Here is a 72,089-nt window from a genome sequence, read left to right as displayed (position 1 = left end):
ACATTGAAGGATTGAAGGAAGAGGAGGGGGTGTGATGATTTACATTAAAGAACATATCCGATGTAAACAAATTGAGTGGTCATGTGATAATGAACTAAAATGTATCGGCCTGAACGTTACACTGTCTCCCCAAATGTCTTTTACCCTCATTGGAATGTATAGGCCACCTTCCACCAAAAGTGTTTTTTGATCAGTTTAATACCATGCTTAGGGAATGTGATTTTGGGAAAGAGGTCATCTTAATGGGAGATTTTAACATTAATTATGAAGACAAGTGTTGTAGGAAAACCCTCAAACGGATCACTAATACCTTTGACCTTACACAGCTAGTTAAAGGGCCAACCAGGGTGACTTGTTGCTCTAAAACACAGATTGATTTGGTGTTCAGTAATAAACCAGAGAGAGTGACTAAATCATTCAATATGGTTACTGGGCTGTCTGATCATAATCTGACACTTATAGCCAGAAAGCTGTCTAAGAGCAGGTTTAACCTCTCTACTGTTAGAAAGCCGGATCAACTCAGAATACCTAAGAGTGAATTAAACTATTTTGAAAAAGCAATTAAGGGAATAAACTGGAATGATCTCTTGTCCTATACAGACGTGGAAGCTGATAGTCAGGTTTTTCTATCCACAATCCAGACTACAATAAATGGTTTCCTAAAGAAAATCAAATCCAAACCTGGCCAAAAGAGCACCCTTCCTTGGCTAAATGGAGAAATCTGGAAATTGATGAAATAACGATATTATGCTCTAAAAATAGCCCTAAAATCTAAATTAGAGCATGACAGACGTAGGTTTACCATGTTGAGAAATAAGGTGATGAAAGAAATCAGACAGGCCAAGGCAAACTTTTTTATTAACATAATTGGTGAAGCAAAGGGAAATTCTAAATTGATATGGGAGAATCTAAAAAAGTTAACAGGGAAAGACCATAGTAACACTGCAAAAAGACTAGAAATCATGGTGAATAACAATCTAACACAGGATGCAGTCGAAATAGCAATAGCCTTCAATTCCTACTTTATTGACTCTGTCAGGGTACTGACACAGAACCCCTCCACTTGTTTCTTGGGCTCAGTGCTAGTGAATGACACTCAACCTGTCTTCATCATAAGGGAGGTTTCTGAGTCAAAGGTGAACAAGGTGATTAGCTCACTAAAGAACTCTAAAGCCAAAGATGTGTTTGGGATGGACTCTGCCTTTCTTAAAAACTACAAAGAGTCACTCATTGGCCCCATTACTAAGGTCACCAACACATCTATTGGTCTCGGTGTGTTTCCAAGGGTATGGAAGTCGGCCATAATAATGGCCATATTTAAATCAGGCGACCCTGCTGACGTGAGTAACTACAGGCCCATTAGTATACTACCTGTGGAGTCAAAGGTTGTTGAAAAGTGTGTAGCAGAACAACTGATTGCCCACCTCAACAACAGCCCCTTCACATTACACTCCATGCAGTTTGGCTTCAGAGCGAAACACTCCACAGAAACGGCCAACTGCTTTCTTCTGGAAAATGTGAAGTCCAAGATGGACAAAGGGGGTGCTGTTGGGGCTGTGTTTCTGGACCTAAGGAAGGCTTTTGATACTGTTAACCATGAGATTCTCATCACAAAATTGTCCAAGTTCAACTTTTCCCCTGATGCCTTGAGATGGATGAAATCATACCTTGAAGGCAGAACTCAGTGTGTCACAAAGAGGGCAACAGATGCTACTGAGCCAGATGTCTGTGTCAGGGGAGAAGCTCCAGGTGGTATCCGATTTTAAGTACCTTGGCATCATACTTGATTCCAACCTCTCTTTTAAAAAGCATGTGAAAAAGGTAATTCATATAACCAAATTCAACCTAGCTAATTTTCGATTTATACGAAATTGTTTGACTACAGAGGTAGCAAAACTGTACTTCAAATCTATGATACTCCCCCACTTAACATAGTGCTTGACTAGTTGGGCCCAAGCTTGCTGTACAACATTAAAACCTATTCAGTCTGTCTACAAACAGGCTCTCAAAGTGCTTGATAGGAAGCCCAATAGCCATCATCATTGTCACATCCTTAGAAAGCATGAGCTCTTGAGTTGGGAAAATCTTGTGCAATACACCGACGCATGTCTTGTATTCAAGATCCTTAATGGCCTGGCTCCCCCTCCACTCAATATTTTTGTTAAACAGAAAACCCAGACATATGGCAGCAGATCCACAAGGTCTGCCATGAGAGGTGACTGTATAGTTCCCCTAAGGAAAAGCACCTTTAGTAAATCTGCATTCTCTGTGAGAGCTTCCCATGTCTGGAATACACTGCCATCAGACACACATAACTGCACCACATATCACACTTTCACAAAATGCTTGAAGACATGGCTAAAGGTCAATCAGATTTGTGAACATGGTCCCTAGCTGTGTGTTGCCGCTTTCCATGTTGTCTGTTGTCTGTAGCTTGTGAGGTGTGGAAACACTTTGTTACTTTTATGAATTTTGTCTTGCTGCTTTTTGTTTTATGTTGCTCTGTCTGTATGCTACGTCTTGCTTGTCCTATGTTGCTCTGTCTGTATGCTATGTCTTGCTTGTCCTATGTTGCTATGTCTTGCTTGTTCTATGCTGCTATTGTCTATATTGTAATTGCTTTTAATAACCTGCCCAGGGACTGCGGTTGAAAATTAGCCGGCTGGCTAAAACCGGCACTTTTACTGAAACGTTGATTAATGTGCACTGTCCCTGTAAAAATAAACTCAAACTCAAACTCAAGTGAAAGAATTAACCTGTTAATTGACTAATTCCCGAAAGCTGTGAGTGAGTTTCTGTGTTAGGTGTACACTGTACAGTTCACAGGAGGTTGGTGGCACCTTAATTTGGGAGGACGGGCTCGTGGTAATGCCTGGAACGGGATGAGTGGAATGGTATCAAATACATGTGTTTGATGCCATTCCAATTACCCAGTTCCTCCCATTACTATGAGCAGTCCTCCCCTCAGCAGCCTCACTGGCACAGTTCAGATGTGAAATGGGTTTGAAATGGCATATTGGTCCTTACCTGAAATCTCCAGCACAGTCCCAATGTTTCACTTCAAGACATGATTGTCACCACTTCCCTCATTCTGAGATTCAAACTCCAGTATCCTTTGAACACAACAATGGTTTAATGGTGCACTTATGGTTGTCATCTACCAAGCTTTTGCTGAATGATTGATTGACAAATAATCTGATTATCGGACTGGGAAGTATGAATGACTCTTATCTGAACTCCCCTCCAGGCCCAGTCCTTGCTGTTCTGCTGAGACCAGCAAAGCGAAGGTGACAAGATGTCTAAAAGGCATCTTTCCTGTACGTTGAAAAATAAGTATTATCCGGACGTTGATATCACGTTCATTTTCGGTTCTGAATGAAAGTCCTGACCGGACCAAAAACCTATGTCAATGGGTGGATGTGGAAATCAAGGCCGGTCCGGACTGCACCAAAAAAAGACGTCCAAACGGCGCCGATGTGTCAGCGATGCGTCTCTCCAACAGCATCCTGGGGATGCGCTCTGGGAATGGCCAGGCAAAATATTTTGTCCACCTGCCTTTAACAAAGTGGCCACAGGGCGGCATCAGTACTCACCTAAAAATACCATATACCACTGGTTACTCCGGGATGCTGGCCTTCTAGGCAGAGTTGCAAGGAAAAAGCCATACCTCAGACTGGCCAATAAAAAGAAAAGATTAAGATGGGCAAAAGAACACAGACACTGGACAGAGAAACTCTGACTAGAAGGCCAGCATCCCGGAGTCGCCTCTTCACTGTTGATGTTGAGATTGGTATTTTGCCGGTACTATTTAATGAAGCTGCCAGTTGAGGACTTGTGAGGCCTCTTTCTCAAACTAGACACTCTAAGGTACTTGTCCTCTTGCTCAGTTGTGCATCAGGGCTTTCCATCTTCTCTTTCTATTCTGGTTAAAGCCAGAATTGCACTGTTCTGTGAAGGGAGTAGTACACAGCGAAACAGATCTTCAGTTTCTTGGCAATTTCTCGCATGGAATAGCCTTCATTTCTCAGAACAAGAATAGACTGACGAGTTTCAGAAGAAAGTTCTTTGTTTCTGGCCATTTTGAACCTGTAATCGAACCCACAAATGCTGATGCTCCAGATACTCAACCAGTCTAAAGAAGGCCAGTTTTCAGCTGTGCTAACATAATTTTAGGGTCTATACATTTAGATTTAGCTAACACAACGTGCCATTGGAACACAGTAGTGATGGTTGCTGATAATGGGCCTATGTAGATATTACATTCAAAATCAGCCGTTTCCAGCTACAATAGTCATTTACAACATTAACAATGTCTACACTGTATTTCTGATCAATTTTATGTTATTTCAATGGACAAAAATGTGCTTTTCTTTCAAAAACAAGGACATTTCTAAGTGACCCCAAACTTTTGAACGGTGGTGTATGTATGTGTGTGTGTGTCTGTACAGTACCAGTCAAATGTTTGGACACACCTACTCATTCCAGGGTTTGTCTTTATTGTTTTACTGTTTTCTACATTATAAAATAGTGAAGACATCAAAACTATGAAATAACACACATGAAATCATCTAGTAACCAAAAAAAGAGTTAAACAAATCAAAATGTATTTTATATTTGAGATTCCCACCCTTTATTTCCTCTTAATGCATTTGAGCATTAAGTTTGAGCATTTCCTCACATTAAGAGGAAAGACATTTCACAAATTAACTTTAAACAAGGCACATCTGGTAATCGAAATGCATTCCAGGTGACTACCTCATGAAGCTGGTTGAGAGAATGCCAATAGTGTGCAAATCTATTTGAAGAATCTCAAATATAAAATATTGATTACTACATGATTACATATGTTTTTTTAATAGTTTTGATGTATTCACTATTATTCTACAATGTGGAAAATAAAGAAAAACCCTTGAATGAGTAGGTGTTCTAAAACCTTTCATCAGCCCAGCCAGGCAATTTATAAACTTGATCTCCACTATAAAAAGCATCTAGACATTATCTCACATTTATTTTAGACTAACATTTAGTTTTCAACAGCAGAGATTTGTATAAACCTTGCTACCTGTCTCTACGACATTTGCAACATTGTTTCAATATTCAAATTCGATCTCCAGCTGTCCCATAGTAGTGCACGTGTCTGGACTCAGGACGAGACAGATATGCAGTCAGCGTTTCTCAGCAATCAAAATCATGAATCAACTGGCATCAGCTGACAAACGACTATCAATACTTAAAATGTATGTTCTGTTCCAAATCTGTGAGTACTCACTTTTCAGATTTATACTGACATTTATAAATTATGACGTGTTTTACTGGAGTTAGACAGCTTATCACAGCATAGCTAGCGACAAAGAAAAATCGCAGCACCCCCTACCCCCAAACTACTTCCTGTGTCTATGGCTTAAAGCATTACTTAGGACATGTAGCGAAAGTTTTGTATTCAAGGATTTAGAGCACAAATGTCTGTCATTTTTCTTAAAGTTGCACTATGTAAGTTTGTGTGTACAGGTGTTTTTAGAGACCCCTCCGGCTAGAATGCTGTATTTTTTCTAGATTAGAACTCAATTTCCCAGAAACCCCAACTCTCCCAACTAGGAGGAAAATGTCAGAAGCGGATGTTCTGTTTGAATCAGATGGATTGTCAAGTGGAGATGAGAGTGAGAAGAATTGTATTACAAAAGGAAATAAGAGAAGTAAAGTTTTAGTGTAAATCCAAACCCAGTTGTGGGTCTTTTTTGGTTGGAATAAGGGTTTTGGATCGATGTTGTTAGCTGGGAGATCTGTTTGAAGTCTCTTAAAATTGTGGATGCATTGGATGAGGTGGCTTCAATGAGAATAACGATAAGTGGGCTTATTTAGTTTTTGTGTTTCTATGGAATAGAAGGAGCGAGCTTTGCGCCTTAAGAGGATGTTGGATTGGAATGTGTTGTGTGTGGATCTTTGAAGCAGGGAGCCTATTAAGTGTGTTATCTCTGGGGGGGCGCTAGAAGTAAATTCAAAGTATATACATGAATAATTTGATCAAGTGGTTGGTGCACAATGACTGACCCGCATGGTAGATGGAGTGCTGAAGCCCACTCCATCCATTCTATTGTTTTTTGATGAAAATTCTGTCAATTCTCTCATGTATTTGGGTTATATAAGATTCCCTGTGAAAGCCTTCGTGCCCAAACCCATGCAGTGTGATAAATGTCAATTATTCCCTAATGTGTCAAGTGTATGTAGATGGGAGGAGTATTATATGCCAGCTGAACCTAAATTCTGCAATTGTGGTGGTGAACATGCACCCACATTTCTGAAGTGTCCTGTTAGGATGAAGGAGACGGATATGGCAAGAATAAGGGCTGTCCAGAACGTTTCCTATCTGGAGGGGTTGAGAAGAGTGGAAGAAAGGAGTGAAGTTGAAGTAGTAATGGTAGTAGGAGCAGAGACACCAGATGATGTTTCTTGTCAGCAGAGGGATCCTGACATGTTGCATGTTAACAAGGTGGACTTTGTTGTGTTTATTACTTTGGTTATCAACTGCACAGCGTAAACGAAGAGGAAATCGGAGAAAATAGGGATCATTGTGAGTGCAGCTGAGCGTTTTTTGGGACTCAAGGACTTTTCTGTAGAGGCATTACATGGAATCCTGTCGATTTAATGCTCACAGGTACCTGAGCCTGTTTAAGGATGTGATTTAAATGTGACTGAAAGAGTGAGATGGTTATTTAATTTATTTTGTATTTTGTATTATCTCAGCCCCCCCTTTCCCGCAATGGAATATATTATTATTTGAATTGGTTTTGGTTAGGTACCTGCAAGTGTGCGCTCTGAATGCTCCGAGAGAGAAACGCTCTGAATTTATGAACGGCCAATCTGACAATGATTTTACTAACACTCAGAGCACACTCTGGCACTCTAGAAAACATTTTCAAACACATCCGTAGTATGCCCGGATTTTGTGTTAAATGCTCTACAACAAAGCTTTCTTAGTGTCCAACAAGCTTTCTCTACCCTTAACCCTGTCTGAACACCTCCAAAAACAAAGGTCATGTGGTTTGGTAAGAAGAATGCCCCTCTCTCCACAGGTGTGATTACTACCTCTGAGGTTTTAGAGCTTGAAGTAGTCACCTCATACAAGTACTTGGAAGTATGACTAGATGGTACACTGTCCTTCTCTCAGCACATATCAAAACTGCAGGCTAAAGTTAAATCTAGACTTGGTTTCCTCTATTGTAATCTCTTTCACACCAGCTGCCAAACAAACCCTGATTCAGATGACTATCCTACCCATGCTAGATTACGGAGACTTAATTTATAGGTCGGCAGGTAAGGGTGCTCTCGAGCGGCTAGATGTTCTTTACCATCACATTTTCCACCAATGCTCCTTATAGGACACATCACTGCACTCTATACTCCTCTGTAAACTGGTCATCTCTGTATACCCGTCGTAAGACCCACTGGTTGATGCTTATTTATAAAACCCTCTTAGGCCTCACTCCCCCTATCTGAGATATCTACTGCAGCCCTAATCCTCCATCGCTCCTCTTTTCAGTTCGCTGCAGCTAGCGACTGGAACGAGCTGCAACAAACACTCAAACTGGACAGTTTTATCTCAATCTCTTCAAAGACTCAGTCATGGACACACTTACTGACCGTTATGGCTGCTTTGTGTGATGTATTGTTGTCTCTACCTTATTGCCCTTTGTGCTGTTGTCTGTGCCCAATAATGTTTGTACCATGTTTTGTGCTGCTACCATGTTGTGTTGCTACCATGCTGTTGTCATGTTGTGTTGCTACCATGCTGTGTTGTCATGTGTTGCTGCCTTGCTATGTTGTTGTCTAGCTCTCTCTATTTAGTGGTGTCTCTTGGGATGTGTTTTGTCTTATATATTGTATTTATTTTTTATCCCAGGCCCTCGGTCCCGCAGGAGGCCTTTTGGTAGGCCGTCATTGTAAATAAGAATTTGTTCTTAACTGACTTGCCTAGTTAAATAAAGGTTAAATAAAAAAATATAAGCCAGGCTATGTACTAAACAACGAGATCTTTAGTTGTTTAGTAGCTAGCCTCACATGTGAATCCTTAAAGAGATGGGTGGGGCTGATGCTGAATGGTTGTAGAGAAAGAAGCACTCTCCAGTAGGTACCAAAACATTCAAGGGACATTTTCTCATAACTGAGGTTACAAGTTGATCAACTTTCAAAGCAGAATTACTTTCCCATTGTTTCTCAACTGTAGTGTATGATATACAATTTTATAGCTCTGAGTCTACTTTTATCCAATGTAAAAAAACACCCTTTCAAATTTTGCTAAATAAGACCGAATCGAGATGGTTGGCCACATATGCCTGGTTTAGATTGCCCAGTGCAGTAAAAACAAACAAAGCTTCCATTATTTGATGTAAAAGATCCTAATGTGAACAAGACAAGTGGTGCTAAATGTGCACCAAAAATATTTTTTTTAGACAACCCATTTAATTTCATCATTTAAAAAAATAAATTACAGGTACTATGGGCCCCACTGCATCGCAGTGCATGAGGTGTCACTACAGCCCCGTTTTGATCCAAGGCCACGTAACAGCCGGCCGTGACTGGGAAACCCATGCGGCGCGACAATTGGCCCAGCGTCATTAGAGGAGGGATTTCCTTGTCCCATCACGCTCTAGTGACTCCATGTGGTGGGTCGCGTGCCTGCAAGCTGACTACAGTCGCCAGTTGGATGGCGTTTCCTCCAAGATATTGATGTGGATGGGTTCCGGGTTAGGCGAGCAGTGTGACAAAAAGCAGTGTGGCTTGGCTGGGTTGTGTTTTTGAGGACGCATGGCTCTCGACCTTCGCCTCTCCCGAGTCCGTAGGGTTGCGATGATGGGACAAGACTAACTACCAATTGGATACCACGAAAAAAGGCGTACATTTAAAAATATATAATTACTGCATTTAATTTGGTTTCTGTACAAGTGGTGATTTTATTAGCTACATTGCATATCAAGATGTGTATCATATTGATTGTAGAAGTGTGCATGAGACCTTACACAATATTTGACTTAATTCTGTTTTTTTCCTCACTGTCTATACAGGCTAAGTTGAGAGAGCTGTTCTGGAGGAAGAGGTCCAGGAGCAAGTCGCTATCCATCTACCTGGAGGGATGTTTGACATAATTAAGTTTTGAAGGCCTATCCCAGACATCCTAGACAGAGGACAGACCCGCTGTTGCACCTGCCTGAATTTCCGGGAAATGCCCACTGACCTGGAGAGGGCCCCAACAGATGTGTGACCTGAACATCACACATGGAATGAGGGGAATTTTGCGGCTAATCCAAATTGTAAGAAATGACATGTTGACATTGGGTGATCTGCAGGATCCAGGCACAGACCACAAGGCGTACCGAAATGCAGCATATAGACAATATGTTGTTTGGCAGTATGGAGCCCTGGGACAAGGGAACAGTGTGGGTGATCCCTAGATGTTGTCTGGTATGTTCGAAAAACAAGTATGTTGATCCCCTAGGGCAATACACTGGCTTCATTCCTAATAGGCTGTGAGGTCCTCACTCCAGAAGACAGCACAATAAATCAGCTACCGGCGCCGTGACAACAAAGCCGATAACAATATGGACAAATGTTATTTCATATACCGTCCGGCAGTACTACCAGAGACAGCACCAAATTCAGGTGAAATAATTGAATCGAAAGAAATCCTGTACCATACAACACAACTGCTGCTATTTCAACATCTCACTATTCTATTTATTTATTACCAAGTATGGTGCAAGTGATTACCACTGCTCACATGATAGCAGTGGACGGCCAGTTACTTCCAGGGGTGAGTGGCTGGCGATACTCCCATTTCCAAATCAAGAATAACCGTTTCTATCAGGTGTCGCACCAACAGGGGGAACTTCGAGAGGTGCTGTTGGGAACCATTCTCCAGTTTTCCCACACCATCTTTTGGGGGCGCACCTCGGAATGGAGAAGACCCCGGAACGCATCGCCGCCCGGTTCCACTGGCCCGGGATGAGGAGGGCCGTGGAAGACTATTGTCCCATCTGCCCGGAGTGTCAAATCACTGAACCAAAAGCACACTTCCCAAACCCGCTGGTCCACCTACTGATCATCAGGTGCCATTTGAACGCATCGCCATGGACATAGTGAGGCCCCTGGTAAAAACTGCGTGAGGACGCAAGTACATCCTGGTAATAGTAGCTTATGCCACCCGATATCCCGAGGCCATTCCCCTACGGGTGGCGGTCTCCATGGGCTCATCGAACGTTTCAATAAAACGCTCAAGCAAAAGCTGTGGAAGGTCATTGAGCAGGATGGAAAGAACTGCGACCAGCTACTACCCCACCTAATGTTCTCGGTCCGAGAAGTGCCCCAGTCATCCACCAGGTTTTCCCTCTTTCAAACTCCTCTACGGGCAGAGACTAAACAGCCCACTGGACCTCACCAAGGAGGTGTGGGAAGCCCAGCCGAAAAAGAAAGGGACTTGATTGGTTTGGATAGTCAGGGGAAAGGACACAAACGATCTGGTCACCAGGTGGTTCTTGTAACTTTAACACTTCTCTTTTTCTGTTATGTTATTTTGTCTTATTTGTCTTGTACAACTGCTATAGCAAAACAAATAAAAAATACTTACACTGTTTGTCATTTTCAGAAGGATACAAAGACAATTTTTTTAAATGTCCATAATAAACCTTTATTTCACCTGATCACGGTAATCATCCAAAGTTGTTTCATACTGTATTTACATCAGGGTAGTTATCCCTATTCCTGGGCATCTACCCTCTTGTAGGTTAGGTCATTTGGAATTAAAACCAGGAGCATAGATATCCATGAAGAGAAGTTTAGTAAATTATTATAAAACCGTTCAAAAAGTTCACTAATGATAGATAAAAAATATATATTTGATATTGTTTCTCACAAGTTTGTTGCCCTCACAATGATTCACATGTTTGGTTGTTGTGATTAGTATTTTGTCTACATAATACCATTACTATCAGTGCATCATCATCTATCAACATCTATTTTATTGAGTTCTAATAATGGACATATTAGACGGCCGATGGTTGTAGTCAAGTGCTGCCAATAGGAGAGAAAAGCTCATCTTTTGCTCAATCAAGACAATTTCCTTAGATCCCTGCTTCATCGAGTCTTTGTTGCGTTTCTCCTCCAGATTGTCATGCTGGCAGCAGCCGAAGGCCCATTCTTGTTCATTGACCACGTGATACAAGACACCCCTCCACAGATTCTGAAATTAATTGAGAATGTATCATTGAGAGCTTTACAACCTCAACTATGTACAGTAAAGATCTTATGCAACTTGTGTGGGAGGCAGTCATCATAACTAGATGTTTCTTGGATGACATTTTACATGTGTCGGTAATTGTCTCTGGCCCCCTCCCAGTTAGGGGGAACTGCAATAGTTTGTGTCGGGGAGCTAGGGTCAGTCTGTTACATCTGGAGTATTTGTCCTGTCTTTTCCAGGTCCTCACCCTCTCCTCCCGGAGGACCTGAGCCCTGGGACCATGCCTCAGGACTACCTGGCCTGATGACTCCTTGCTGGTTGTGCTGCTGCTCCAGTTTAAACTTTTCTGCCTATGGAACTGTTCACCGGGTGTGCTACCTTGTCCCGGACCTGCTGTTTTCAACTCCCTCTCTCTCTCTCTCCCGCACCTGGTGTCTCTAACTCTGAGCATGGCTATGAAAATCCAATTGACATTTACTCCTGAGGTGCTGACCTGTTGCACCCTCTACAACCACTGTGATTGTTATTATTATTATTTGACCCTACTGGTCATCTATGAACATTTGAACATCTTGGCCATGTAATGTTATAATCTCCACTCGGCACAGCCAGAAGAGGACTGGCCACCCCTCAGAGCCTGGTTCCTCTCTAGTTTCTTCCTAGGTGCCTGCTTTTCTAGGGAGTTTTTCCTAGCCACCGTGCTTCTACATTTGCATTGCTTGCTGTTTGGGGTTTTAGGCTGGGTTTTAGGCTTTTTACATCAGTCAATGTCACAAAGGGCTTTATAAATACATTTGATTGATTATTTGATTGGAACGATTCTACAAGTTGCAACCCATCATAAGAATGCCTATTGGATGTCCTGGTTTGTGGATCATCATAGCAGTCCCCCTCTACTGGCTTACCCTGGTAGGATTTCTGCAAGCTGCAGACCACCACAAGAATGGCCAGGGGATGTCCTGGTTGTGGATAGTTGTTCTGGACACATCGTCTGGTTCTCCAAAATGGTGGATCTAGGCAGTAACTTAGACAGACGTTAATAATGCACAACACTCAAGCAAAACATCACTACATTTCTTCACCAAATGAGCGGCGTTGTGGCACAAACTAGTGGTCGTATGGGGAACTTGTTAGTGGCTCTATCACTTCCTAAGTGTCAAAGAAAATGAAACAAAAATTTATAAAAACACACACAAAATATACACAAAATATAGTTACCACACCCTAATCATCTAATTGGACTGTATTCTATATACGTCCACGGTCTTGGCTAAATTATGGCATTTTGTCTAATGTCATATGTAGGGCGATCCTAATTAGTGGTGTGTTGCTTAGAGCACTATCCTAAGTTGATAACTACATGATAAATCTACAGCTGTAAGGCACTAGCTTCGGACAGTCTACAGGGATGACCTGTGGACCTCTGGGGAGAAACTGGTGGTTAATGTAGTTGTAGAGTCAAAGGGCTTCAGGGTCAATTAATTTGATTGCTTTTCTGATTTTCGTGACCAAGCTTCCTGCTGCTAGCTGGACATAATGCTATGCTAGGCTATCGATAAACTTACACAAACGCTTGTCTTGCTATCGCTGTAAAGCATAATTTCAAAATCTGAAACGGCAGGGTGATTAACAAAAGGCTAAGCTGTGTTTCGCGTTCAATGTGTCAAATCGGAGGGCCTGTTGTCCAGACCTCTGGCAGTCTCTATTGACTTCCGGCGCTGACAGAGATGGCCGCCTCACTTCGCGTTCCTAGGAAACTATGCAGTATTTAGTCTTTTTTACGTGTTATTTCTTACATTGGTACCCCAGGTAATCTTAGGTTTCATTACATACAGTTGGGAGGAACTACTGAATATAAGAGCAACGTCAACTCACCATCATTACGACCAGGAATATGACTTTCCCGAAGCGGATCCTGTGTTCTGCCTTCCACCCAGGACAATGGATTGGATCCCAGCCGACGACCCAAAACAACGACGTCGTAAAAGAGGCAAAAGAAGCGGTCTTCTGGTCAGGCTCCGGAGACGGGCACATCGCGCACCACTCCCTAGCATACTACTCACCAATGTCCAGTCTCTTGACAACAAGGTTGATGAAATCCGAGTAAGGGTAGCATTCCAGAGAGACATCAGAGACTGTAACGTTCTTTGCTTCACAGAAACATGGCTCACTCGAGAGACGCTAACGGAGTCGGTGCAGCCAGCTGGTTTCTTCACGCATCACGCCGACAGAAACAACCATCTTTCTGGTAAGAAGAGGGGCGGGGGGGGGGTATGCCTAATGATTAACAAGACGTGGTGTGATCATAACAACATACAGGAACTCAAGTCCTTCTGTTCACCTGACTTAGAATTCCTCACAATCAAATGTCGACCGCATTATCTACCAAGGGAATTCTCTTCGATTATAATCACAGCCGTATATATTCCCCCCCAAGCAGACACATCGATGGCCCTGAACAAACTTTATTTGACTCTATGCAAACCGGAAACCATATATCCTGAGGCTGCATTCATTGTAGCTGGGGATTTTAACAAGGCTAATCTGAAAACAAGACTCCCTAAACTGTATCAGCATATTGATTGTGCTACCAGGGCTGGTAAAACCCTGGATCATTGCTATTCTTACTTCCGCAACGCATATAAGGCCCTCCCCCACCCTCTTTTCAGAAAAGCTTACCACGACTCCATTTTGTTGCTCCCTGCCTATAAACAGAGACTAAAACAGGAAGCTCCCGCGCTCAGGTCTGTTCAACACTGGTCCGACCAATCGGATTCCATGCTTCAAGACTGCTTCGATCACGTGGATTGGGATATGTTCCGCATTGCGTCAAACAACAACATAATAAATACGCTGATTCGGTGAGCAAGTTCATTAGAAAGTGCATTGATGATGTCGTACCCATAGCAACGACTAACATTCCCAAACTAGAAACCGTGGATTGATGGCAGCATTCGCGTGAAACTGAAAGCATGAACCACTGCTTTTAACCAGGGCAAGGTGACCGGAAACATGACCGAATACAAACAGTGTAGCTATTCCCTCCGCAAGGCAATCAAACAAGCTAAGCGTCAGTATAGAGACAAAGTAGAGTCGCAATTCAACGGCTCAGACACGAGAGGTATATGCCAGGGTCTACAGTCAATCACAGATTACAAAAAGAAAACCAGCCACGTCGCAGACCAGGATGTCTTGCTCCCAGACAGACTAAATAACTTTTTTTCCCGCTTTGAGGACAATACAGTGCCACTGACACGGCCCGCTACCAAAACCTGCGGACTCTCCTTCACTGCCTCCAACTCAATCATCAAGTTTGCGGACGACACTACAATGGTAGGCTTGATTACCAACAACGACGAGACGGCCTACAGGGAGGAGGTGAGGGCCGTCGGAGTGTGGTGTCAGGAAAATAACCTCACACTCAACGTCAACAAAACAAAGGAGATGATTGTGGACTTCAGGAAACAGCAGAGGGAGCACCCCCCTATCCACATCGACGGGACAGTAGTGGAGAGGGTAGTAAGTTTTAAGTTCCTCGGCGTACACATCACGGACAAACTGAATTGGTCCACCCAGGCAGACAGCGTCGTGAAGAAGGCGCAGCAGCGCCTCTTCAACCTCAGGAGGCTGAAGAAATTTGGCTTGTCACCAAAAGCACTCACAAACTTCTACAGATGCACAATCGTGAGCATCCTGTCGGGCTGTATCACTGCCTGGTACGGCAACTGCTCCACCCACAACCGTAAGGCTCTCCAGAGGGTTGTGAGGTCTGCAAAACGCATCACCGGGGGTAAACTACCTGCCCTCCAGGACACCTACACCACCCAATGTCACAGGAAGGCCATAAAGATCATCAAGGACAACAGCCACTGCCTGTTCACCCCGCTATCATCCAGAAGGCGAGGTCAGTACAGGTGCATCAAAGCAGGGACCGAGAGACTGAAAAACAGCTTCTATCTCAAGGCCATCAGACTGTTAAACAGCCACCACTAACATTGAGTGGCTGCTGCCAACACACTGACTCAACTCCAGCCACTTTAATAATGGAAATTGATTCAAAAATATATCACTAGCTACTTTAAACAATGCTACTTAATATAATGTTTACATACCCGACATTACTCATCTCATATGTATATGTATATACTGTACTCGATACCATCTACTGCATCTTGCCTATGCCGTTCTGTACCATCACTCATTCATATATCTTTATGTACATATTCTTTATCCCTTTACACTTGTGTGTATACGGTAGTAGTTTTGGAATTGTTAGGTTAGTTTACTCGTTGGTTATTACTGCATTGTCGGAACTAGAAGCACAAGCATTTCGCTACACTCGCATTAACATCTGCTAACCATGTGTATGTGACCAATAAAATTTTATTTGATTTGATTTGGGGGTACCACAGGGTTCAATTCTCGGGCTGATTTTTTTCTCTGTATATATCAACGATGTCGCTCTTGCTGCCGATTATTCCCTGATCCACCTCTACGCAAACGACACAATACTGTATACATCTGGCCCTTCTTTGGACACTGTGTTAACAAACCTCCAAATGAGTTTCAATGTCATACAACACTCCTTCCGTGGCCTCCAACTACTCTTAAACGCTAGTAAAACTAAATGGATGCTTTTCAACCGATCGCTGCCCACACCTGACCCACCTGCCCGACTAGCATCACTACTCTGGACGGTTTTAGACCTAGAATATGTGGACAACTACAAATACCTAGGTGTCTGGCTAGACTGCAAACTCTCCTTCCAGACTCATATTAACCATCTCCAATCCAAAATTAAATCTAGAATCGGCTTCCTAAAATGAAACAAATCCTCCTTTACTCACGCTGCGAAACATACCCTCGTAAAACTAGCTATCCTACCGATCCTCGACTTCGGCGATGTCATTTACAAAATAGCCTCCAACACTCTACTCAGCAAACTGGATGCAATCTATCACAGTGCCATCTGTTTTGTCACCAAAGCCCCATATACCACCCACCATTGCGACCTGTATGCCTTCGTCGTTTGGCCCTCGCTACATATTCGTCGCCAGACCCACTGGCTCCAGGTCATCTATAAGTCTTTGCTAGGTAAAGCTCCGCCTTATCTCAGCTCACTGGTCACCATAGCAACACCCACCCATAGCACAAGCTCCAGCAGGTATATCTCACTGGTCATCCCCTAAGTCAACACCTCTTTGGCCACCTTTCCTTCCAGTTCTCTGCTGCCAATGAAAATTGCTGAAGTTGGAGACTTTAATTAGATTAATATTATGGTGTTTCTATTCCATGAAAAATGAAAAACCCTCTGGGTTTCTGTAAGAATGAAGCAGAAAATATGGCGCTGTACATCGTGACGCTCAAAAATTCAGAGCGTTATCAGATTGTCAGTTTGTAAATTCAGACCATTTTGCTCTCGGAGCGGACGCTGGATGTTCGGGCTGAGGAGTAGGGTTGATTTGAGCGTTCTGGCCTAACAACGGCAGTTGTACCCAAGCTAATGTTGTCTAGCTTGCTAGCTACTTCCAGACACAAATGAGACCACTCTGACCATTTTACTCGCCTGGTAAGACCGTTTTCATGTTAACCAGAGGGTTGGTGACTGTAACTGTGCTGCTGGAAATAATTTAGTTTACTGACAGTTTACTGACACCGGCATATTCAACGGGTGTTGAGTGCTTATAAATTCATTATTCTGCTCTCTGGTACACTCAGACGAGAATGCTCTGAAATCGGTGTAGATAGCCAGAGCGAATTTACGAAAGCACCCGACTATACTATTTAGCTAAGCTAAGAATGAGGGGAATAATCAAGTCAATAAAAGTTGGGTAGTTAGCCAGCCTATAGTTAATATACTGGCAAGTTTGATGTTTAACTACTAACGTTAGGTAGCTAACATACCGGTACATACTGCTGTAATGATATGCTATGTGGTTCGCATGGACAGAGTAGCTAACAGATTGTCAGCCAACATAACGTGTAAGGTAACTTATTACATTTGAGTAGCAAGCTACCCCTTGGTCATTAGGGCAAATCTGGTCTGTGATAGGAGTTTTTTTTCACACCTAGGTCAGCTATTAGACTATTCTTTAGTAAAGGTTGAATAGTCTATTGTTCAGCTATTAAGCCCCCTCCCCAACTTGCAATAAATTGTTGTTGTTCCCATCTCGTTCCTTTCCCTCTTCCACGCGTCATCATTCTGCGCCTGAGGTGGCTCGCTTGTGGAAATGCTGGCAGGATATGGCAGCCTCTTCGGTTGTGCGTCAAGAATTCTGCATACAGTAGCACGTTTGTATGAAGGTGTGGTTATTTACAGGCAAATTGTTATATGCTATGGAGGTACATTTGTTCTGAAAGCAACTTTTTTCCGACACAAAGGAAGTCATAGCGGACACCTACGAAGAAGGACTGTGTGATGATGGCATCTCAGGTAAGCAGCACTGGGCGTTCTTCCATCCAACTTTTACATAGCTAGTAGTTAGCTCCTACGATTTAGTGTCAGTTTATAACATTCTACTATATTACATACATACATATTTACATACCGTAGAATGATAAATCATGCAATTATTATTCTCAAGCTAACCAAAAGTATTTAGCTACGAACACCTGTTCTCACCATTTTCAGTTGAATGAATTGTATTTTCTTTCATGGCAACTCATAAGCAGGCCATGTCATATTTGTTTCATAGTTGATATTTAATCATATTTAATGACAGTGTAACGGTTAGCTTTTTTACAGAAGGATGGAAGAACACAATATGTCTGTCACAAAGAGTTAGGGAGTATTTGCAGCGTGTAGATGGTATCATCGCATATTTCCCATCACCTAATGAACAACCACCAGTCTGGTGTTAAGCTTTCTGTGCTGTATTGATGTATCCTGAAAATGACATCTGCTGCTTTAGATTGGACGGTCATATCTCAGTTATTGTTTTCATATCTACAAAAAATAAGCTATTTTCTTTACTTTCAGAGAGCGAGCTGATCAAGGGGTCAAATGTAGATATTGCCAGATGTTCACTGTCCAAGGAACAGGCTGTGGAAGCTTTATTTCTGGCAGAAGTAACCAGAGGTAATTAAACTGTTCTGTGTTTTTTCTCTCATCATCTCTGCTTGTCTTGTTGTACATGGAACCTGTCTCACATGAATTAATTTAAAAAAAACTTAAGATGTCAGCTGCTAATTTTCAGATTTACACCACATAAACACAGCCATTTTCACTGGACTATCTGTTGCTGCCAAGTCATGATTTCCCTGGTGGTTAGCCTTGCAATAACCAAGTGGTGAGACACATAGCCATCTATATTTAAATGTTTCAGGTACACTCCAATAGGTGTCTGCGTCACATAGTATCTTCTATTGTTTGTCCTCGTGTCTGTTTTTCAGTATAAAGTACTCCGTAGCCAGTTAGGACACACACAATAACAGTCTCTCTTTATAGGTGAGATGTCACTTGGTTGGGTCAACAGGAAGAATTATTAAAGATACTTTACATTGAAATACAGATAGAGATGTAGTAGTCCCAGAGTTAATGATCCAAGGTCAGTTTTGCATTTCACCTCCTGATTTAAGATGACTGGCCGTGTTAGAATAAAAAAAAACAAGGCTTAATCATGCTCTCTCCATCCATCGGTCTCTCGTCTGCAGGTATGTTTTGAGGTGAGAGGAAGCCAGTCCCGTCATTGCCACCTCACCCGCTCTTAGATAACCTTGGGCCCCTAGTTGGCCCGAAGGTTGGTTAGGAGACACTGCAATTGTGATGAACTGAGAGAATATTAGGGTAGCACTGTAATTCATTAAACATATGCTGTCTGCACCCCTTTCATCTACACCTCTCTCCCCACCTCGACTTTCTTCCTCATTATCATGCACACCAAGTACAGATTGAACTTGTATTTATAATATATTACAATTATCATAATGTGTATTATGTAGTTATAACACCTGGGCAATGAACTTTTCAATAAAGTGTTTCACATTCTCCACTGGTTGAAATTAAGTAGCTCATTGAAATACTACCTATCCTGTGTGCTCAGATTAATGCAGCTGAACGGAGTTAGATATGCATAGTTTTTTCCCCCTGTATATTTGAATTACAAATCAGCCTTTACTTAAATCATGTTTCTAGTCTATTGCATAGTTAATGTGTAGTCATTGATGTCCCAGGAGCGGCAAATACTGAAGTGTATAATTGTAATATATACATGCAGACACAGCAATCAATCAAATAATGTCTCAGATTCATACCTGAACCGCACCTTTATTTGCCAAGGAAGAGTACATGATCTTTGAATATATTCAATGTACAGGCCTCATGAGTGATAATAACTACAGTACATGTATATAGGACTTGCATCCTTGGCACAATGTTATCCATAGGCTTCATTAATGACATTCAGACTTGAAGTTGATACAACTATGATAGCTGAGGTTCATAGATTAGTATGAATATTAGCTCAGAACCTAACGTTTTAGGGTCCATACACAGATCGGCTACATACTGTAGCTAGCTACACAGCCCTACAGTTATTTTTATCCTCCACTACACAATAAGCAGGTAAATAGTTAGCTGCATTGCAAGGCAAGCTAACACAATTGTACATTCAATTTGCAGTAAATTCTTTAGCTAGCTAGATTTTTTTACATCCACTGTTTCACACGACAGCCTGGTTTCCTCAGGAGTCCGTAAAACAACATGAATTACAAAGGAATTCTCCTGTCATAACACTAGCTAGCTAGCAGGCTAATGTTAGCTAGTCTGATAATTTACAAAAATCGCTATTTAGCAAGTTAACTTTATGACAAAACAATATGCACAAAAGTTTCTCTACATTAACTAACATATTCCTCTCAATTATACATGTTGCGCTTGACTCGTTATGACATAACTACTTGCATTTGGTTCCACAGTCATGTTTTGTCAGCCATCTTCACCCAGGGACGGGTGGCTCGTGTCAAATTTGTCATTGGAACCACTCAATATGATTGGTCATATTAAAACCTTGGTTCCCAAATGCATAATGAGTGGTGGTCTGGAGCAATGAAGCCGTGACACTGGGTACCCGCAGTGCAAGTTTTTAAAGGAGGAACCACTGCATAACACAGGGCTGTAACACAAACAAAGCGCTGTAAACCTCTAATAAATACACTGGACGTGACCCGTAATAACACTAACACGAAAGCCGATACTACGGAGCACAGTTACCCACAAGACAAACGGACTTGGAACAATAATCAACAAGGCCAATGGCAAACAGAGGGCACATACACTACCATTCAGAAGTTTGGGGTCACTTAGAAATGTCCTCGTTTTTGAAAGAAAAAGCACATTTTTTGTCCATTAAAATAACATCAAATTCGTCAGAAATACAGTGTAGACATTCTTAATGTTGTAAATGACTATTGTAGCTGGAAACAGATTTAATGGAATATCTACATAGGCTCATTATCAGCAACCATCACTCCTGTGTTCCAATGACACATTGTGTTAGCTAATCCAAGATTATAATTTTAAATGGATCCTTAGAAAACCCTTTTGCAATTATGTTAGCACAGCTGAAAACTGTTGTTTTGATTAAAGAAGCAATACAACTGTCTTTTAGACTAGTTGAGTATCTGGAGCATCAGCATTTGTGGGTTTGATTACAGGCTCAAAATGTCCAGAAACAAAGACCTTGGTAGAGAAATGGTAGTGTATACACACATACTAATCAGGGTGATTGGGAACCAGGTTTGAGTAATGAGACAAGACAGTACGGGGTTGGTGGTAATGATCCAGTTCAGTGACGCCTAGAAGACCGGTGACGTGGACCTCCAGAGCTGGTAACCGGAATGAGCAGCAGTACTGGGGGGGATCCGTAACAGTACCCCCCTGACAGCGGGATGACACTGGCCCCGGGGACGACCACAGAGACGCAGACGGTGAAAATCCCTGGTCAGGGAAGAGTCCAGGATGTCCACCGCAGGAACCCAGCACCGCTCCTCTGGGCCGTACCCCTCCCAGTCGATGAGGTACTGGAGACGCCCCGCCCGACACCTTAAATCCAGGACTTCACGGACTGAGTACGCTGAACCTCCCTCGATGTCCAGAGGAGGTGGAGTGTCACTGGGTCCAGCATCAGCGAGGGGACCAGGCACCACTGGCCTGAGGAGAAACACATGAAAAGTCAGGTTAATGCAGTAATCAGCAGGGAGTTGCAAATGGTACGTTACCTCAGGACTTTAAACGGCCCCACAAACTGCGGGCTCGGCTTCTAGTAGGGCAGGTTCTGGGTGGAGAGCCAGACGCAGTCGTCTGCAGAGAAAACAGGCACCTCACTAAGGTGGTGGTCGGCCTGTTCTTTGTGCCGACGCACGGACCGCTGGAGACGTGTGCACAGCATTCCAGATCTCCTCAGCATGCCGAAACCACTCATCCACCACATGAGCCTTGGTCTGGCTCGGATGCCAAGGTGCCAGGGCCGGCTGATACCCCGACACGCACTGGAAAGGAGTGAGGTTAGTGGAGGGGCGAACGGAATTCTGCGCATACTGAGCCCAAGTAGTAAATCCGCCCACTCCTCCGGCCGGTCCTGACAGTAACACCTCAGGAACCTGCCCACTTCCTGATTGACCCTCTACGGGAGTGAGAGGTTAGGATGTGCCAGCACGGGAGCAGTGGTGAAGCTTGCCTTCACGTCTCGAATGTCCTCTCCGCCGTCCAACGAAGCCACTGGGGTCCTCTCAGCAGGGAGGTAAGAGGTGCGACCACCGTGCTGATGCCCCGGATGAACCTCAGGAAATAGTTGGCGAACCCCAGGAATCTCTGGACTGCTTTCACGGAGTTGGGGGATGGGCCATGACCTGACTGCGCTGATGCGTTGCTCCTCCATCTCTACTCCCTCCGTGGATATGAGGTAGCCCAAACATATAGATGCTCCAACCGTCTTCCCAGCACAGACCTGGCCAACGAGACATGTTGGGCGCAGTCAGCAGAATAGACCAACATGTCGTCTATATAAACCACAACGCCCCGTTGATAAAGTCTTATTAATCATAACGTCATAACCCCAGCCTTGCTCATAATTCAGTACTACACAAATTGGTTTAAATATTTATTTACTAGCTAACTAAATACTAAATACTGTCCTCTGTGCAATGCAACAACAATCTTGCTAAACTAATAGCAAGATTGTAATAGCAAGAACTAATGACTATTTTCATGGTTGAATGTAACCTGCCAAACACCTTGCAACTTGGAAATCGCTGCTAAGTATTCTCCAGTGTCGGAGCTTACAAAGCACATGTTTGCCCATTATAGAGAAATGCTTTCTAAAATACCTCCAACTATACAGAAGACATGTCTTGAGATATCCTGCACAATTTGTGAACAGAGTGCCAAGTTTGACTGCACTCACTTCCCATTACAATGAGCATTGTAAAGTCTGTGTGAAGCTGTGCAGTGTGTAATGAAAACCTGCAATGTGCCGTACTTGTACAGATCTCATATGACCAGACAACATGGAAACTGCTGTGATGATCACGGATTAATTGAAACAGGATTTGATATGAATGCAACATGAAGTGTTGCCGATACAGTTACTGGATGATCTGATGACAATGAGAAGGAAAGAACATGTTACTTAGGAAGATATTACAAGTACCCTTCAGTCACATCTTTTTAATTACAAGAGGACAACATGCTTGCTTCAAGCACAACACAAAACATTGAAAAGTGTAACTATTCTCGACGCCTCTAATGACCTCCTGAAGTTAAAGATTTGTAAATCATGCAGACTGGAGAATCAACCGCAGCTCAAATAAATAAAAGTCCATGCTGAACAAAACTATCATAACTATCCACTCAGAGGAAAAGGGCCCAATATTAAGAGGCCCATTTTCCATTTGTTGAACCAATTGAATAAAAATTCAGAAGCATATCTTGGAGTTTAAAATAAAAAGAGGCATCTATTTTGTACAGGTCTTGTGAATTCATAGCCATTTGAATTAAATGGAAAACATAACACTAAAGCAGACCTCCACTTTTATAGGATGTAATCAATTAAAACTATAGCTAAGTCATTTAATTAGTTGTATATAAATATATAAAATATATAATGTTCAATCATGTACATTGAGTTTTTAAATGTCATTTACTCTAAATTCAGCTCTTAGCATGAAATTGCTGGTAATGATTGGTGAGTCATCGAAACCCATTTGACATGAGGAGCCAATCTCCATGAATGGTCTTACGCAGGTATGTTGTCACGTCTGCTCCTCCCCTCTGGCGTACGCGTCGCCAGAGTAATAACCACCGGTCCTGGGATTCATAATTACGTACACCTGGCACTTATCATTACGCGCACCTGTTCATCATTATGATTCCCACCTGGACTTCATTACCATCATAATTGTCTCCCCTTTATATGTCATTCTACCATGTTCATTCACCAGTTGGTATTGTTCTTGTGTATCAGCGTTCTGCCTTATGTTAGTGTCGTGTTCTTGGTTTTGTTGTTTTATTAAAACATTTCAACTGCTTCCGACTCACCGCCCCATCATTACATATGTCATGTCTTTGATCACTGTAAAGGCTGCTGCTGGAGGTGGTGCTGAAGGGCCATTAGGAGGCACCCTTTCCTCTAGTCTAAAAAAATATCCCAATGCCCCAGGGCAGTGATTGGGGACACTGCCCTGTGTAGGGCGCTGTCTTTTGGATGGGACATTAAACAGGTGTCCTGACTCTGTGGTCACTAAAGATCCCATGGCACTTATCGTAAGAGTAGGGGTGTTAACCCCGGTGTTCTGGCTAAATTCTCAATCTGGCCTTCATACCATCATGGCCACCTAATCATCCCCAGCTTAAAATTGGCTCATTCATCTCTCCTGTAACTATTCCCCAGGTTGTTGCTGAAAATGAGAACGTGTTCCAGTCAACTTATCTGGTAAAATAAGGGTTAAATATAGAAATTCCTACAATCATCTTTAAATAATAAATATTCACTGGCATAATAAATAACAGTGCATATTGTTTTGTCTTTCAGACAATAAGACCGATTTCAACTTCTGAAATGGACATTACCGATACAAAATATTGGGATGAGGATTGAAATGACTACCTTGACCTCAAGGATGACATTCTGCTGCAAGATAGAGGCAAACTAAAGGTCACAGTGGCTCAGGCATCCCCAAATATCCAGGCCCCTTGCACCTCAGTAGCTGACTCACTTCTAGATTACTCACAAGGTATATATTTTTATCAGTTAAAATAAAATGTAGGGATAATTATTTAGCATGAAGTATCTGAGGTTTTTGTAATTCAGAGATCAATCGTCATCTGCCATGTGAGTGAAGAAAGCAACTTGAAATAGTAGAAACAACTTGGGGGAGGCGGGTGTTCAAAGAATTCAACTGGACAATGTTTAGTGTTTTTTATACAGAGTTAATCTTGAAGCATCTCCCCTGGAAGAAACATCTGGAACTGATGCCCCCAAAAACGTATGGCCAGACAATTCCACTATATATGAGGACACTGTCACTGGAGCTTAAAGGCATTACAGAAACAAAGTGGATCTCACAAAACCTCAATCTCATCACCTGAGGGGTATGTTGCTGTCTGCACTTGTTGACGAAGCACTGCAGTACACAACATATCCTGAAAAGTACCAGAAAATTAAAAGGGCAAATGCCATAATCTTGAAATGGCCTGAAGTCCAAATGGGGTTCACACACTATCAAATCAAACTTTATTTGTCACACGCGCCGAATACAAGTGTAGACCTTACCGTGAATTGCTTACTTACAAACCCTTAACCAACAGTACAGTTCAAGAAGAGTTTAGTAAATTTGGTAAATATTTTCTTAAGTAAATAAAATACAAAAATACTAAAAAGTAACACAATGACATAACAATAACAATATATACAGGGGGTACCGGTACCGAGTCAGCGTGCAGGTTAGTTGAGGTAATTTGTACATGTAGGTAGGGGTGAAGTGACAATGCTTAGATAATAAACAGCGAGTAGCAGCAGTGTACAAAACAAGTGTGTGGGGGGGGGGTCAATGTAATAGTCTGGTGGCCATTTGATTAATTGTTTAGCAGTCTTATGGCTTGGGGGTAGAAGCTGTTGATGAGCCTTTTGGTCCTTGACTTGGCGCTCTGGTACAGCTTGGGGTAGCAGAGAAAACAGTCTGACTTGGGTGACTGGAGTCTGACAATTTTATGAGCTTTCCTCTGACGCTGCCTATTATATAGGTCCTGGATGGCAGGAAGCTTGGCCCCAGTGATGTACTGGGCCATATGCACTACCCTCTGTAGCGCCTTACGGTCAGATGCCGAGCAGTTGCCATACCAGGCGGTGATGCAACCAGTTAGGATGCTCTCAATGGTGCAACTGTAGAACTTTTTCAGAATCTGGGGACCCACGACAAATCTTTTCAGTCTCCTGAGGGGGAAAATGTTTTGTCGTGCCCTCTTCATGACTGTCTTGGTGTGTTGGGACCATGATAGTTCATTGGTGATGTGGACACCAAAGAACTTGAAACTCTCGACCCGCTCCACTACAGCCCCGTTGATGTTAATGGGAGCCTGTTCGGCACGCCTTTTCCTGTAGTTCATGATCAGATCCTTTGTCTTGCTCACATTGATGGATAGGTTGTTGTCCTGGCACCACACTGCCAGTTCTCTGACCTCCCTATAGGCTGTCTCATCGTTGTTGGTGATCAGGCCTACCACTGTTGTGTCATCGGCAAACTTAATGATGGTGTTGGAGTCGTGTTTGGCCACGTGGTCATGGTGAACAGGGAGTACAGGAGGGGACTAAGTGCACACCCCTGAGAGGCCCCAGTGTTGAAGATCAGAGTGGCAGACGTGTTGTTGCCTGCCCTTACCACCTGGGGGCGGCCCGTCAGGTAGTCCAGGATCCAGTTGCAGAGGGAGGTGTTTATTCCCAGGCTCCTTAGCTTAGTGATGAGTTTCGTGGGCACTATGGTGTTGAACGCTGAGCTGTAGTCAATGAACAGGCCAGATAAATGGACTGTTTGAAAATGTGAAGAATGTAATACCTGCTCTACATGACGAGGTAACTTGCTTGGCAAGCGAAGGCATCATCCCTTAGTGCTGGAATAGCCTTCACATACAGTACTGTTGGAAAGTATTCAGACCCCTTGACTTTTTCCACATTTTGTTACATTACAGCCTTCTTCTCTGCCAGGTTGGATGGGGAGCGTCGCTGCACAGCTATTTTCAGGTCTCTCCATAGATGTTCAATCAGGTTCCAGTCCGGGCTCTGACTGGGCCACTCAAGGACATCCAAAGACTACTACGTTGTCTTGGCTGTGTGGTTAGGGTCGTTGTCCTGTTGGACGATGAACCTTTGCCCTAATCTGAATGCTCTGGAGCAGGTTTTCATCAAGGATCTCTCTATACTTTGCTCTGTTCATCTTTCCCTCGATCCTGACTAGTCTCCCAATCTTGGCATTCAGGCCAAAGAGTTCAATCTTGGTTTCATCAGACCAGAGAATCTTGTTTCCTTTAGGTACCTTTTGGCAAACTCCAAGCTGGCTGTCATGTGCCTTTTACCGAGGAGTTGCTTGCGTCTGGCCACTCTACCATAAAGGCTTGATTGGTGGAATGCTGCAGAGATGAGGAACCCTGGAGCACTGTCATCAGCTTCTTGGTCACCTCCCTGACCTTCTCCCTTGACCTTCTCGCCCGTCTCCCCCGATTGCTCAGTTTGGCTGGGTGGCCAGCTCTAGGAAGAGACTTGGTGGTTCCAAACTCCATTAATTTAAGAATGATTATGTAAAGAAGGATAAATTGTATGAGTAATTTAAATCATCCTCATTTACTATTGTGGAACATTAAGAATTCAAATGTCCTATTATTGTCATTATTGTCATCATCATCATCATACTTGATTATAATTATATGATGTAGCCTATCTTTAATTGTATAGTCTATAAATACAATTAAAATAAACGTCATCTACTGTACGTATCAGGCCGACACTACACTCTAAGGGACATTTTGTAGAATGAAACCATAAAGACCTAACCCCTCAACAATTTCAATCCCTGTTTTATTGTTACCAGCAGGGGCCACCTGTTATTCAGGGCAAAGCCCCACCTGTTTTGAGCCCACCTGTTAAGCTTAAAAAATTAAGTGAAAAAATAATTATTGAAAAAAAGCTGGTCTCTTTTTTCCCTATAAAATGCAGGTGTTTCCGCCTAGCACAGTGCTTTCTGTGGTGGTTGGGCAGCCAGCGGAAAATACAGAATGTAGCTGTTGTTCTCTAGTTAAGCTGTGATTGTCTCTGTTGTCACTCATGGGGACACTATGTCACCGCAAAATCTACGAGGAGAGCTAAAGAATTCAAGCCCCTTGGGTACTGCCATAGAGTTACATTAGAAGCGCCCATCCAAAAAAGGCTCAAGGTCATTGGCCACAGATAAAATGATTTCAAATCACATTATATCTACAGTTGCTTTGACTGAACTGATCATGTCAACATCATACTTTCAAAATCTTAGCTAGCAAGCTAGACAATCAGTCATCATGAATCACGTTGACAATCTACTGGCAAATCCTTTTCAATCCTTGTCATATGAAGAGAAATTATAGATAAAACGTATCGGTGCTCATCCGCCATTGGACATATACATTACACAACAAGTTGGAAATCGCAAATTCAACAATGAGTGATTTGGAAGGAATCAGTGGCTAACTGCAAATGTTGCAAAGCAATCACTAATCCAGCTATTCAGTGGAGTGGGTGTGTGGTCTAAGTCTGAGTTTAAGGGTCACGTTTTCAAGCTTAAAAGGATATGACTTCTGCCATGTTCAAAACAACTGGACACTCAGAACTGGGAAATCTCGGGACGTCAGTGAGTTCAAGACAACCAGGAACCCAGGGGAAAAAAACTACCTCAGACTGGGAAAATATGTTTTGAACGGTCATCCAACTCGGAATTCCAAGTTGGGAACTGGGGCCTCGTTCTAGAGCTCTGAACTGAAGATCACTGATGTCATGATTCAACCTTGTTTTTCCTTGAGTTCCCAGTTGTCTTGAAAGCACCATAAATACAGAGAATGACAGACTTTGATGAGAACATTTTCCCACGAAGGACCACCTGTTCAGGTGAGCACAGCACAAGGTGAGCCCAAACATGTATTGTATGCTGGTGAATTAATGATGTAATATGCCAGGGAGATATGTACAGTTGAATTCAGAAGTTCACATACACTTAGGTTGGAGTTATTAAAACTTGTTTTTCAACCACTCCACAAATTTCTTGTTAACAAACTATAGTTTTGGCAAGTCGGTTAGGACATCTACTGTGCATGACACAAGTAATATTTCCAACAATTGTTTACAGACAGATGATTTCACTGTATCACAATTCCAGTGTTTAAGAAGTTTACTAAGTTGACTTTAAACAGCTTGGAAAATTCCAGAAAATGATATCATGGCTTTAGAAACTTCTGATAGGCTGATTGACATACTTTGAGTCAATTGAAGGTGTACCTGTGGATGTATTTCAAGGCCTAACTTCAAACAGTGCCTCTTTGCTTGTCATCAAGGGAAATCAAAAGAAATCCGCCAATCAGTTAATATGCTTGCTCACAATGTTCAGACAAATGCTCAACCGGCTTATGTGCTAGTGCAATGTTGCTGCTATATCACCACTTCCTGCACAGCCAGCAAAACTACTGCTGTACCTCAAAGTTATGAATTTACATTTTCTGATTTATAGATGTAGGTTAAATACAGCTTGAGGACACATCAACCTAAACAAATTATATTTATACACATACAGTACCACTCATTACAGGATTTTTCTTTATTTTGACTATTTTCTACATTGCAGAATAATAGTGAAGACATCAAAACTATGAAATAACACATTATGTAGTAACCAAAAGTGTTAAACAAATCAAAATAAATGTTAATTATTCACAGTTTGCCTTGATGACCGCTTGAATGAGTAGGTGTGTCCAGTATGTGTATATAAAAATGTAATAATGTTTGACTATATTTAAATGCACATTAAACATAAAGGATGACTGGGAGAGTTTGTTTTGCATTGCCCAGGGCTCCGGCTGAGCAGAGTTTCCATTAGTCCTACCCACCCACCAACGCAAAATGAACCTGCCCACTGTGTGATATTATGGGCGGAACCAAACTAGACCCAGGCCTATAAAATGCTCTAATCTTTAGGTGCTTCCTTAGCTAATGTGTCCAGGGTTTGTCCATGAAACCGTAAGAAGTGCCAACCTTCTTTGGCAGTCAGGTCCTCGGCACCTTTGGCAATGTAGAAATCTAGTGATGGTTTGTTCCAATCTAGGACAGATAACTGCAGCCGCACACACTGCTTCTCCACCCCTACCTAGAGAAGCAACCATACACAACTAATCAATCACAGAGAGAACACAGCATCACTTCTATTCAGAGGATGTGGTTCAATGGCAATAAATTAACCTTCTCATTACACAATGTCATTCATGTGTCAATCATACATAATAATGAACATGGTAGATAGATGGAGGAGTTCCAGTTGGGATCAGCCATAAGGTGGAGCATGAAACCGACCTGAGCTACTTTGGCCATCAGTCCCGTTCCGATGCCTTTTTCTACAGGGAGAAAAATAAAAACAGACATGAGGTGGAGCATTTCTAGCCTAACAGCAGTACTTTCTCATTCCTGTGTTTAAACACCAAATGCAAAGCCCAAAGTGGCATTTATTTATTCCAATTGTCCATTTATTTCTATACATCTGGTAGAACATTTGGCTGATTCAAATATGAACTTAACAGACACTGTTGTACAGATACTGTAGTATAGTTGTACAGTAGGCTAATAAGTGTACATGCATTTACCTCTGAAGTCAGGCATTACATAGAGGTCCTCCACGTACACTGACCGCCCTTTCCATGTGCTGTAGGTGTAGAAGTAAAGGGCGTACCCAACGACGGTGTACCCTTCACACAACAAACAAGCAGTTGATACCCAACTAAAAGTTATATGAAGAGAGAACGTTTTTGTAATGCTACCCGTAATGTTCCCCTAATGTTTGAGCGTCCAGTTTTCCGTTAGTTAGGAGAACATTCTATCTATGTTAGCAAAAACCTTCTGAGAGCCGTTTTAGAATGTTTTGGTGTTAAAGTTAGGAGAACATTCCCTTAATGTCAAGCAGAACATATCTAGAGCACGGTTACAATGTTTCCAGAATATTCATGTTCTAGACACGTTTTATGGGACAGTGCAAGAACATTAATGTGTATCAGTTGTCAGGACGTCACCTGATGGTCCCAAATGTTTGGGACCTGACACGTCACACCTTGTTACTGTTGCCAAGTCCATAAATTCCTTGATTGGTGAACTACTGATTAATTTACAGCTCTTTTTGTCTGTTGGCAAGGTTTGGGATACTCACACACAGTGCTTTTAACATACTTACAGTATACATTTTCTTTACACAATTTTCTCCCCAATTTTGAGATACCCAATTGGTAGTTACGACCTTGTCTCATCGCCAAAACATGTCCCACCAAGCCGCACTGCTTGACACACTGCTCGCTTAACCTGGAAGTCACCCGCTCTAACGTGTCAGAGGAAACACTGTTCAACTGACAACCCAAGTCAGCGTCGCCCGGCCCACCACAAAGAGAAGCTAGAGCACAATGAGCCAAAGCCCCCCAGCCAAACCCGGACGGTCAATTGTGTGCCACCCTATGGGGCTCCTAGTCATAACTGTAGTGGCACCTCAGTACTGTGATGTAGTGCGTCACTCGGGAGGCCTAAACTTATACACAGTATTTGACATACAGTGGGGCATTAAAAGTATTTAGTCAGCCACCAATTGTGCAAGTTCTCCCACTTAAGAAGACGAGAGAGGCCAGTAATTTTCATCATAGGTACACTTCAACTATGACAGACAAAATGAGAAAAATAAATCAATTTTTTTATGAATTTATTTGCAAATTATGGTAGAAAATAAGTATTTGGTCACCTACAAACAAGCAAGATTTCTGGCTCTCACAGACCTGTAACCTGTAACTTCTTCTTTAAGAGGCTCCTCTGTCCTCCACTTGTTACCTGTATTAATGGCACCTGTTTGAACTTGTTATCAGTATAAAAGACACCTGTCCACAACCTCAAACAGTCACACTCCAAACTCCACTATGGCCAAGACCAAAGAGCTGTCAAAGGACAACAGAAACAAAATTGTAGACCTGCACCAGGCTGGGAAGACTGAATCTGCAATAGGTAAGCAGCTTGGTTTGAAGAAATCAACTGTGGGAGCAATTATTAGGAAATGGAAGACATACAAGACTACTGATAATCTCCCTCGATCTGGGGCTCCACGCAAGAACTCACCCCGTGTGGTCAAAATGATCACAAGAACGGTGAGCAAAAATCCCAGAACCACACGGGGGGACCTAGTGAATGACCTGCAGAGAGCTGGGACCAAAGTAACAAAGCCTACCATCAGTAACACACTACGCCGCCAGGGACTCAAATCCTGCAGTGCCAGACGTGTCCCCCTGCTTAAGCCAGTACATGTCCAGGCCGTCTGAAGTTTGCTAGAGAGCATTTGGATGATCCAGAAGAAGATTGGGAGAATGTCATATGGTCAGATGAAACCAAAATATAACTTTATGGTAAAAACTCAACTCGTCGTGTTTGGAGGACAAAGAATGCTGAGTTGCATCCAAAGAACACCATACCTACTGTGAAGCATGGGGGTGGAAACATCATGCTTTGGGGCTGTTTTTCTGCAAAGGGACCAGGACGACTGATCCGTGTAAAGGAAAGAATGAATGGGGCCATGTATCGTGAGATTTTGAGTGAAAACCTCCTTCCATCAGCAAGGGCATTGAAGATGAAACGTGGCTGGGTCTTTCAGCATGACAATGATTCCAAACACACCACGCGGGCAACGAAGGAGTGGCTTCGTAAGAAGCATTTCAAGGTCCTGGAGTGGCCTAGCCAGTCTCCAGATCTCAACCCCATAGAAAATCTTTGGAGGGAGTTGAAAGTCTGTGTTGCCCAGCAACAACCCCAAAACATCACTGCTCTAGAGGAGATCTGCATGGAGGAATGGGCCAAAATACCAGCAACAGTGTGTGAAAACCTTGTGAAGACTTACAGAAAACGTTTGACCTCTGTCATTGCCAACAAAGGGTATATAACAAAGTATTGAGATAAACTTTTGTTATTGACCAAATACTTACAATAGGTGGCTGACTAAATACTTTTTTGCCCCACTGTACATGATGACATTGTGCATGTTCATTTATACAGTAATTATTATTCAACATGTCCTCAGCTGAGATTTGACCTCACAGCATTCAGATCTTGCTACTACACCACCATGTCTGTGTTGGTCATCATTGATTCTGAATAGCTGTCTAATGTTGGTGGGGCATATTAACCTGTTCTAAGATACTCCTCAATCACTATAATCAAAAGTGTTCTATTGACTTTTAACATAGCTGAGATTCACTTCAACGTGCATTCACCCTATTGCTTACACCTATCAAGTTCAACTGGAGTTGCTTACCTAGACGACATTCCTGTGGTATTTTCTGTAGATGGGTGAAAACAACCACAATTGAATCCATTTTGAATTCAGGCTGTAACACAACAAAATGTGGAATATGGGTATAAATACTTTCTGGGAAAAAAGCACTGTGTGTGAGTATCTCTAACCTTGCCAACAGACAAACAGCTATGAATGGATCAGTAGTTCATCTAACAGGGCCTTTATTGGTTCGACAACAGTTAAAAGACATGATGTGTAATGACGTTTTCACCTTAATGTTGTTGCAACGTTCTGATGAAACTCTAGAACTTGGGAGACCAGATGCTGCAGGAAGTGGTGCTGAAGGGCCAGTAAGAGGCACCCCTTCCTCTGGCCTAATTGTTTTTCCCCAATGCCCCAGGGCACGATTGGGGACATTGCTATGTGTAGGGTGCCGCCTTTCAGATGGGACATTAAATGGCTGTCACGGATCTACACAAAATACTCCATAATGTCAAAGTGAAAATAAATATAAATGTTTACAAATAAATAAAAACGAAATATCTAAAATGTCTTAGTTATATGCAGTCACCTCAAATTATTGACACCCTTGATAAAGATTAGCAAAAGATTAAAAATACTAAATAAATAATACAAATTCTGAGCTATATTGTATGCAAAAAAAAGGGGGGAATTATATTATACTAATACAATTTCTTAGAGAATTTAATCTCAAAAAGGTAGCTGTCAAAATGAGGGCAGGAAGTTTTCCCCCGATAATGCATTGGGCAGACCGCATCACGCTCTAGAGAGCCCTGCGGTTGCAGGTGGTGCAGTTGCCGTACCAGGCGGAGATACAGCGCGACAGGATGCTGTCAATTGTGCATCTGTAAAAATTTGTGAGATTCTTAGGGGCCAAGCCAAATTTGTTCAGCATCCTAAGGTTGAAGAGGTGCTGTTGCATCTTCTTTACCACACTGTCTGTGTGGCTAGACCATTTCAGATTGTTAGTGATGTGTACGCCGAGGAACTTTAAGCTTTTCACCTTCGCCACTGTGGTCCCATTGATGTGGATAGGGGCGTGTTCCCTCTGCAGTTTCCTGAAGTCCACAATTAGCTCCTTTGTTATGTTTTGTTGACATTGAGGTTAAGGTCATTTTCATGGCAGCACTCCCCCAGGGCCCTCACCTCCTCCCTGTAGGCTGTCTCGTCATTGTTGGTAATCAGACCTACTACTGTGATGTCGTCTGCAATCTTGATGATTGAGTTATAGGCCTGCGTTGCCACGCAGTCATGGGTGAACAGGGAGTACCAGGAGGGGGCTGAGCACGCACCCTTGTGGGGCCCCAGTGTTGGGGATCAGCAGAGTGGAGGTGTTGTTTCCTACCTTTACCACCTGGGAGAGGCCCGTCTGGAAGTCCAGGACCCAGTTGCACAGACCGAGGGCCCTAATCTTAATGATGAGTTTTGAGGGTACTATGGTGTTGAAGGCTGAGCTATAGTCAATGAACAGCATTCTAACATAGGTATTCCTTCTTGTCCAGATAAGGATAGGACAGTGTGCAGTGTGATAGCGATTGCATCGTCTGTTTTTTGGTGCGGTAGGCAAATTAAAGTGGGTCTAAGGTGTCAGGTAAGGTAGAGGTGATATGATCCTTAACCGCTCTATCGTATGTGGGACGCTAGCGTCCCACCTGGCCAACATCCAGTGAGACTGCAGAGCGCCAAATTCAAATACAGAAATAATCATAAAAATTAAGAAAAGATACAACTATTTTACATAAGTTTAAAAATTAACTTCTGGTGAATCCAACCACGGTGTCAGATTTCTAAAATGCTTTACGGCGAAAGCATACCTTACAATTATTTGAGAACATAGCCCACCAGACAAATCATTACAAACAGTAACCAGCCAAGTAGAAGAGTTACACAAGTCAGAAATAGAGATAAAATTAATCACTTACCTTTGATGATCTTCATATGTTGGGACTCAGAAGACATTCCCTTTGTTCGATAAAGTCTCTCTTTATATCTGTAAACCCCCTTTTGTTCGCACGTTTTCTTCAGTAATCCACAGGCTCAAACGCAGTCACAACAGGCAGACAAAAAAATCTAAATTGTATCCGTAAAGTTCATAGAAACATGTCAAACGATGTTTATTTTCAATTTACAGGTTGTTTTTAGCCTAAATAATCGATAACATTTCAACCGGACAATAACGTCGTCAATGCAAAAGGTAAACAAGAAATGCACTCTCTCGGTTGCGCACATGAAAAAGCTCTGACACGGCAGGGTCCACTCATTCAGACTTTTCTTACTCCCTCATTTTTCAGAATACATGCCTGAAACCATTTCTAAAGACTGTTGCCATCTAGTGGAAGGCATAAGAACTGCAATTTGAGTCCTAAGTCAATGGATCCTGTAATGGCATTGAAAAGAAAAAAAATCCTACTTCCCTAATGGATTTTTCTCAGGTTTTCACCTGCCAAATCAGTTCTGTTATACTCACAGACATTATTTTAGTTTTCTATCCAAATCTACTAATTATATGCATATCCTATCTTCTGGGCCTGAGTAGAAGGCAGTTTAATTTGGGCATGCTTTTCATCCAAAATTACAAATGCTGCCCCCTACCCTAGAGAAGTTAACTAGCCTCTCAAAGCACTTCATAAAGACAGAAGTGAGTGATATGGGGCAATAGTTGTTTAGTTCAGTTACTTTTGCTTTCTTGGGTACAGGAACAATGGTGGCATCTTGAAGCAAGTGGGGACAGCAGACTGGGATAGGGAGAGATTAAATACATCTGTAAACACTCCAGCCAGGTGGTCTGCACATGCTTTGAGGAAGTGGCTAGAGATGCCGTCTAGGCCAATAACCTTGCGAGGGTTAACACGCTTAAATGTCCTACTCACGTCGGACATGGAGAACGAGAGCCAACAACTCTTGGGAGCGGGCCGCGTTGGTGGCACTGTGCTATCCACAAAGTGGGTGACTAAGGTATTCAGCTTGTCCGGGAGCAAGACATCGGTGTCCGTGATGTGGTTGGTTTTCCCTTTGTAATCCGTGATTGTCTGTAGATCTTAACACATACGTCTCGTGTCTGAGCTGTTTGAATTACGACTCCACTTTGTCTCTGTCCTGACGTTTTGGCTGTTTGATTGCCTTAGAGGGAATAACTACACTGTTTGTATTCAAATGAGTCATAGTGGGCTGAACAAGCAAGGAGATGGGCAGAGCCAGGCATGCACTAGCGAGATCCTATGGGCACATTCTAGCATGCGTCTGCATATTTCCGTTAGGGAAAGCCTACTCTGTGAAGTGCGCGTGTGCAGTAACTCAATTCGCCTTTGCACTCCTTCTACACAGCACAATTTAAAACTTTTGCAAAGGCTAATGTCTACAAAACTTAGTCCACTCTGTCCATTGCAGACTATAGTTTTGGGAACAAATAACTGTATTGAGAGCAAATGTTTCATTGATGAGAAAATTTGCAGAATGTTGGCCAAAATCCCTCTCGCTACATCTTCTCCCACTGCCCACCAGTGGGCTTCCTCTCACTACCATATTTGGTCGTGAGTGGAAACTCCAAGTGGATGCTTCCTATTTATACGCCCAGTGAAATATCTGTCTGATTGTTCTATCTGTGGTATCGGCTTGAGGGGGAATATACAAAGCTGTGACTATAACCGAAGATAATTATCTCGGTCGGCAGTTGATTGTGAGGGATTCTAGGTCGGATGAACAAAAATGACTTATTTCTGTACATTATCACAATGAGTAGTTAATCATGAAAGATACACCACCGCCTTTCTTATTTCCGGAGAATTCTTTATTTCTGTCTGCGCAATGTACTGGGAACCCAGCTGGCTGTTTGAACAGGGACAGTGTATCCGGAGAGAGCCATGATTCATGAGTATGTTACAGTCCCTGATCTCTCTCTGGAAGAAAATCCTCGCCCTGTGCTCGTCTACTTTATTGTCCAGAGACTGAAGTAAGTAATATACTCGGAAGCAGTGGATGGTGTGCACGCCTCCTGAGTCGGACTAGAAGCCTCTGGGATAAGTTCAATTGCCCTGGGGGGAACGAACAAAGGATCCAATTCGGTAAAGTTATATTCCTGGTCGTAATGCTCGTGCGTTACCACCGCTCTGATATCCAAAAGTTATTTCCGGCTGTATGTAATAACACAAAAATTGTTCTGGGCTAATAATGTAAGAAATAACACAGGCAGTGGTCTAAGGCACTGCATCGCAGTGCTAGAGGCGTCACTACAGGCATCACTGCAGTGCTAGAGGCGTCATTACATGGCACATATTGCACTTTTACTTTCTTCTCCAACACTGTTTTTGAATTATTTAAACCAAATTGAACATGTTTCATTATTTATTTGAGGCTAAATTGATTTTATTGATGTATTATATTAAGTTAAAATAAGTGTTCATTCAGTATTGTTGTAATTGTCATAATTTCAAAAATATATGTATTTTTTAATAATAATTATTTTTTTATATATTTTTTAAAATCGGCCGATTAAGCTGTTAACGTTAGCTAGCTACTACTAGTGGATATAAATTCAGCTAAAAGTAAGCTATAGAGATTTCAAACAAGATTTGCTACCATGTCTAAGAGACAAAAACTATCAGGAAGCAATTTTTTTTTAAATGAATGAGAAAAGAGGCACAATCTCTAAACCAAATAAATTATCTGCCTAAATGTATGAACTTGCAGCATTGTCCATCAGCCTATGTGGAGACGACAGCTCTCTGCGTGGACAAGAACAGGTGGTAGCACCAGGCATAGCCACACCTCCAAACAATGCTGGTGGAGACCCTACTATCTTGGACCTGGACTCAGATTCCTCGCTCCCCGTCCCCGATGACAGTGGTGGTACTTCTGCTGCTAAATCCGACTCCCCGACTAAAAACATAAAAGATCCCGATGAGTGGTCAAAATATAGGAATGGATCTTTACAGGATATGTTAGAGCAGGCTGGGCCACATTAGGGAAAGGGGGGGGGAATTTCCCAAGAGATGAGGGGCCACTACAATAGGAGGATGGCGAATGGGGAGAGAGTGGAGAGACCATGGCTTGTCTATTCTAAGCAAAATGATCCAGCCTTCTGTTTTTGCTGCAAACTTTTTTTTCACACGATTGCAAATCTGCGCTGGTCAGGGATGGAACCAGGGACTGGAAGAATCTGTGACACCTCCCCAGCTCGCATGACAAGTTGCATGACCACCTACATAGTTTCCAGAGGTGGAAAGAGCATGAGATAAGGCTGGTGTCCAAGCAAACTATTGATGCCTAAGCCCAGCAGGCTATTGACAGAGACTCTCCACTGGCAGTAGGTGCTGCATTGACTCATAGCCCTGATACGCGTAATGGTCACCCAGAACATTGCGCTACGTGGGACCACTGACAGGCTGAACGAGCCTTTCGGAAGTTTGTGGAAATGCTGGGTATCTTTGATGGAATCACGAAGGAGCATATAAGGAGAGTGCATTCCAAAGAAACACCTCTAAAATAATTCAGAATTAAATCATTGATATGCTGGCACAAGAGATCCATCTACATATTTTTCTATAATTTTGGACAGCACACCAGACAAGAGCAAAATAGAGCAGATGGCCATGGTGGTGCATTTTGTTTCAACCGAGGATGATGGGTCAGTGCGCACGAGAGCACTTTCTGGAGTTTAGTGAACTGCTTGACGCAACAGGCGGGTATGACCGAGTTGCTCATTTAAAAACTACAGAAACATGACAACAAGGACATGACAACGGGGCGAACATTTTTGTTGTATTTTTAACACCATCCAAGAGATTTTTTATCCCGGATCTACACACCGCTGGGACTTGCCGAAAAAGTATGTAAAAGATGGACTAACAGTGAAACCACCAGGCACCAAGAGCTGGGAGAGCCGGGTGGAGGCTGTGAAACCTGTGCATTACCAACTCGGGAGATTTATGATACCCTGTTGTCGATGGCCACTGACACCAAGCATGGAGGCAGCTGTGGTACCAGTCATTCAGGGCAGGTGAGCCCCGCCTATTTAGCAAAAATACTATTATTCTGACATTTCACATTCTTAAAATAAAGTGGTGATCCTAAACTGACCTAAAACAGGGAATTGTTACTAGGATTAAATGTCAGGAATTGTGAAAAACTGAGTTTAAATGTATTTGGCTAAGGTGTATGTAAACTTCTGACTTCAACTGTACAGTACCAGTCAAAAGTTTGGATACACCTACTAATTTAAAAAAACTATTTTCTAGAATAATAGCGAAGATATCAAAACTATGAAATAACACATATGGAATCATGTAGTAACCAGAAAAGTGTTAAACAAATCTAAATACATTTTAGATTCTTCAAAGTAGCCACCCTTTGCCTTGATGACAGCTTTGCACACTCTTGGCATTCTCTCAACCAGCTTCATGAGGAATGCTTTTCCAACAGTCTTGAAGAAGTTCCCACATTCGATGAGCACGTTGACTGCTTTTCCTTCACTTTGCGGTCCAACTCATCCCAAACCATCTCAATTGGGTTGAGGTCGGATGATTGTGGAGGGCAGGTCATCTGATGCAGCACTCAATCACTCTCCTTGGTAAATTAGTCCTTACACAGCCTGAAGGTGTGTTGGGTCATTGTCCTGTTGAAAAACAAATGATGGTCCCACTAAGCGCAAACCAGATTGGGAGGCATATCGCTTCAGAATGCTGTGTTAGCCATGCTGGTTAAGTGTGCCTAGAAATCTAAATAAAATCAGACAGTGTCACCAGCAAAGCACCCCCACACCATCGCACATCCATGCTTCACGGTGGGAACCATACATGCAGAGATCATCCGTTCACCTAATCTGCGTGGTTGGAACCAAAATCTCAAATTTGGACTCATCAGACCAAAGGACAGATTTCCATCGGTCTAATGTCCATTGTTCGTGTTTCTTCGGAGGAGAGGTGGCAGTTTTTGTATCGCCTAGGGCGGCAGAACGTCCAGTGCGCCCTGAGTATACTCTAGTATTTACAGTAGTGTTTGTATCGCCTAGGGCGTCAGAACGTCCAGTGCGCCCTGAGTATACTATAGTATTCACAGTAGTGTTTGTATCACCTAGGGCGGCAGAAAGTCCAGTGCGCCCTAAGTATACTATAGTATTTACAGTAGTGTTTGTCTCGCCTAGGGCGGCAGAAAGTCCAGTGCGCCCTAAGTATACTATAGTATTGACAGTAGAGTGTTTGTATCGCCTAGGGCGGCAGAACGTCCAGTGCGCCCTGAATATACTATAGTATTTACAGTAGAGTGTTTGTATCGCCTAGGGCGGCAGAACGTCCAGTGCCGGCCCTGAATATACTATAGTATTTACAGTAGAGTGTTTGCATCGCCTAGGGCGGCAGAAAGTTCAGTGCCGGCCCTGAGTATACTATAGTATTTACAGTAGAGTGTATCGGTTAGGGCGGCAGAACGTTTAGTGCCGGCCCTTTTGCAGACATGACTGTGGTAAACTGCAGTATTTACTGTTGTGTTTTTGCTGATATAACTGTAGCATACTGTAGTAATTACTCTGGTGTTTTCACGTACATGACTGTGGTATATTGTAGTGACACCTAGTGACTAATGTTACCTAAACTAGAATAAGTACCAGACTATGCCAGTTACTGTTTAATGAGGGGAACACCTCAACCAAAACACAAGACACACAGGTTTGTGACAGGCCACCTATTGAGTTGGGTCAACAGTTCTGAGCAATGCAACGGACCAGACAACACCTTAGCAAAAATATAAACAATGCATTACAATTGTACAGTCTATATGTACAAAGAACCTTACAGGTATAATGCTCTTCCCTGAACATGACCAAGGGGAGCTTTTATACATTTATACTGACTAAAACTTTGAATCCTTGCTTGTCACTGTCAATATTTTTCTGCTACAAGATTGTTTGTTGTCCATAGCTTATATTTTCCTCATACCAGTATGCTTCATCTAAAAGGAGACTGAAAGGTGCAAATAACAAATGTTCAATAACAGCAATGAACACACATAATTCATTTTCTGTTAATGGCAATAATCAATGACTATATGCAAATGCATTAACTATATAAAATGGGTAAAGTTATGCATTAATATAGCAGCAGTTAACAAAGAATGGTCAGAAAGAGGGTGCAATAGCATGCGGCATGGTAGACCGAAGCAATAGCAGGCTAATTTATCAATGATAGCATAGCATAGCATGGTAAGCAAACAAGCTAACAAAAGTAGCAAGCGTTGCCATAAAGCAGGCCTAATTAGCATAACAAAGGCAATGCACAAAAAGTGTAACAATTATTAACATGTACCATTAACACTACAAGTATCAACGAGAAGAGATAAAGACTTAAAATGGCTGTTTGACTGAGCCGTTAGCATTTTGTGTCCAATATCAATTTTACAAAACAAACAATCGTATTCTAGAAGATAAAAGGCTTGTACTAAAATTGTAATGACTCATACTGGTTATTGGTTGTCAAGTTCAGCTACTCAGCTCTGTCTGGGTGAAGAACCCAGATTGAAAGGAGACGCAATCTTCTTCTTTGGGGTTTAAACGGAGGTTGGCATAAATATGTTCCATTACCGCCCCCAACTGGAAAATAAATCCATTATACTTGGTGATGCAAAATGGGAAAAGGAAAAACTAAACTCATTATTATAGTTTTTGTATAAAATAAAATGCACCCTTCCAACTAACCCTACCCCATTCCACTACTTTGATCATATCTGTTCCTGCACCATGCCACGACATGGGAGGACAGGACACCCCCACTCAACACACCCTATAACTCCTCTGAAGTCAAATCTCATATACCCAAATAATTCTCTGCAGCTGGCACCACAACATATGTTTTCTGTGATTTATGTTTCATTTCTGCGGTACAGTTGATAAACATTGCTAAGAACACTAAGAAGCCAATCTTACTAAAGTATAAACACTACATAACCAAATGTATCTGGACACCTGCACTCTTCTGGGAAGGTTTTCCACTAGATGTTGGAACATTGCTGCAGGGACTTAATTCCATTCAGCCACAAGAGCTTTAGTGAGGTAGGGCACTGATGTTGGGCTATTAGGCCTGGCTTGCAGTCGGCGTTCCAAATCATCCCAAAGGTGTTCAATGGGTTTGAGGTCAGGGCTCTGCACAGGCCAGTCAAGGTCTTCCACACCGATCTCGACAAACCATTTCTGTATTGACCTCACTTTGTGCACAGAGGCATTGTCATGCTGAAACAGGAAAGGGCCTTCCCCAAACTGTTGCCACAAAGTTGTAAGCACAGAATTGTCTAGAATGTAATTGTATGCTGTAGCATTAAGATTTCCCATCACTGAAACTAAGAGGCCTAGCCCGAAACATGAAAAACAGCCCCAGACCATTATTTTTCCTCCACCAAATTTTACAGGTGGCACTATGTATTCGAGCAGATAGAGTTCTCCTGACATCCGCCAAACGCAGCTTTGTTTGTCGGACTGTCAGATGGAGAAGCATGATTCATCAGTCCAGAGAATGCGTTTCCAAAGCTCCAGAGTCCGATGGCGGCAAGCTTCACACCACTCCAGCCGACACTTGGCACTGCGCATGGTGATGTTAGGCTTGTGTGCATGAAAACCCATTTCATGAAGCTCCAGACGAACAGTTCTTGTGCTGACGTTGCTTCCAGAGGCAGTTTGGAACTCAGTAGTCAGTGTTGCAATGCCCTCCTGTATAATTCACACATCCTCCCTCCTAAATACTGCTGCTACATGACCATAAAAGTTGCACCTGAAAAACTGCAGTGGATTCGTCACAAAAGCTCTAACAGGATAACTAATGTACAGTTGAAGTCAGAAGTTAACATTCACCTTAGCCAAATACATTTATGTGCACCACCAAGTCAGAACAGTAGGCTAAGTTACGAGGGGGGAAGGGACCAAATTATTAGGTGAGACATGGGCTACTAACAGCTTACTACTTTCATAGCTACAGTATACAGTTGAAGTCGGAAGCTTACATACACCTTAGGTCATAGGTCAGTTAGAATCACCACTTTATTTTAAGAATGTGAAATGTCAGAATAATAGTAGAGAGAATGATTTATTTCAGCTTTTATTTCTTTCGTCACATTCCCAGTGGGTCAGAAGTTTACATACGCTCAATTAGTATTTGGTAGCATTGCCTTTAAATTGTTTAACTTAGATCAAAGGTTTTGGGTAGCCTTCCACTATAAGTTGGGTGAATTTTGGCCCATTCCTCCTGACAGAGCTGGTGTAACTCAGGTTAGTCAGGTTTGTAGGCCTCCTTGCCCGCACACGCTTTTTCAGTTCTGCCCACAAATTTTCTATAGGATTGAGGTCAGGGCTTTGTGATGGCCACTCCAATACCTTGACTTTGTTGTCCTTAAGCCATTTTGTTTGGGGTCATTGTCCATTTGGAAGACCCATTTGTGACCAAGCTTTAACTTCCTGACTGATGTCTTGAGATATTGCTTCAAAATATCCACATCATTTTCCTTCCTTTGATGCCATGCATTTTGAAGTGCACCAGTCTGTCCTGCAGCAAAGCACCCCCACAACATGACGCTGCCACCCCCGTGCTTCACGGTTGGGATGGTGTTCTTCGGCTTGCAAGCCTCCTCCTTTTTCCTCCAAACATAATGATGGTCATTATGGCCAAACAGTTCCATTTTTGTTTCATCAGATTAGAGGACATTTCTCCAAAAAAGTACAATCTTTGTCCCCATGTGCAGTTGTAAACCGTGGTCTGGCTTTTTTATGGCGGTTTTGGAGCAGTGGCTTCTTCCTTGCTGAGCGGCCTTTCAGGTTGTCGATATAGGACCCGTTTTACTGTGGATATAGATGCTTTTGTACCTGTTTCCTCCAGCATCTTCACAAGTTTTTTTTGCTGTTGTTCTGGGATTGATTTGCACTTTTCGCACCAAAGTATGATCATCTCTAGGAGACAGACTGCGTCTCCTTCCTGAGCGGTATGACGGATGCGTGATCCCATGGTGTTTATACTTGCATACTATTGTTTGTACAGATGAATGTGGTACCTTCAGGCATTTGGAAATTGCTCCCAAGGATGAACCAGACTTGTTGAGGTCTAAAAAAAAAATAATCTGAGGTCTTGGTTTATTTCTTTTGATTTTCCCATGATGTCAAGCAAAAAGAGGCACTGAGTTTGAAGGTAGGCCTTGAAATACATCCGAAATCCACCTTTCGGGGTCCTAGCGTGGAAATATTCAACCAATCATATTTCTCAAATAACGGAGCCTGTGAGTTCAAACAGACTTATTACGACATAATAAAAGCTGAGTTGGTTCATGAAAACAACTCCCTTTCCAGTCTTGGCACAGACTTCTTATACATTTTTCCTCCTGACGTCACACATAGTAACTCCTCTTAATGACTCCTCCCCTCTGGCATTTAGCCACAGTTATCGTATTGCCTTGCACTAATTTTAGTTTGGTTTCATACTAGGGCATGGAAACTGTAAAGTCACAACAATAGTTCAAAAATACAGACTTGTTCTCGACTAAGACAGGTGCATGGATGTAGGACCATAGCAACAGTCCATAGCACTTTACAAAAATAACCAGACATGTCATCCTGCTAACTCCTCTGAAAGGAACACCCATGTTCTGGAAAAGACCCAAGAGGTGTAACCATAGCAACAGTATATATTAGGCCACAACACTGTCACAGAAATAACCAGTCATGTCCACTCCCCAGACAGGTGCATGTCTAATGGTGTCTGATGACCCAGACCCACATATAGAGTGCACTCATCTTGCTGACTATCCTGAAATGTATAATTACTACACATGTTCTGGAAAATTCTCAATAGTCCCTGTCCCAATATTCCTCTTCTCCCGACTTTGCTTGCAGCCCGGTGGCATCTCAATGTAACTCCATCTCATAATAGTCCTGCTCAACTCGGAAACATGTCTCCGGGTGTCAACATTCTGAGAGCATGAGCAGTCGCCACACAGAAAAACAACCCTCACACTCAACTCTGTTCTACTCCCGTCGCCACCGGTACACATTGCTTGCCTTCGAAAGGAGACGCCTTCGAACCATCCTATATAAATACCTTACCATAGAGTTACAGTGCCTTGCGAAAGTATTCGGCCCCCTTGAACTTTGCGACCTTTTGCCACATTTCAGGCTTCAAACATAAAGATATAAAACTGTATTTTTTGGTGAAGAATCAACAAAAAGTGGGACACAATCATGAAGTGGAACGACATTTATTGGATATTTCAAACTTTTTTAACAAATCAACAACTGAAAAATTGGGCGTGCAAAATTATTCAGCCCCCTTAAGTTAATACTTTGTAGCGCCACCTTTTGCTGCGATTACAGCTGTAAGTCGCTTGGGGTATGTCTCTATCAGTTTTGCACATCGAGAGACTGAATTTTTTTCCCATTCCTCCTTGCAAAACAGCTCGAGCTCAGTGAGGTTGGATGGAGAGCATTTGTGAACAGCAGTTTTCAGTTCTTTCCACAGATTCTCGATTGGATTCAGGTCTGGACTTTGACTTGGCCATTCTAACATCTGGCTATGTTTATTTTTGAACCATTCCATTGTAGATTTTGCTTTATGTTTTGGATCATTGTCTTGTTGGAAGACAAATCTCCGTCCCAGTCTCAGGTCTTTTGCAGACTCCATTAGGTTTTCTTCCAGAATGGTCCTGTATTTGGCTCCATCCATCTTCCCATCAATTTTAACCATCTTCCCTGTCCCTGCTGAAGAAAAGAAGGCCCAAACCATGATGCTGCCACCACCATGTTTGACAGTGGGGATGGTGTGTTCAGGGTGATGAGCTGTGTTGCTTTTACGCCAAACATAACGTTTTGCACTGTTGCCAAAAAGTTAAATTTTGGTTTCATCTGACCAGAGCACCTTCTTCCACATGTTTGGTGTGTCTCCCAGGTGGCTTGTGGCAAACTTTAAACGACACTTTTTATGGATATCTTTAAGAAATGGCTTTCTTCTTGCCACTCTTCCATAAAGGCCAGATTTGTGCAATATACGACTGATTGTTGTCCTATGGACAGAGTCTCCCACCTCAGCTGTAGATCTCTGCAGTTCATTCAGAGTGATCATGGGCCTCTTGGCTGCATCTCTGATCAGTCTTCTCCTTGTATGAGCTGAAAGTTTAGAGGGACGGCCAGGTCTTGGTATATTTGCAGTGGTCTGATACTCCTTCCATTTCAATATTATCGCTTGCACAGTGCTCCTTGGGATGTTTAAAGCTTGGGAAATATTTTTGTATCCAAATCCGGCTTTAGACTTCTTCACAACAGTATCTCGGACCTGCCTTTTGTGTTCCTTGTTCTTCATGATGCTCTCTGCGCTTTTAACGGACCTCTGAGACTATCACAGTGCAGGTGCATTTATACGGAGACTTGATTACACACAGGTGGATTGTATTTATCATCATTAGTCATTTAGGTCAACATTGGATCATTCAGAGATCCTCACTGAACTTCTGGAGAGAGTTTGCTGCACTGAAAGTAAAGGGGCTGAATAATTTTGCACGCCCAATTTTTCAGTTTTTGATTTGTTAAAAAAGTTTGAAATATCCAATAAATGTCGTTCCACTTCATGATTGTGTCCCACTTGTTGTTGATTCTTCAAAAAAATACAGTTTTATTTCTTTATGTTTGAAGCCTGAAATGTGGCAAAAGGTCGCAAAGTTCAAGGGGGCCGAATACTTTCGCAATGCACTGTATATAGAGAGCAAACCTGCCACAAATGCCCTCCCCTGCATCCAAGTCACAGAGCAGGGAATCCTGTACAAAGATTAATAAACAACTGGCAGCAATTATTAACGTGTCCAGAAATTATCAACAATTACCTGACAATGAATAATACACTGAACAGAAATCTAAACACAACATGTAGTGTTAGTCCCATGTTTCATGAGCTGAAATAAAAGACCCCAGAAATGTTTCATACGCACAAAAAGCTTATTTCTCTCAAATTTTGTGCACAAATTTGTTTACATCCCAGTTAGTGAGCATTTCTCCTTTGCCAAGATAATCCATCCACCTGACAGGTGTGGCATATCAAGAAGCTGATTAAACAGCATGATCATTACACAGGTGCTGGGGACAGTAAAAGGCCACTCAAAAATGTGCAAAACAATGCAACAGATGTCTCAAGTTGAGGGAGCGTGGAATTGGCATGCTTGACTGCAGGAATGTCCACCAGAGCTGTTGTCAGAGTATTGAATATTCATTTCTCTACCATAAGCTACCTCCAACATAATTTTACATAATTTGGCAGTACATCGAACTGGCCTCACAACCGCAGACCACGTGTATGGTGTTGTGTGGGTTTGCTGATATCAACGTTGTGAACAGAGTGCCCCATGGTGGCGGTGGGGTTATGGTATGGGCAGGCAAAAGCTACGGACAACAAACACAATTGCATTTTATTAATGGCAATTTGAATGCACAGAAATACCATGACGAGATCCTGAGGCCCATCTGTATTCCCAGACATGTGAAATCCATAGACTAGGGCCTAATTTATTTATTTAAATTGACTGATTTCCTCATATGAACACTCAGTAAAATCTTACAAGTTGTTACATGTTTATATTTTTGTTCAGTATAAATACCCAGATAGTGGCTTACTCTACTCAATCATAAATATTTAAGACTTGAAGTCACATATCATATTCTCAAAGGTGGAGCATTTCAAATACCTAGCATATTTATAATTGTTGATTTATTGACAATGTAAAGTAGTGAGTGTACAGCTTGTATAACAGTGCCCTCAAAATAACTCTAGCCATTTTCCCTCCCCGGTGTCATGTGACTCGTTAGTGTTACAAGGTCTCAGTTGTGAATGGGGAGCAGGTGTGTTAAATTTTGTGTCATCGCTCTCACACTCCCTCATACTGACTGGTCACTAGAAGTTCAACATGGAACCTCATGGCAAAGAACTCTCTGAGGATCTGAATTTTTTTTGTTGTTGCTCTTGGGCTATAAGAAGATTGCCAAGACCCTGAAACTGAGCTGCAGCACGGTGGCCAAGACCATACAGCTGTTTAACTGGACAGGTTCCACTCAGAACAGGCCTCGCCATGGTCGACCAAAGAAGTTGAGTGCACGTGCTCAGCGTCATATCCAGAGGTTGTCTTTGGGAAATAGACGTATGAGTGCTGCCAGCATTGCTGCAGATGTTGAGGGGTGGGGGGGTCAGCCTGTCAGTGCTCAGACCATACGCCGTACACTGCATCAAATTGGTCTACATGGCTGTCGTCCCAGAAGGAAGCCTCTTCTAAAGATGATGCACAAGAAAGCCCGCAAACAGTTTGCTGAAGACAAGCAGACCAAGGACATGGATTACTGGAACCACGTCCTGTGTTCTGATGAGACCAAGATAAACTATTTGGTTCAGATGGTGTCAAGCGTGTGTGGCGGCAACCAGGTGAGGAGTACAAAGACAAATGTGTCTTGCCTACAGTAAAGCATGGTGGTGGGAGTGTCATGTTCTGGGGCTGCAAGAGTGCTGCCGGCACTGGGGAGCTACAGTTCATTGAGGGAACCATGAATGCCAACATGTACTGTGACATACTGAAGCAGAGCATGATCCCCTCCCTTTGGAGACTGGGCCGCAGGGCAGTATTCCAACATGATAACGACCCCAAACACACCTCCAAGACGACCACTGCCTTGCTAAAGAAGCTGAGGGTAAAGGTGATGGACTGGCCAAGCATGTCTCCAGACCTAAACCCTATTGAGCATCTGTGGGGCATCCTCAAACGGAAGGTGGAGGAGTGCAAGGTCTCTAACATCCACCAGCTCCTTGATGTCGTCATGGAGGAGTGGAAGTGGACTCCAGTGGCAACCTGTGAAGCTCTGGTGAACTCCATGCCCAAGAGGGTTAAGGCAGTTCTGGAAAATGATGGTGGCCACACAAAATATTGACACTTTGGGCCCAATTTGGACATTTTCACTTAGGGGTGTACTCACTTTTGTTGCCAGCGGTTTAGACATTAATGGCCATGTGTTGAGTTATTTTGAGAAAACTGTTATTTTCTACCATCAGAAGTACAGTATTGTTTCTCTCTGTTTTTGGGCATCTTGTGAACTTGAATCTCTGAAACCACTGTTGTATATCCAGTGGAAGTAACAGATCCAATAAGTCATTTTGGTGTACTCTTGTTAATGTGTTATGTGTGTCAAACAAGCAAACCTAATCCTTAAACGCTGCTTGTTCTTCATATCTGCCTCTATACAGTTTCCCTTTATTTGGCCTAGAACCAGTCTAACGTTTAGATGTTACAATTGTAACACATTGTTTATATTTTTGCTAAGGTGTTGTCTGGTCCGTTGCATTTCTCAGAACAGTTGACCCAACTCAATAGGTGGCCTGTCACGAACCTGTGTGTCTTATGTTCTGGTTGAGGTGTTCCCCTCATTAAACAGTAACCGGCTTAGTCTGGTAGTTATGCAATTTTTGCTAACTCTAATCGGCAGGCGTTACTATAATATACTACAGTTAAGTCCACAAAAACACAAGTGAATACTATATTTCACTACAGTCATGTCCAAAAACACTAGTGAATACTATAGTATATAAATATAGTAATACTACAGTATTTAAACCAAAGTATACTATAGCATTTTTTTATGTCGCCACTGGGGTATAAAATTAGATTGTACAATCCCTGTCATCATCACCATGGGGAAAGAAACAAATGGTTGCTGACTTTCATAAAATCAGGCAATGGGTACAAAAGAAAACTACTGAAAAAAACACATATAGATCTTACCATCATTAGGGCAACATTTAAGACGTTTAACCTGCCTGGTAGAGGATCCAAGTGTATCTTGTCCCCACGCACAGTGAGGAAGATGCTTCAGGAGGCAAAGAAAAGTCCAAAGGCCACAGTTGGAGAATTTCAGAACTTGGTTGCATCTTGGGGTCTACAAATCTACAATTAGACACCACATCCATGATAATAGGCTACTTAGAAAGGTTGACATAAAAAAGCCTTTCTTGAGAGCAACCAGAAAATGTAAACGGCTGCAGTTTGCTAAATGGCATTGGCACTTGGATTGGAATTGGGTGCTATGGGCAGATGAGATGACAATAGAGCTATTTGGCCATGCAGACCAGTGCTGGGTTTGGTTTTGAAAGAATGATGCATGCACAGAAAATAATACCATACTGTAAAATATGATGATGGGCTGTTTTGCTTCCACTGGTCCTGGGGACTTCATGATGCTGTTGAACATAAACTCTACCAACTACCAAGTCATTTTAGCCACAAACCTGATTGCCTCTGCCCGGAGACTGAAACATGGCCGCAAGTGAATCTTCCAGCAAGACAATGACCTCAAACACACATAAAAATCAACATTTTGCAATGGCCATCTCAGTCTCCATACTTGAATCCAATTGAAAAACCTGTGGTTTGAATGGGTGCAGATCGAAGGATTCCATGGATATGGACAGATTCTGCATGGAGGAATGGACTAACATCCATCTCAATGTGTTCTCCTATCTTATAAAACATTACAGAAAAAGGCTCAGTGCCATTATCCTCGCCAGGGGAGGGTGCACAAAGTATTAACAGTTCAGGAGTAAACAATTGCTTAGCAAATGACATCATTTGTATGAACTCACTCGGTGTGCAACATGATTGTTGAATGACTAGCCCATTTCTTTCCACAAACACAATTATCTGTAAGGTCCCTCAGTCGAGAAAAAAAAACATTTGACAGAGTATTTGGTGTAGATCAATGACAATTAAATCAATTGTAATCCCACTTTGTAATAAAAATGTAAAGAAATCCAAAGGGGATGAATACTAATGATTAGGCACTGCAATCTGATCAAATTTGATACGAACATGAGCTTCCATACAAGCACAATACATTTTCACATGTACAGGCATTAAGCTGCATTGAAATGCAGATTTTTTACCATCTTTGGTCTTGTGTTCATCTGGCACTTCAGCGATCAGGCATTCATAGAAGGGGTTTGGAGAGAACCCATCACGCTCCAAGTCTGGGGTGCCAGAGAAACAGAGACAGGTTAAGTTCAGGTTCAAGTTTAAAGAAATAACTTTAAATTACTGGCAAAAGTTGTAAAATAACCTTCATGAGAAGTCTTCACCTGGTCTGGCATGTTCTCATACACAGCCAACTCCTAAGGGAAACAGACATGTGGGGGGTGGAAATGTAAAAAGACAGTAGGCCTACATGAAGAAACTTAAGGTTACTTAAAGTAACCATGGTTCTATGAAGGTGTCTCACTATGGGGTAACTCCCCGTAGGGGCAGAGTCTCAGGAACATCCAATGACACAATGTCTTTCATAGACTGACAAGAGCAACGGCCAAGAGCGGACCACTTCACTTCCCATGTAAGTAGGGTGATGGAGGTCAAAACAGAACTTTGGTTCTGGTGTATTCCATGATATAGAACAACTTCTCAGAAACACACTATTTCATCAGATAGGAGTTACTATGGTTGAGATCTTATTTTCAAATCATCGGAAAAGGTCAATGATAATCGCTTCCGATGAGGCACCAAATTACCTGTCTGGAATCTTAAATTCAACACTTTCTGTCCAATATCTCAAGATAGGGTGGTCATATTGTTATGACATTAGTAAACATATAAGCTTCCTGCCATCCAGGACATCTATACTAGTCGGTGTCAGAGGAAGGCCCTAAAAAATGTCTCCAGCCACCCTAGTCATAGACTCTCTGGTACCGCACAGCAAAAGGTACCGGAGCACCAAATCCAAGAGGCTTCTAAACAGCTTCTACCCCCAAGCCATAAAACTCCTGAATCTCATCCAGTCAGGTGAACATATTGTTAACATATTTCTTGGGCTATTCTGGCGTTGGAATCACCCCTTTTCTTTCTTCCACCTTGGAGGGAAAAAGCAGCATGAAGCGTTCAAATTCGAGTGCTTGGTTTAGTTCATCCAGTACAGGGAAAGCAGTAACCATAGCTATGGGCGAGATGTTCCGTTAGCTGGGTTATACGTGTGCTACTTAAAGCCGGACCGTGGGGTCTGTACAGCTCAGCAGGTTAGTGGTAGCTTAGTGGGCTAAATGCTTAGTTGTAGTTAGCACCGCCTTCATGTTTTTCCTTTGCTGGTGACCAGCACCAGTGTAGCAGCATGCTGGTCACCAGCAATAGGGTGAGGTGAAGTTTGGCAAGGGACAAGGGGAGGGGTGTTGGAGTTCTCCTTTGGTTTTCCATGACTCGGTTTGAATTCAAACAAACTTTATTGGATAATATAATGCAAAGAAGAAAAATTAAAATATATAATTTAGGAAGGGGGTTGGGTTGAGTAGAGTAAACAAACCCGGCTTAGTGTAAAGGTTCAGGGGGTAGAGTTGGGAATAGATTACAGACCCGGTTTAGGGTAAAGGTTCAGGGGGTAGAGTTGGGAATAGATTACAGACCCGGTTTAGGGTAAAGATTTGGGTTGGGGGACGGGTTTAGTAACTTTATAACAACTAGAAAGTGGGTGGAAACTTGCTCTTCAGAATACTTGGAATGTGAGTGGTTGTTGTTGGTGTTTCCATTGTCCTGCAGGAGATGGCAGAGAGGATTACGCACAGGTCTCCTCCTGAGCATCAACACACCGGGCACAAGGCGGTCTAGATCTCAGGTCAGTATTCAGGTAAGTATTAGTATTAGGTATGATCATGTAGCCTACTCCTTCTCATTTAGCCAACTTAATTCCATCATTTTAATTCCATTTTGCATTGATTAGAAAAACCCCACTTCACATGGAGCCTCTTAAAATAGGCCTATATATTTTTCTAAAAATGATATACTCTCCTAAGTAATTAAATACTAACGTCTTTTCAAATAATCGTGCCCTTCCCCAATGTAAGACTTTGTAGGCCTACATTTAGGTTTATAGCCTATGCAATGACTATTGGGCCATAGCAGTGTGTTTGTCCAAAGTCGACGGAGTGTAGTGCAGTGTTGCAATTTCCTTTTTCGTCACAAAACGAGTGGCTCCTTATAATATGCTTCGTTGTTCAACGCCGTTTTATTCTACCTGGAAATTGAAACTCAACGTATCATTCCTTGCGAAGACTGAGGGGAAGTATTGAGTGAGTTTTTCAACTGAAGTATTTTTTGGTATCATTACATATTACGGTTTAGCAGACCTAGTTAGAACATGTCAAATCAGCTCTTTTCTGGATGGAAGAAATTGTGAGAGGGAAATATTAAATCCCTGTATTGTCATAATGATTAGCAGAGCTGGTTAAAACATCTGAAAACAGACACTTGAAAGGCAACTACAAATAACCATGTGTTAATTAGATTGAGATGTTTATGAAATCAGTTATTTTGATTAAGCATTTTAAGTCAAAGGAGCCCATGGAGATGATTTAAGATTGCTTGTAATTGTATTCTAATGTTTTCGCCATCTGCTTGTAGGTGTTGGAAGGTGATGGTGTTTTGGACAGTCCAGAGATGGAGCAGAGCCCTGAGGGCCAATCTACAGATGGTTCATCGGCCCTTGAGTTATCATCTCCCTGGCCTGGTTCATCACCTCTCCGGCCCATTTCCCAACCCCCAGGCCCTTCTCACCAACAGCCAATGTACCGTCCAGGTGCCCCCTTGCTCTCTGCAGCTGGCTCTGATTGTAGTGTAATAAAACAGGCAGGCAGCGTCTCGTCTGTGGTGGTCAGCGAACTCTCAACCTTCTGGCCTGTAGCCCTGCGTGGCATCGACTGTGCCACAAAAGCATGCTGTGATAGTCGATATTCACTCGTATAAATAAAGGGTCTCTACAGTTATTGTCGTTTGTGGTCGTAATCATTATTTTATAGTTAATTCAATGAGGGGGTGCAAAAAAATGTTCACCCTACAAGAGGAGTCATGTGAAAATATGTTTAACAATGGGGAAGGGTGGTGAAATCTTTTCATGAACCCTCAAAATTACCTTTATGGGTCCTCACTTGCCACATTCAAAAAGCTGCAATAAGAGCTATGACGCTCATTTTATTGTAAAATCTAGAGTTGTAATCTTTGGGTGTCACTGAGTAGGCTGATACCCCATTTTATTGGTGCACACGATATGTAAGGCTATACAGTAGACATGTATGCCTCCAATGCAAAATTCATGTCTAAAAAATGCCGGGGGGGGGGGGGGGGGGGGGGGGGGGGTTCCATTGCAAAACGTTTTGGACGAATGATTACACAGGACAAGCCGTTACGCAACGTAACAAACCTGTAATCAGACAACGCACCCCAGGTTTCTAACCAGCATTCTACTTCCATCCTTACATAACTTGCAGAATGTAAAAATAAATCTGCACTTGAACTGCAAAATGACTGCACTCAGCAAACTGTAGTAGCCTAACAAAACTTGGACACAGGCAATTATACTGCAATGTAAATGCAGCTATTATGAATGATAGGCTATTTGGCTTGCGATTGCTACAATGTAATAAAGCAGCGAGTGCTGCAAAATCACTGTGCAACATGTGACAGGTTGAGTGACCAACGTTGAAGCAAAATCACTTTGCAACATGTGACAAGTCGAGTGTCCAACGTTGTAGCGATGTTGTTTAGCAAACTCACCATAATCATTCTAGATATGTCCTTACAATCCTCTTTTACTGCAGCGCGGACTTTAAAATGCATTTTTTAAACCTGTATTTTAACGAACGTTGGCTACGGTATAAACAAACTACAGCAACGATTCGACTGGTATCGACTTGTACAAATCAATGGAAAGATGTCGTCACTGTTTCGTCAGCGACTTCCGGTTCACGGAATTTCAGATAAAAAAATAAATAAAAGTCCTCCACGTAATAGTATAAAACGTCAATAGCCTGTATTTATTAACGATTTATGAAAAATAATTGTTTAAACACTAACAATGATTCATAACGTTTTGTATTCTGATACAATAAAAAATTAAGAATGAAACATCGGCATAAAGAATCGTTTTTCCTGTACAGTGCTATATTTGTACCGTATCGTCCAGGCACCCCATTTTAAGCTGTTTGACAACAGTAAAAGTTCAGCAACACACTGTATTATTCAGAGCCCCATGAAATGACACCATATACACATTCTACAGACCCTACTGAGTACTCCCAAGAGAACTTACTGCAGCACATAGAATAATTTTTGCTCTATAAGCTTATTCCATATACAGTGATTCGCATTGTGGCCAATGGAATCGTTTTTCCCGTACAGTGCAATTTGTTTGTGCAATACAACAAAAATACAGTAAGACTTTTCTTAAACTATCATTTCAAAATTGAATCGTTGAACAATAGCACCAGTAAATAAACAAGAATCATACCATAAAAATATTGATTTATTAAAATATATACATATATATACTTAACCAGTTGGCCAGTATTATGTTCTTGACATTAATTTACTTAGCTCCAAACATTTCTCAATGTGCTCCACCTTATAATATTATGTGGAGACTTTTATCTCCCTCACCAACTTCAAACCAACTTCAAACATCTGCTATCTGAGCAGCTAACCGATCGCTGCAGCTGTACATAGTCTATTGGTAAATAGCCCACCCATTTTCACCTACCTCATCCCCATACTGTTTTTATTTATTTATTTTTCTGCTCTTTTGCACACCAATATCTCTACCTGTACATAACCATCTGATCATTTATCACTCCAGTGTTAATCTGCATAATTGTAATTATTTGCCTACCTTCTCATGCCTTTTGCACACAATGTATATATAGACTCCCCTTTTTTCTACTGTGTTATTGACTTGTTAATTGTTTACTCCATGTGTAACTCTGTGTTGTCTGTTCACACTGCTATGCCTTATCTTGGCCAGGTCGCAGTTGCAAATGAGAACTTGTTCTCAACTAGCCTACCTGGTTAAATAAAGGTGAAATAAAAAATAAATAAAAAATATAAAGTAATTCTCTTTAGTTTAGATTTCCCCCCATGTAGTTATATATTTTTTTACGTATCAACATTATGCAAAGCTGCAATGACGTTATTTAAGATTTCACAATCAGCAACACTAAAATAGTATTTCGGAAATGTTCAAAATAAAAGTCCCCCACGTAATACTAGACAAATTGTCATTAACCTGTATTTATTCACGATGTATGAAAAATAATTGCCTAAAATAGAACAATGATTCATATGTCTTCATATTTAAGTGACATGTGCATTAAACGTGGGTATAATAAATGCCCCAATGCACATCACTGGATATGCAACACATATTGGTTTATATTTTATTTTATTTATTTACACCTGGCCAAGATAAAGCAAAGCAGTGTGACAAAACAACAACACAGAGTGACACATAAACAAATGAACAGTCAATAACACAATAGAAACATCTATGTACAGTGTGGGCAAATGTGAAAGAGTAGGGAGGTAAGGCAATAAACAGGCCATGGAGGCGAAATAATTACAATTTAGCATTAATACTGGGGTGATAGATGTGTAGATGATGATGTACAAGTAGAGAATAGAGATACTGGGGTGCAAAAGAGCAAGAGGATAAGTAACAACATGGGGATGAGGTAGTTGGGTGGGCTATTTACAGAATGGCTGTGTACAGGTACAGCTGCTCTGACAGCTGATGCTTAAACTTAGAGAGGGAGATATAAGACTCCAGCTTCAGTGATTTTTGCAATTTGTTCCAGTTATTGGTAGCAGAGAACTGTAAGGAAAGGCGGCCAAAGGAAGTGTTGGCTTTGGGGGTGACCAGTGAAAAATACCCGCTGGAGCGCGTGCAACTGGTAGGTGTTGATATGGTGACCAGTGAGCTGAGATAAGGCAGGGTTTTACCAAGCATAGACTTATAGATGACCTGGAGCCAGTGGGTCTGGCGACGAATATGTAGTGAGGGCCAGCCAACGAGAGCATACAGGTCGCAGTGGTGGGTAGTATATGGGGCTTTGGTGACAAAACGGGTGGCACTATGATAGACTACATCCAATTTGCTGAGTAGAGTGTTGGAGGCTATTTTGTAAATGACATCGCCGAAGTAAAGGATCAGTAGGATAGTCAGCTTTACGAGGGTAAGTTTGGCTGCATGAGTGAAGGATGCTTTGTTGCGAAATAGGGAGCCGATTCTAGATTTAATTTTGGATTGGAGATGCTTCATGTGAGTCTGGAAGGAGAGTTTACAGTCTAACCAGACACCTAGGTATTTGTAGTTGTCCACATATTCTAAGTCAGAACCGTCCAGAGTAGTGATGCTAGTCAGGCAGGAGGGTACGGGCAGCAATCGGTTGAAGAGCATGCACTTAGCTTTACTTGCATTTAAAAGCAGGAGGCCTCGGAAGAAGTGTTGTATGGCCTTGAAGCTCGTTTGGAGGTTAGTTAGCACAGTGTTCAAAGAAGGGCCGAATGTATACAGAATGGTGTTGTCTGCATAGAGGTGGATCAGAGAATCACCCGCAGCAAGAGCGACATCATTGATATATACAGAGAAAAGTGTCGGCCCGAGAATTGAATCCTGTAGCACCCCCATAGAGACTGGCAGAGGTCCAGACAACAGGCCCTCCGCTTTGATACACTGAACTCTATTTGAGAAGTAGTTGGTGAACCAGGCGAGGCAGTCATTTGAGAAGCCAAGGCTATTGAGTCTGCCGATAAGAATACGGTGATTGACAGAGTCGAATGCCTTGGCCAGGTCGATGAAGACGGCTGCACAGTACTGTCTTTTATCGATGGTGGTTATGATACCGTTTAGGACCTTGAGCGTGGCTGAAGTGCACCCATGACCAGCTCAGAAATTGAAGATTTTAGAAAGGCAGGGCAGGGTGGATATAGGTCTATAACAGTTTGGGTCTGGAGTGTCTCCACCTTTGAAGAGGGGGATGACCGTGGCAGCTTTTCAATCTTTGGGGATCTTTGACGATAAGAAAGAGAGGTTGAAAAGGCTAGTAATAGGGGTTGCAACAATTTCGGCGGATCATTTTTAGAAAGAGAGGGTCCAGATTGTCTAGCCCAGCTGATTTGTAGGGACCCAGATTTTGCAACTCTTTCAGGACATCAGCTGTCTGGATTTGGGTGAAGGAGAAGTGGGGGGTGGGGGAATGGCTTGGGCAAGTTGCTGCAGGGGGTGCTGAGATGTTGGCCGGGGTAGGGGTAGCCAGGTGGAAAGCATGGCCAGTCGTAGAAAAATGCTTGTTGAAATTATTGATTATTTTAGTTTTATCGGTGGTGACAATGTTTCCTATCCTCAGTGCAGTGGGCAGCTGGGAGGAGGTGCTCTTATTATCTTTACAGTGTCCCAAAATTAGTACTACAGAATTAGTACTACAGAATGCAAATGTCTGTTTGAAAAAGCTAGCCTTAGCTTTCCTAACTGACTGGGTGTATTGGTTCCTGACTTCCCTGAAAAGTTGCATATCGCGGGGGCTTTTCGATGCTATTGCAGAACGCCACAGGATGTTTTTGTGCTGGTCAAGGGCAGTCAAGTCTGGGGTGAACCAAGGGCTATATCTGCTCTTAGTTCTACATTTTTTGAACGGGCCATGTTTATTTAAGATGGAGAAGAAAGCAATTTTAAAGAGCAACCAGGCATCCTCTACTGTTGGGATGAGGTCAATATCCTTCCAGGATACCCGGACCAGGTCGATTAGAAAGGCCTGCTCGCTGAAGTGTTTTAGGGAGCGTTTGACAGTGATGAGGGGTGGTAGTTTGACCGCGGACCCATTACGCACCCAGGCAATGATCACTGAGATCCTGGTTGAAGACAGCAGAGGTGTATTTAGAGGGCAAGTTGTTCAGTATGATATCTAAGAGGGTGCCCATGGTTACGGATTTAGGATTGTACCTGGTAGGTTCCTTGATAATTTGTGTGAAATTGAGGGCTTCTAGCTTAGATTGTAGAGAAGAAAAATATTATTAGGGTAAGTAAAAGTGGGGTGGGGAGTACTCAGTAGGGTCTGTAGACTGTATATATGGTGTCATTTCATGGGGCTCTGAATAATACGGGGTGCTGCTGGCCTTTTCAGTCTCCTTCTAAACATGGGTTTCCTGGACACTATATGGTGCAAATATAGCACTGTACAGGAAAACTATTTTTTGTGCCAATGTAAAAGATGTGTGGGGAGTATTCAGTAGGGTCTGTAGAATCTATATGTCAAATGCAAGGAATGGGATTCCTCTCAGCATAAAGACATTCCTAAGCCAACTCAGAGGAAACTATCTTCACTAACCAATGAGGATTTTGTTTAAAATAACAAATGGAGATTGGTTTAATTGATAAGATAATTGACATAGCTTTTTGTTCAAACTTATCTGATTTGTATTCTAGGCACTCCAATGAGTAGACCGGACCCTGGTATTATGGATACACAATCACTTTACCTGTACTGTGCCTTATTTATACAGTCTATTACAGTGCATTGTATTGAATTACACTGAGGGCTATGGAAGGGGCAGTGTGAAAAACCATCAGCAGGCCGTGTAACAGTCCCCCTCGAAAACAAATCCTATTTGGTTAGTAGAGACCCTACTGAGTATTTCCCACTGCACTTTAGCAGAGACAGGTAGTACGGTTCTCTCTACAGTCCAATATTTATCCCATGTGCATTATCCTACAGTGTATTGCATTTGGAGCTAAACTAAGCCTGAAGAGGGCCAATTAGGAATGTTGGAGATATAAACCTTTCCATTCCATTTTATTGTAATCATATTGCAGCAACTTTAACAGTGCATTTCTAAAATAAAACTATAAGGGAACTCAAACAGTATCGGGCAATTCCAGAGTGACGCTGAGACTCATTGGACCCTTTTTTTCAATTTTTGTCCCTACAATGACATACCTAAATCTAAACAGGTCAACATTCACAAAGCCGCTGGGCCAGACGGATTACCAGGACGTACTCAAAGCATGTGCTTTTCTAATCGACCTGATTACCGCCCCGTGGCACTTACGTCGGTAGCCATGAAGTGCTTTGAAAGGCTGGTCATGGCTCACATCAACAGCATCCTCCCGGACACCCTACACCCACTCCAATTCACATACCGCCCCAACAGATCCACAGATGACGCAATTTCAATCGCACTCCACACGGCCCTTTCCCACCTGGACACCTATGTGAGAATGCTATTCATTGATTACAGCTCAGCGTTCAACACCATAGTGCCCACAAAGCTCATCACTAAGCTAAGGACCCTGGGACTAAACACCTCCCTCTGCAACTGTATCCTGGACTTCCTGACGGGCCGCCCCCAGGTGGTAAGAGTAGACAACAACACATCTGCCACGCCGATCCTTAAAACTGGGGCCCCTTGAGGGTGTGTACTTAGTCCCCTCCTGTATTCCCCGTTCACCCACGACTGGGTGGCAAAACACGACTCCAACACTATCATTTAGTTTGCTGAAGACACAACAGTGGTAGGCCTGATCACTGACAACGATGAGACGGCCTATAGGGAGGAGGTCAGAGAACTGGCAGTGTGGTGCCAGGACAACAACCTCTACCTCAATGTGAGCAAGACAAAGGAGCTGATCATGGACTACAGGAAAAGGCGTGCCGATCAGGCCCTCATTAACATCAACAGAGCTACAGTGGAGCGGGTCGAGAGTTTCAAGTTCCTTGGTGTCCACATCACCAACAAACTATCATGGTCCAAACATACTAAGACAGTCGTGAAGAGGGCACGACAAAACCTTTTTCCCTTCAGGAGACTGAAAAGATTTGGCATGTGCCCCCAGATCCTCAAAAGGTTCTACAGCTGCATCGAGAATATCCTGACTGGTTTCATCACCGCCTGGTATGGCAACTGCTCAGCATCTGACCGTAAGGCGCTACAGAGGGTAGTGCAACGGCCCAGTACATCACTAGGGTCAAGCTTCCTGCCATCCAGGACCTATATAATAGGCGGTGTCAGAGGAAAGCCCATAAAATTGTCGGAGACTCCAGCCACCCAAGTCATAGACTGTTTTCTCATTAGACTGCTGAACAATTCATAAAAATCGCCACCGGACAATTTACATTGACCACCCTCTTGTACACTGCTGCTACTCGCTGTTTGTTTGTTACCTATGCATAGTCACTTCGCCCCCACCTACATGTGCAGATTACGTCAACTCGCCTGTACCCCTGCACACTGACTCGGTACCGGTGACCCCTGTATATAGCCTCGTTATTGTTATTCTTATTGTGTTACTTTTTATTATTACTTTTTATTTGAGTCTACTTGGTAAATATTTTCTTCTTCTTGAACTGCACTGTTGGATAAGGGTTTGTAAGTAAGCATTTCACGGTAAAGTCTACACTTTGTGGCGTACAGCAGGTCAGCCACCAGGGGGAGACTCGTTGAGGCCTGGTGACAGACGGAGTATACATCACGAGGCGATGGCTCCATCTGCTGGATGCGCCAGGTCTCGACGGGCTCTCCGGCCAGGACTAATTGGGGCTGATTGGGCATTGGTGAGTAATCATGGGCCGATTGATCACCAGCTGTACAAGTCCCATAAACCTGCCAGAAGGGCAGCACACAGGGAAGAGATTGGGGGAGGAAAGGACTCCGGTATAGTTGGTGACGGTTGTTCAGTTTTGACCCCACAGGATACAGCAAGAACCGGAGCCCAGAAGACGGTATCCCGGAGAGGGTCTCCTGGGGGATACAGCACGACCCGTATCCCAGAAGACGGTATCCCGAAGAGGGTCTCTTGGGGGATACAGTACGACCCGGAGCCCAGAAGACGGTATCCCGGAGAGGGTCTCTTGGGGGATACAGTACGACCCGGAGCCCGGAAGACGGTGTGGGAGACCTTTTGCACTATTATTTTAATGAACTCCTTTGAAACTGAGCTAATCCTACTCTGCCCTTGTCTGATCTGTGTAAATGTTTTGACCCAAAAGAGTGCTAAATAAAGTGATCAAGGGAGTAATGAAGTCCAGGTGTGCAAAAGTATGTGGACAACTCATTCCAAAATCATGGACATTAATATGGTCCCCACTTTGCTGCTATTTATTTACTTTATTTTTTTTTACATTTTATTTAACTAGGCAAGTCAGTAAGAAGAAATTCTTATTTTCAATGACAGCCTAGGAAGAGTGGGTTATCTGCCTGTTCAGGGGCAGAACGACAGCTTTGTACCTTGTCAGCTCGGGGGTTTGAACTTGCAACCTTGCGGTTACTAGTCCAACAGTCTAACCACTAGGCTACCCTGCTGCCCCATATCAGCCTCCACACTTCTGGAAAGGCTTTCCACTAGATGTTGGAACATTGCTGCAGGGACTTGCTTCCATTCAGCCACAAGATCATTAGTGATTGTTCCAAGATGGCGTAGCAGTGCAGAAGTGTTTTGTTCGTCCTCTCGTGTACTTTTGTATTTTCCGTCCTTTTTTGTATATATTTCAATATATATTTTATTTTCAATCTCTTTCCCATTTTAATTTAATTATACCTTCCAGTAACCTACCTCACCCAATGTGATACGGAACCGCTATTATTTTAAATTTTTAGACCTTATAGCCAGAATCACCTAGCCATCAGAAGCTAACCAGCTAATTAGCTACAAGCTATTTAGTAATTGTTAGCCACTGCTAGTGGCCTTTACCTTCTGCACAGGTACCAGTCCTTTTTTTAGCTTGGATAATACTCGCCAGCCTACCAGTATCGGACTGTTTCTCCACTACAAAGCTGGATTCCTGCCGTAAACCCTGGACCATTACTCCAGCTAGCTAGCTGCCACCGAGTGACCCAGTACCGAAGCTATCCCTGAGCCAGGCCAGGCCCACCTCCCGGTCTACTCAGTTGTTCACCCGGACTCCACCCAAACACGGCTAGAATCCACTACTCCACCGGATCCTTGCGTAAGCTCTGGACATTGGCACCAGATTACCGCTGCTACCGAGTGTCTATAGTGGCTAACGTCCCTGCCCCAAAGCTAGCACCAGTTAGCCGTGAGCCAGGCGCATCTCCCGGCTAGCAAACGAAATTACTACAACTACAATACCTCTTTCGTTATCTGGCTTGGACCATTTGTCGACATGGCACCCCACCGCACCACCACGACTGGTCTGCCGACGAATACTCCATCCGCTCTGCCTTCAACCGGCCTCCGTCAGATGTCGGAGCAGACGCTTCTACTAGCCCCGGGCTGCTAACTTTAAACGCTGTGTCGCCCGCGTGCTAGAGTAGTAGCGACTACTTCGCAGCTTTCCTGTTCCATCTATTGCTGCCCCCTGGACCCTATGATTACTTGGCTACATAGCTGATGCCTGCTGGACTGTCCATTTATCATGGTACTCCATTCTGTTTATTTTTGTTTATCTGTCGGCCCCAGCCGCGAACTCAGGCTCTGTGTGTAGTTAACCTACCCTCTCTGCCCATTCATTGCCATTTTACCTGTTGTTGTCATTTTAGCTGATTATCTGTTGTCTTACCCATTGTTGTCTTAGCTAGTTCTCCCAATCAACACCTGTGATTGCTTTATGCCTCGCTTTATGTCTCTCTCAAATGTCAATGTCGGTTAGTTATCATTGTTTACAATGGAGTCCCTAGTTCCACTCATGCCTCTGATACCTCCTTTGTCCCACCTCCCACACATGCGGTGACCTCACCCATTATAACCAGCATGTCCAGAGATACAACATCTCTTACCATCGCTCAGTGCCTGGGCTTACCTCCGCTGTACCCGCGCTGTACCCGTCTGCACATTATGCCCTGAATCAATCTACCACGCCCAGAAATTACCTCCTTTTATTCTTTGTCCCCATTGCTCTAGACGACCAGTTTTGATAGCCTTTAACCGTACCCTCATCCTACTCCTCCTCTGTTCCTCGGGTGATGTAGAGGTAAACCCAGGCCCTGCGTGTCCCCACGCACCCTCATTTGTTGACTTCTGTGATCGAAAAAGCCTTGGTTTCATGCATGTTAACATCAGAAGCCTCCTCCATAAGTTTGTTTTGCTCAATGCTTTAGCACACTCCGCCAACCCTGTTGTCCTTGCCGTGTCTGAATGCTGGCTTAGGAAGGCCACCGAAAATTCTGAGATTTCCATACCCAACCACAACATTTTCCGTCAAGATAGAACTGCCAAAGGGGGAGGAGTTGCAATCTACTGCAGAGAGAGCCTGCAAAGTTATGTCATACTTTCCAGGTCTATACCCAAACAGTTTATTTTACCCAAACATCTAATTTTAGAAATGAATCTCTCCAGAAATAAGTCTTTCACTGTTGCCGCTTGTTATCGACCCCCCCCCCCTCCACTCTCAGCTGTGCCCTGGACACCATATGTGAATTTATCGCCCCCAATCTAGCTTCAGAGTTTGTTCTGTTAGGTGACCTAAACTGGGATATGCTTAACACCCTGGCAGTCCTACAATCTAAGCTAGATGCCCTCAATCGCACACAAATCATCAAGGAACCTACCAGGTACAACCCTAAATCCGTAAACATGGGCACCCTGATAGACATTATCCTGACCAACTTGCCCTCCAAATACACCATTGCTGTTTTCAATCAGGATCTCAGCGATCACTGCCTCATTGCCTGTATCCGCTATGGGTCCACGGTCAAATGACCACCCCTCATCACTGTCAAACACTCCCTTAAACACTTCTGCGAGCATGCCTTTCTAATCAACCTGGCCCGGGTATCCTGGAAGGATATTGACCTCATCCCGTCAGACGAGGATGCTTGGTTGTTCTTTAAAAGTAATTTCCTCACCATCTTAGATAAGCATGCCCATTTTAAAAAATGCAGAACTAAAAACATATATAGCCCTTGGTTCACTCCAGACCTGACTGCCCTTGACCAGCACAAAAACATCCTGTGGCGGACTGCAATATCATCGAATAGTCCCAGCGATGTGCAACTTTTCAGGGAAGTCAGGAACCAATACACGCAGTCAGTCAGGAAAGCAAAGGCTAGCTTTTTCAAGCAGAAATTTGCATCCTGTAGCTCTAACTCTAAAACGGGACACTGTAAAGTCCATGGAGAACAAGATCACCTCCTCCCAGCTGCCCACTGCACTGAGGCTAGGTAACACGGTCACCAACGACAAATCCATGATAATCGAAAATGTAATAAGGATTTCCAACCCCGGCCAACAGCTCCGCCCCACCCCCCCACAGCTACTCGCCCGAGCCTCCCCAGCTTCTCCTTCATCCAAATCCAAATAGCAGATGTTGTGAAAGAGCTGCAAAACCTGGACCCATACAAATCAGCTGGGCTAGACAATCTGGACCCTCTCTTTCTAAAACTATCCGCCACCATTGTTGCAACCCCTATTATCAGCCTGTTCAACCTTTCTTTCGTATCATCCGAGATCCCTAAAGATTGGAAAGCTGCCGCGGTCATCCCCCTCTTCAAATGGGGTGACACTCTAGACTCAAACTGCTACAGACCTATATCTATCTTGCCCTGCCTCTCTAAAGTAAACGAAAGCCAAGTTAATAAACAGATCACTGTCCATTTTCATGTTCAGTGTGTCAAATCCGAGGGCCTGTTGTTCGGACCTCTGGAAGTCTCTATGGGGGTGCCACAAGGTTCAATTCTCGGGCTGACTCTTTTCTCTGTATATATCAATGATGTCGCTCTTGCTGCGGGTGATTCCCTGATCCACCTCTACGCAGACGACACCATTCTGTATACTTCTGGCCCTTCCTTGGACACTGTGCTAACTAACCTCCAAACGAGCTTCAATGCCATACAACACTCCTTCCATGGCCTCCAACTGCTCTTAAATGCTAGTAAAACCAAATGCATGCTTTTCAACCATTCGAGGCCCGCACCGGCCCGACCGACTAGCATTACCACCCTGGACGGTTCTGACTAGAATATGTGGACAGCTATAAATACCTAGGTGTCTGGCTAGACTATAAACTCTTCTTCCAGACTCATATTAAACATCTCCAATCCAAAATCTAATCTAGAGTCGGCTTTCTATTTCTTAACAAAGCCTTCTTCACTCACGCCTCCAAACTTACCCTCGTAAAACTGACTATCCTACCGATCCTCAACTTCGGCGATGTCATCTACAAAATAGCTTTCATACGTCACGAGAATTATGTTTTCAATGTTCATAAACTGTTTCAATTGAACTACTCAGTCTGCTAAATCAGGATTTGTAAGATACTGATTGAAATAAAAACAGACAGAGGCCCAGTCTACAATAGTCAAATGTTTATTCACGGAACGTTCTGGCGTGCACAGTACAAAGACCTTAATTTTATAGCGACTCACATACTTCCACACAAAACATTAGGTATCCTACGCCCACACTGTCCTGCTACCCAGCCGACAGAGATTAGGGGAGTCCGTGAGAATAACTTCTTCCTGCCCTCCCTCAAGATAGGGAGAGACCCTGGGAAGTTCTCAGTGCCCCCAGCCAAGGTCGGCCCCAAATCTTGCTCAGACAGTCTATTATCAAGATACTAAACATATTGTCACCAAAACATTAATTCTGACTAAGAACTACACTCCCGGATATATAATTCTACTGACTAAAACCACACACAGCATTAAAATAATCTAATGATTCTAATACATTTCATACAATCATATGGTTTCAGAGTGTAATATTCTAATCATTTATTAAAACATATCCCATTTACAATACTCTACTCAGCAAACTGGATGCAGTCTATCACAGTGCCATCCGTTTTGTTACCAAATCAACTTATACCATCCACCACTGCGACCTGTATGCTCTAGTCGGCTGGCCCTCGCTACATATTCGCCGCCAGACCCACTGGCTCCAGGTCATCTATAAGTCTATGCTAGGTAAAGCTCCGCCTTATCTCAGTTCACTGTTCACAGTTCACGATAACAACACCCACCCGTAGCACACGTTCCAGCAGGTATATCTCACGGATCATCCCCAAAGCCAACACCTCCTATGGCCGCCTTTCCTTCCAGTTCTCTGCAGCCAGTGACTGGAACGAATTGCAAAAATCACTGAAGCTGGAGACTTATATTTCACTCACCAACTTTAAACATCAGCTATCTGAGCAGCTAACCGATTGCTGCAGCTGTACATAGTCCATCTGTCAATAGCCCACCCAATCTACCTACCTCATCCCCATACTGTTTTATTTACGTTTCTGCCCTTTTGCACACCAGTGTCTCTACTATGGCCTATTTATTGCCTACCTCATGCCTTTTGCACACACTGTATATAGACTTTCTTTTTTTCTACTGTGTCATTGACTTGTTTATTGTTTATTCCATGTGTAACTGTGTTGTTGTCTGTGTCACACTGCTTTGCTTTATCTTGGCCAGGTTGTTGTTGTAAATGAGAACTTGTTCTCAACTGTCCTACCTGGTTAAATAAAGGTGAAGTTAAAAAAAAACTTTTAAAAGGTGAGGTCGGGCACTGATGTTGGGCGATTAAACCTGGCTCGCAGTCGGCGTTCCAAATCATCCCAAAGGTGCTCAATGGGGTTGAGGTTAGGGCTCTGTGCAAGCCAGTCAAGTTTTTCCATACCTATCTTGACAAACCTTTTCTGTATTGACCTCACTTTGTGCACCATTGTCATGCTGAAACAGAAAAAGGCCTTCACCAAACTGTTGCCACAAAGTTGGAAGCGCAGAATCATCTAGAATGTCATTGTATGCTGTAGCATTAAAGTTTTCCGTCACTGGAACTAAGGAGCCTAGCCCAAACCAAGAAAAACAGAAGCCTAGGCCTAACCCAGAGAGGCAGAGATATGCCGGTGTCATGCTTCGACACCGACATGCATTACTTTATGTCAGAAGGCTACTGCGTCTGCTATACAGGAGGGTAATTCATACATTTTCGATCCGAATATATTGTATGAAGAGAAGCATTATGTTGGTAGATTATAGGAGTAACTTCTGGTAGGCCTGAAACAAACTTCTTCACCTCAAGTTCAACTGATGGAGTGAGTTGGAGTGCCAGGATGCAATGCCTTCATATCATAGGCCTGCAGTAGCTAAAGCTTAATAATAGACACCATACCAAACCTTCAAACTATTCTAAACTTTATTAGGGAAATATCAAAACTAGGTCAAGCCGTTGTTTAAAGGGAAAATACGAGCAGAAGAGCGAATGTAAACCAGAGAAAAAAACTCACTACCCTCCCCTGTGCCCCCAAAAAACTCACTACCCTCCCCTGTGCCCCCCAAAAACAAACACAACCCTCCCCAAAGCAAAAAAATAAGTTTGACAACCCTCCCCTATTTTGGACCACCTTTCCCCGCAGTACATTTCGATCTGGGGATTCAAATAAACAAGTAAACAGGTAAATAGCGTTGTTCGGCCCAGCAGGGTATTCATAAAATCCCTCATGGGGGAAGTTGGGTACTGTGGTAAATGTATTCATTTTATGCAAATGAATGCACATTTAAAACTTGAAATAGTTAATCAACTAGTTATGTAAGACCTTTTTACAGTTGGTTTAATCCAGTGTCTGTAGCTTAAACTGTTATAGAGCTGTAGCCTTTTTTAAAAACAACCACTTTAAGCTGCCATTGACAGCTATGTTGTTTTATGCCATTTCAAATAGTTATAATGCACAGTAATCAGAGCCGGTTCCAGGCATGTCGCTTAGGGCTCCCGACCCAAAACATAAAAAACATTTAGGAACTCATTGGGGTCTCAAATTACTATTGAGAGTAAGAATAGTAAAATACACCAGGTGCAATTTCGAAATTTGTGCATATATGTTTTTTCTCTTGTTATGTCTGTTATGTCTGTCACTGAGTCACTAAATTAGCCATGTCAGCTAACAATTGTTAGCCTAGCCAGTAGTAATCATGACCGAATACCAACCAGGCACACAGGGCACGTGCACAGGGCCCTGATTTTATTAGTCACTCTCACTCAGAGCATATTAACATGGCATAAGTAATTACAAAATGTGTAGAATTGCTCGAAATTAGCAATCTCTGCCCCATGACAAAATGAGTATAATTGCATGCATTTCTTTCTATAAAACTGCAACATTTTATCTATGCCCCATGACAAAATGTTTTGAATTGCAGGAAATGAACTAAATTAATGTTTTGCCGCCAGGTGGCAATACTTTTGACCGGCAGGTAGCCTAGTGGTTAAGAGCATTGGGCCAGTAACCAAAATGTCGCTGGTTTGAATCCCTGAGCCCACTAGATGAATAATCTGTCGATGTGCCTTTGAGCAAGGCACACAACTCTAATTGCTCCTGTATGTAAGTGGGTCCCCTGAAACAAATCTTGCTTGGGGCCTCCAAAAGGCTAAAGCTGCCACTGACATTACTAATGTTTGGTGGCAGAACTATCAGACCTTCCAGAAAAAAATAGCAAAAATGTTAGCTTTTGTCTGAAGCCGAAAAAGAAGGGACATTGTAAATCTATTTTTACCTATGCACTAACAAGGCTGTTCACCATCAGCAGCTTGACTACTACTAGAGTACTGTACCTTTATTGATCTACTGTTCTTCAACAACAGATGTACTCACATTGGATGGGTTGATTAGCCAATTAATGTACTTTGTAATGTAAACGTGTTTAGATTAGGATCATTGCACAGATTCCCTAATGGCAGATATGCATCTTACATGAAAAAAAGAAGCTTACATTACCGAGTACATTAATGGGGTAAACCTACTCTAAGAGTATGTATTACGCTGTTTGAGAGGTTTGAATCCTAATCAACCCATCCAATGTGAGTACATCTGTTGAAGAACAGTAGATCAATAAAGGTACAGTGCTCTAGCAGTAGTCAAGCTGCTGATGCTGAAATGCCTTGTTCGTGCTTCAGACAAAAGCTAATATTTCACTTAAAACATCATTTTTCAAGTTCAAGTTTGAATGTTACATGCACAAGTACAGTGAAATGCCTTTCTTGCTAACTCAAAACCCAACAATGCAATGATCAATATGAATGTATTACTATAAAAAAACACATGAGAAATAAAAATAGGAATTATGAAAAAAGTAAGTAAGTACGCATACTATATACAGGAATTATTTATAAAGTCAGTTCCAACACCATATTTACATGTGCAGGGATACTGGAGTGATGGAGGTAAATATGTATCGGGGTAAGGGGACTACGAAACAGGAAATAAGATAAACAGAGTAGCAGCAGCTTATGTGTTAGTGGTTGTCCGGGAGTCTAGAGTCAGTTTAAATGTATGTGCATATTATGTGTGAGTGAGAAAATGATGGAGTGAGTGTTTGTGTGACGGTTAGAGTGACAGTGTGTGTGAGTGTGTAGAGCCCTGTGAGTGTGCATAGAGACAGTGCAAAAATAACAATAAAAGGTCAATAAAGATACAAGGTTAACTCAGATAGTCCATGTAGCTATTATGTTAGATATTTATAAGTTGTATTGCTTGGGGATAGAAGCTGTTCAAGAGCCTGTTGGTGTCAGACTCGATGCACCGGTACCTCTTGCCGTGCGGCAGCAGAGTAAATAGTCTATGGCTTGGGTGGTTGGAGTCTTTGACCATTTTCTGGGCCTTCTTTTCATAATGCCTGATATAGAGGTCCTGGATGGAAGGGAGCAAAGCCCCAGTGATGTACTAGGTTGTCCGCACCACCCTCTGTAGCGCCATACGATCGAGGGCAGTGTTATTGCCATACCAAGCAGTGACGCAGCCAGTCAATGTTTATTTTATTTTATTTAACCTTTATTTAACCAGGAAGGGCTCATTGAGATGTGAAATCTATTTTTCAAGAGTGTCCTGGCCAAGACAGTCAGCAACAAGTCATTACACAATCAGCCTCAAAATACTTCATCAATGATTTAAAAACACCAATCGGGATAAGTTTTTCCAGTTTAAAAGTATTTTGTAAGGCGTTCCAAGCCGATGGCGGACAGGGATACATAAAAGCCCTTTTACCAAATTCAGTTTGGACATTTGGTACAATTAACAGGATAAAGTCCAGGGAACGAAGAGAGTACCCACCACATTTCTGAACAATAAAAATGCCCAAATAAAATGGTAGTAAACCCAAAATGGCTTTGTAAATAAAAGTATACCAGTGCCTGAGCCTACAATTGACTAGAGAAGGCCAGCCAACCCTTGTATATAAAGGGCAGTGGTGCGTAAGTTTTGCAGTTTAAAATACATCTCAATGCTCCATGGTAAAGGGTGTCAATTGATCTCAAACACTGAGCGGAAGCATTCATATATAAAATATCCCCATAGTCTAGTAAAGGCATAAATGTAGCTGATACTAGCCTCCTTCTAGCTTCAAAAGAAAAACAGGCCTTATTCCTAAAAATAAAATCCCAATTAAATGCTTTAATTGTTTTGTAAGTTGTTGAATATGCAATTTAAAAGAGAAGCCGTCATCAATTAAAATTCCAAGATATTTATATATATTTTTATATCTCATTGCCCTGACAGGTAGTTATAGGTGAAAGGTTCAGAGGTCTATTTCTTGCTTTAGAAAACACCATTAGTTTAGTTTTGTCAATATTGAGGATAAGCTTCAATTGACACAAGGTATGTTGAACAGTATAAAAAGCAGTTTGCATGTTTTGGGAAGCTTTTGTGAGAGACAAGGCACAACAATAAATAACGGCATAAAAGTGAAGGTGCGCATTTTGCACATTTTTGTCTAAATAATTTATATAAATAGTGAATAAGAGGGGACCAAGTACAGAGCCCTGGGGCACACCATTATAGACAGACAATTTAACAGACACGAGCCCATCAAATGGAGTGCACTGAGTTCTATCAGACAGATAGATAGCAAACCATGCAACTGCATGCTCTGAAAGACCTACACTCGACAATCTCTGCCTTAGTATAGCATGATCAACTGTATCAAAAGCCTTAGAGAGATCAATAAAAAGTTAAACACAGTGCTGTTTTTTGTCAAGGGCTTCAGTGATATCATTTAAAACCTTCATGGCCGCTGTATTTGTGCTATGCTTCTTCCCGAAGCCCGATTGGTACATTGAGGAAATATAGTTAATATATAAAACCTCTTTTAGCTCTTCACTAACAAGGGTTTCAAGTATTTTTGCCATGGCTGACAGCTTTGAGATTGACCTATAATTATTTAAAAGAGTGGTAGGACAAATGCTGATTTCCAGATCTTTGGAATGTCATTATATTCCAGGGTTAGATTGAACAGAGATGTAAATGGTTCATCTATGAATTAGCTGCCAGTTTTAAAAAGCAGGGATCAAGAAGATCAGGACCTGCAGGCTTTCTCTGATCAGGGCTTTATGTACCACCTGCACTGAGAATGGCAAAAAGCTAAAAGTTTGACCAGCTCTCACTGGTTCATCCACACAGGGTTGTACAGAGACAGAGGACACTGAATCAAACAGCCTACCAGATGATACAAAGTGCTCATTGAAACAATTCAGCATTTCCGTTTTGTCATATACAGCAACAGAGTCCTTCAAAACACATGACGGTCATTCATTAACATTACTGTT

The 72,089-nt window shown here is 42.6% G+C and overlaps 1 protein-coding gene and 1 long non-coding RNA gene across 4 annotated transcripts; one reads left to right on the top strand and one right to left on the bottom strand.

Annotated features, from left to right (window-relative positions):
- Positions 1 to 19,464: 19,464 nt before the first annotated feature.
- Positions 19,465 to 54,509, bottom strand: LOC139368280 (spermidine/spermine N1-acetyltransferase family member 2b). Of its 3 annotated transcripts, none has more exons than XM_071107012.1 (7): positions 54,338 to 54,500; positions 50,871 to 50,922; positions 50,698 to 50,781; positions 30,090 to 30,191; positions 29,803 to 29,843; positions 29,488 to 29,599; positions 19,465 to 21,377 (listed from the first exon to the last, which is right to left on the bottom strand). In XM_071107012.1, the coding sequence occupies exons 1-7, from the start codon at positions 54,398 to 54,400 to the stop codon at positions 21,271 to 21,273; spliced, it is 561 nt and encodes a 186-aa protein (XP_070963113.1). In that variant the 5' UTR covers positions 54,401 to 54,500; the 3' UTR covers positions 19,465 to 21,270. The 3 variants fall into 3 exon arrangements, with proteins under 3 accessions (XP_070963113.1, XP_070963122.1, XP_070963132.1); XM_071107021.1 differs by lacking the exon at positions 19,465 to 21,377 and adding an exon at positions 21,410 to 22,173 and having other exon boundaries at positions 54,338 to 54,509; XM_071107031.1 differs by lacking the exon at positions 19,465 to 21,377 and having other exon boundaries at positions 29,039 to 29,599; positions 54,338 to 54,508.
- On the top strand, positions 52,431 to 53,550 carry LOC139368293 (uncharacterized). The gene is made up of 2 exons (XR_011626942.1): positions 52,431 to 52,857; positions 53,189 to 53,550. It is a non-coding gene; the product is annotated as an uncharacterized lncRNA (long non-coding RNA).
- Positions 54,510 to 72,089: the final 17,580 nt, after the last annotated feature.

Source organism: Oncorhynchus clarkii, chromosome 2 (assembly GCF_045791955.1).
Source record: "Oncorhynchus clarkii lewisi isolate Uvic-CL-2024 chromosome 2, UVic_Ocla_1.0, whole genome shotgun sequence".
Classification (NCBI taxonomy): Eukaryota; Metazoa; Chordata; class Actinopteri; order Salmoniformes; family Salmonidae; genus Oncorhynchus; species Oncorhynchus clarkii.
This window is presented reverse-complemented; position numbering and strand designations above follow the sequence as displayed.

Coding starts and splice junctions, on each gene's coding strand:
- LOC139368280 (XM_071107021.1), bottom strand. CDS start 54,400: ATGCATTTTAAAGTCCGCGCTGCAGTAAAAGAGGATTGTAAGGACATA. Junction 30,192..50,697: donor TGAACACAAGACCAAAGATG/GTAAAAAATCTG, acceptor TGTTGTGTGAAG/GGTACACCGTCGTTGGGTAC. Junction 29,600..29,802: donor TGATGGCCAAAGTAGCTCAG/GTCGGTTTCATG, acceptor TTGCTTCTCTAG/GTAGGGGTGGAGAAGCAGTG.